This window comes from Tauraco erythrolophus, chromosome Z (assembly GCF_009769465.1).
Source record: "Tauraco erythrolophus isolate bTauEry1 chromosome Z, bTauEry1.pri, whole genome shotgun sequence".
Taxonomy (NCBI): domain Eukaryota; kingdom Metazoa; phylum Chordata; class Aves; order Musophagiformes; family Musophagidae; genus Tauraco; species Tauraco erythrolophus.
The window spans coordinates 4,257,555-4,329,248 of NC_141496.1; the positions used below are offsets into that span (position 1 = coordinate 4,257,555).

The window sequence follows — 71,694 nt, forward strand, 5'->3', positions numbered from 1 at the left end:
AGTGAAACACTGATTCAAATGACAGGTTCAGTGAAAGGTACTTAAGGAAATTCTCAGTCAGCCCTGCTCATCAGAAGTTCATTTTTCTGCTTTATTTGCATTAAAAAATAAACTACAGCTTAGAAATAAGAGCTGCTTGTTGTCTTTTCAGCCGAAAAAAATGTGCTTTTTCCCTACAGAAGAGGAGTCTGACTCCTACCAGTTTTTTTTTGTTTTGCTAATTCAGCTTTCATTCTGCAGACCTTCAGAAGCATGGTCTAGGTGATTAGCCAAAATTTGTCTCTGAGATTCAACATTAAGTTTTTTTTTTAAAAAAAATTCAGTTCTACTTCATTTGGACTTAAGAGCAATGATCTCCCATTGGAACACGTTCATGTTTGCGTTAGATGGCTCAAAGTCCCACTGTTCAGGCTGGAGGAGTTTCTTGTGATGGATTGTCTCTGATGATATTTAGCAAGTAGCTCGCATACGACAAATAAAGGCCACCAGTGTGTAAGACAGACCGCTTCTGGCAGCTTCACATTATAATAGGCTACGAGCAGTTCCATTTTGCCACTTTTGCTTTAAACTCTGAAGTCTGTACTCCAAGAAATGATATAGGAATATCCTCTCTCAGCTCGTGAATATCATGCAGCTTATCCGTCCATCCCTCACCATCTCATAAGAGGTATTTTGAGTGGCTGATACTAGTTAAGTGATACTTGATCCTCTGGTGATAGAGGAGATCTTATTTGCTGGGTTCCTGTGCTCTGGCGTGATGCTGGCTGGAGTGTAGTGTGCTGTGTCCTGGATTTGCTGTGTGTTACCAGTACCATTCTAGCTGCATTCCCCATCTCGGGGTCAATGCCTGCCTGTCTAGCAGTCACAGAAAATTGCTGTTTGCAAAACAACTAACTGAAACATCCTTTTCCCCAAGCCCTTCTCTGACTCTGGAGGCCCTCTTTTGCTGCCCGTTGCTTGCTTAAGTGCAGGGCATAAAATTGTTTAAAAACAATTAATTTGTTCTCTGCAAAGGCCTGATGCTTTCAAGGAGGCCTGTAGCTGACAGGTCAAACTCTCAAAGGGCCAAAGGATGAGTGCTGACATTGCTCATTCAGCCTTTCTGCGTGCACTATATGGCTGTTTTCGCTCACAACAAACACCGCAGGCAACCTTGAGTGTCCTTTGAAAATTTGTCGATACACGTCCGATTTCTTTGTGCTTGCACAGAGCTGCACTCCTTCCAGTTCTGCAGTGTTATGGTAGTACTGGGCTGAAGGCAGCAAACAGATTTCTTTTACGTGTGGGATCAGGAGCGGTGTCCGCACAAGGTTTGGCACAGAAGACCCTCTATGCTTATATGTATCTTTGTACTTTGCTTCTTACTTCAGGCATGCAGCTGTCCTGCACGTAGCCCTCTCAGGTGCTGTATCTTCTGGCCAGCTCTGATACAGCAGAGATGGATGAGAGGGCAGAGAAAATCAAAGGCTGACTGAGAGTGCATGGTGCTTCCGGGCTGTTTACTGCAGCTCAGGCTGACCATCAGTCCAGGAGAAAGAATAGCTGCTAGGCTCATGCGTTTGGTGCACTACAGCAGAGATAGCTCAAGAAAAAAATCACTTTGAATGGAGGGGAATAGAGGAAGAAAGGCTTCTTCACCAAAACCCAGGTGATACTAAAATCTGCAAAACTGGCATCACACTCATAGAAGCCAAATTCTACTCTCTGATACTTTGCTGTTGTTGTAAAATAACTCCTGGAGCAACTGAGACAAATTTCTTGGGTAGGATTTTCAAAGCTATCAGTAAAAATCCAGTAAATGGAAGCATTAAGTACCTTTTCCTTCACATCCACCCTTCCTGGCCTTACCTCTCAGCTTCTCCATACAAATCTGCCTGTGTAGTATCTTGGGGGCTGCCAGGCTGGGATTTCTGATGGCCGTACTGCTTTTCCTGTAACTCAGAGCGCACGTGGTTAGATCTGCCTAAACGGTACGCTTTATATACAGAAACATTCTTGTATTGTATGGGCTGACGTGAACTGATGGTTAAAAGATACATATTTCGCCCCAGACGCAATGACTTTGACAAGATGGAATCAAACTGCTTTTGCTATTTAATTTGCAGTCTGCTGGTATGTGTATTTTTCCCAGTACAGTACAAATGAGTTATTTTCGTAACCAAAATAGTGTTTTTCTTCCCCCTAGTTCAGGAAGACCCTGAAACACAAAATGGTAGGACTCTTCTTCTTTTCTGTGCATTATCTGTCACTGGCCACTGTCCCAGAGGAGGCACTAGGCTGGATAATCTTTGGTCTGACCTGGGATCAGCACTCTTTTTATATGCGTAGGTGATAACTGAAGCATTTAGCAGGGTTCACAAATGAATATGTGGGAGCTTTGAAGGGGACTGAAGAAGGACGTATCAGAGGCTGGATCCATGCACCTTCTCTGCAAAGTCAAGAGTGTCCAAAGGGCTGGTTTCTGCGGGGTGACGAGTTTCCTACCTTAAACAGTTATGTTACTTTTGTTGCTTAAAATTAGGTAAGGCAAAGCCTGCTCCTGCTTTAGCCCTTCACTGTCTGGACTGAATTGCCATAGGTCCTGTTGAGGACTAGCCCTGGCTTCAGGAACGGGCTTGAAAGAATTGCACAAAGTTACCTTTGGCCGTGCTTCCCCATGCAGCACCAATTACAACTGAGACAAACTCTAGAAACAGTTCCTGCTTGCTGCTTTGCACAGCTGGGCTGCTGGCACGCTGAAACATTTTGCATACGCTGATTTAACTGTTGGAAAATTTATTCACACAAAAATCTTCCCATTCTCTTAGACAAAGGATTTTTCCCCCCACATTTTGTGGTCAAAACCATTTCCCCATCTGTTATTGGGGCAAAACAACCTCCTAGCCAAGACGTTTCGTTCGTGGATAAAGCTTTCATTGGAACTCGTTTTAAGAAGCCAAAGGTTGGGGGCAGATTTTACTCCCAGTGAAAGCAGCAACAAAACTCCCATTGATTTCCCCGTGAGCTGAATCGAGCCTCTCCTGACAATGGGGAGATTTTTAGAGGAGTTACGATGGCCGTAGACAAGGTCTTGTTGCTTTGCCCTTTCGAAAGAGAACTGTTTGTGGTGGAGGAACAATCAGAATATTTGTCTCTTTAAACAAATGGTTCTTAGAGCCTGCACTGAGAGGCAGTCTCCCTCTCTGCGGCTGTGAGGCTACTCGTAGCCTCCAATAAATCAGCATGCAGGAACTGAGAGCTCCGTCCTTGAAGGGATGCACAGCGACCTTGCTTGTGCTCGCTCTGGAGGAATAACCGGAGGAAATACAGGAGCCCGGATAGCGAGCGGTGTATGACTACAGGCGCTGCATCCTGCGTTCACATGCCACGGCACTGAAGGCACGGTACAAAATGCAGCTTTCCTTGCTAGCCTGACCAGATTGCTGCTGTTGTTTTTTTTTGCAGGGGACTGAATGGAATCCTCATGATCGTTACACGCCTGTTCAATAATAGCACACCCCAGTCACGTCTCCTTGCGAGCACATTTCGCTGGAATCGCTGAGCAGAAGCAAAGAAGAGCTGACGACGATGTGTTTCCAACGCGGGTTGCCGGAGCCCTGTGTTTGCCATTGGCTGCAGTTTTCTGGTTTATTTGCAGCTTCCCCCATCTGGAATATGAAAATGGGATTGAAGTAGATAATTGCTAGCAGCGGGTTTTCAAGAGAGGCTTAGAAAGAACAGAATGCCTCTTGCACAGCGCCGGCTGCCTGCACTGAAAGAGCTCCGAGAGATGATTTTAGATGTTACCCACGTCTGAATCTCCTGGAAACTTTACCGAGGAAGCAAGCCATTGAGCACAATCCTGGAGCTAACGTCCAAAAGGGGCAAGGAAGGGGCAGCAGGGCCAAACAATGGAATACCTTGTCCTTGGATTGCTCAGAGAAAACCCAGCAAGCGTTCCCCTCTGCTTCTCAGCAACAAGGGCATGAAGACGACAATGAACTGAATTTTACCCAGCAGAGCTTCAGTGGCTTTAATAAGGATGGGATACACTGACCCTTCGTCAAGCAGGGATTTGCTGGGAAACAGAACTTTATTCTTCATATTCATCTGCGCCTTTGCCGTCGTCACCTTGCTGCAGCAGATCCTCTATGGGAGGAACTATCTCAAAAGGTAAGGGGGGATTTGGGGGAACAGGAAAAGTTGTCTGATGGGACTGAGTAGAGACAGAGATCCAGCGATGCCGTTACAACGGCTCAGACCACTTCTCAGTGCTGTGTTGGCAATATGAGTACCTTGTCAGTCTGGGAAGGTGCGTCCGGCGTCTGTCATGTCTGTTAGGTTATTAACAAAGGAGAATGTTAGGCAGAATGTAATGATTCCTGTGTTTCTTAGAATGTGTTTTAGTCCTCAGCCGTTGTAAAAACCCAGGTCTTGCTTAACTTAAGATGGACCGACTTGTATCACCTGAGTAATTGCCCCTGATCAGACTCTGCCACATAGCCTTCCAGCCTATGTGAGTTCAAGCTGAAATGGCTTGAGAGGTTGAATTAAGGCAGCATGTTCATTGCCTGAACTTGAATGCCTGTAGAAACAAACACGCAGACGCAATTCCTAAAATCAAAGTGGCAGTATTAGTGTGCCAAATAGCAGAGAGAGCACTTTAGTTTTTCACTGCCGTATTCCCGTGAATTTACTGCTGGGACCGCTTTGTTGTTGAGCACATCAGTCTTTGGTCCGAAAATGGTGCTGCTCTTTTTACAGCGAGCACCAGTGAGGATCTTCGAGTGTTTAACCTTGACCTGTGCAGAGTTATTTTACTTAAATCCAGCTTGAGGTGTTACGGCTTGTATGATTTTATACAGGGCGTGTTTCTTGTACATGCTTTGAGTTGAGCAGGCTTCAGTAGCGTAGGCAGCTGCTGTGGAATTTTTTACTGGAATTTAGCTGCATTTTGCCAGAAGAGATCAGTGGTTTGCTTCTTGCCTGGTTTGCAACTCATGTAGTTGTTTGCCTTGTACCAAGAGCAAGCGAAATCCTGACAAATCCACAAATGTTTCTCGCTGGGGGGAATGGCAGGCATGATGTTAATATGTATAGACGGGAGTGTTGTAGTTTATCCACAGAGACATTTGTGTGCCCTGCTTGGCAGTGAGGCCTTGGTGGGGGACTCTGTCTGCTTTTAGGCACCTCACTTCCAGAAAGATGTGACTCAATTGGGAAGAGCCAAAGGAAGGCAAGAATGAGTAGAGGTGTAGAAAACGTATTTATTTGTCTTGGAGAAAATTGAGGGAGATACAATAACTGTCTTGAAATACCCAAACTATTTCTGCCAAGAGGAGGGTAATAAACACATCTCTGTGAAGACCCGTGACATGACAAGAAGTCATGGACTTCAGTTGCAGCAGGGAAGATTTGGATTTAACCATGTATCATAGAATTACAGAATGGCATAGGCTGGAAGGGACCTTAGAGATCATCTAATCCAACCTCCCTGTCATGAGCAGGGACGCCTTTCCCTACTATAAAACTAGGGAAACTTTTAAAGAAAAAGGCTACCTGAGGAGGTATAAAATCTCCATCTTTGGGGTCTTCAGGAACCTGTTAGGTAGACGAGGGTAGTACCGAGCTGCCTTGGTGTTGAGGGGATGACTTTATGACCAGTTGAGGTCTCGTCTTGCCTTATTTTCTCAGGTTTTCTCGTTTGTCCTGGAGGCCTTGCAGCACTACCAACACTTGCTTTTCTAAGTCAAAATGACTGCAACAGGATTAGGATGATGAAAAAAAAGTTCCAACTATAAATTGAAATGAAAAAATGTCAAAGTAAAGATAAAATGAGGAGAAGATGCAGCTAAAACTTTTCTAGTGAGTGATCTCCGTGGCCAGTCTCTGTCCTGCCTCATGCCCTGGGAGCCTCTCCTGTTGTCAGCGGGCTGCTGGGAATGAAAAAAGGATGATGTTGAATTCCTAGGCTTGCTAGGAGAATGTCTGGTTCTGAGCACTCCCCCATCAAAGGGGCTGAAGCAGGGAGATGCGCATATGTTTTGTCACTTCGACTGGAAAACACTGTTTGTTTATTTATTTTTTTTTTTAATTCCAGCTTGTAATGATTTGTTTGTTTTCTTTTTTTTTGATCATGAAAGAGTCTCAAAGAGGGTTCCCACTTCTTGGTGCAGGGTAAAAGCACTTAGACTCCCTTCTGCTGGGAGGTGGTGTTTCCCATCTTGTATGAATATAAAAATGCAGGATGTGGCAGTCTGAGGTTGTCAGTTATTAATGGTAAAAAAGGTGATTTACGTAGCAGCCTACATTGTTACCATAATATTATCGTGAAGGTACTTTTTCACTCTTTCCCTCTCTCACTTTCATTCCCTGCAGTACATTGTGGTGACCATTCCTGGGCAGTTTGAATGCCAGTCTGCTCCGTTCAGGGGGAGCTGTAACCTTCAATTACTCTTTTCTTTCACAAACCTCTGGTGTTAAGTCCCCTGTTAGAAGCTGATGCCGGCTGTGAGGTTCCTTGGACACATTACAGCTTCCAGCTCCGGGGACCATGGTGGAGCTGGTGGTTTTGGAGAGCATCCTTGCAGAGGGGAAGTGGGATATTTATAGCTTTGGTGCCGCTTGCCAAGCTGGAGCTTGGGGATGCTGCCTAAAACTAAAGCCATTTACTCGCTAGGATTCAACGTGCTGCTAGTTTTATGATAGCCTTTGCTTGCATCCCAACATCTGAAACAATAACAGGCCTCTGGGCCTCTTCCCACGGCAGTGGGAAGAAATTCCCACTCATTCCTTTACTCAGGGAAACCTGAAAATTGCCCTGAATTACTATTCCAGTAAACGTACAATGCTTTTCAGCCTAAATATAATAACACAGGGCCAGCTTGGTTCTCTGCAAAAAGATGGTGGGAATGGGTAAAGGCAATCCAACCTAAAACAAGCAACTTGGGCACAATGCAGGGGACAGTGTAGGCTAGGGACTGGTCCCAATAAGCAGTGTGGACAAAGGCAGCCTTTTGTGGGAGAAAGATGGAAAAGTTGGTGAGGCACTGGAACAGGTTGCCCAGAGAAGTTGTGGCTGCCCCATCCCTGGAAGTGTTCAAGGCCAGGTTGGATGAGGCTTTGGGCAACCTGGTGTAGTGGAGGGTGTCCCTGCCCATGGCAGGGGGGTTGGAACTGGATGATCTTTGAGGTCCCTTCCAACCCAAACCATTCTATGGTTCTATGATTCTATGAAGTTAGCTGTATGGCCGCAAGCTGTGCCATGCCACTTGCCCTTACAAGCAGGGAACAGGCTGGTTTTATGGCCATAAACACCCACCTGGAGGGTGCCATGGAGGCTCATGGCTCTATGTTTGTCCATGGCCGTGCTCCCAAAGCTGGGCTGTGGGGATGGCAAGATCGCAGGCAGGAGAGGATGCCCTAGGAAAGAAACTCTGCTCAGTGAAATTTGATGTGGGGCCCAGCCTCTGGTCAAGTCCTCTCCCTTTAATGAGATATTAATGAGTTTCTCATGTTACTGGAAGGAGAACGTAGAGATTGAATTTCTAGGTGTTCACACGTTTTTCATCCACTATAGAACGTTCTTTGCTCCTTCTCCTGCTGTTTTGTACCATGTCATTGGAAAGCAGAATCCTGCCCATCTTTTTTTTTTTCCTCGTTTTTCAGTTTTCCCCCAAGTGGGATGGATGTGGGTGCTCTCAGCAAGGCCAATGCCTCATCTCCATACTAGCAGATGAAGTCCTAAAGAGAGGATTAAACTGCAAGCTGGAGAATGACATGGGGAAGCTCTGCTCTCTGTAGCTCCTGATCCTGACTAAAAAGCATGATGAAATGAGATATAATTAAGGGACTTTAATACAGATCTTTGGGGTAATTATTTTTATTTTAGGATTAATGTGATGATTAAAAATCCGCTGCATTGATCTGCTAAAGTAGGTTAAATGCTCTGGACTTCTGCTTAAATCCAGAGCTGCCTCTTGCTTTTGTATTGACTCATCTTTCCAATGCTTAGCTTTCAGCTGGGTTTTCTTTTGAATCAGATGCTCAGTTGAGGGCTGGCCTTTTTTTTGGGGGGAACTCTTGTTTAGCCAGGAGAGAATAATCCTGAATTACATCAGGAAACTGCCACTAAAGTAAAAAATGTTGAAATGATCCCTTGTCTTCATCTCCCACCCTGCAGCGTGGGAGAGATCAATGGCACAGTCCTTGCCTGCTTTGGCAAGGGAAAAATATCAGAGCAATACTTTGCTACATACCAATATTTTATTGGCAGGGAGTTCACTAAATACTGGTTTTTTTGAACAGACTGACTTCTGCACAGGGTGAGAGCCAGCTGAAGAAGGGAATCTGCCCCTTTAAAACTACTTTTTTTTTTTTTTTCCCAGCCGAGTGAAGAGAACACATTTTCAAAGCTATTAAGGACTTTAAACAAGGATTACCCTGGGGTCTGTCAGAGGGGGCACGTACAATAACTCAAAGAATCATACAGCAAGAAACAACAAACCTTCCCACGCAGGCAGCCTGCGTTTTGAAAGCTTTGCATCTTTTTAAATGAGAATAAAACCTCACTCCTATTTGTTTGTACCCTCTAATTAGTAGGAGACTCTTGTAGCTTGAGGTTATGCCACCATTTTGGTATTTCTGAAGCAGCTTTTAGTCAACGGTTGCAAATCAGTCCCCAGACGTCTTTGCCTCTTTCCTTACCCGCATAAGAAAGATAGCTTAAGATCATTTTTTGCACAGTGTGGGCAAATAAGGAATAAACTCACAGAAAATAAACCTGGGCTACACCTTGAGAGGTGATTTAGTCTGTACTATGCTGTAAGGTGAGATCATACCTTGCTTACATGGATGACAGCAGTAGTTGTGATATGGACACGGAGGCTGCTGGTGGCCTGAGTTGTATTTTGTCCTAATCTGGGCTCTTTGGGAACTACAGCCAGTCAGTCGAGAGCTCCTGCCCTGTGCTTGGCACGTGCTTCTCTGGCCTGTTCATATCAACCTGTGAAGATGTTAAATGTAACCTAAGACCATCTATTCTAGTGTTAAAAGTCTCTTTCCATGTACATATTTTTCCCAGGAGGTATAAGCTGAAGGTCACCTAGCGAGTCATCTCTCCAACACACAGCCCTGTGCCCCCTCTGTTTCTAACCAGAGTGAGATACTATCCCAGCAAAATGACATACGACCCGAGAATCACCTTGCTGCATAGCAGGTCTTAGTTTTGGTCACTTCTCTTTGGAGGAGAAGAGCACTGGAAACTTCAGGAGGCAGCAAAGTCTTGAAGCTATGTGCGCCAGTATGTGTATGTATGGGATATGGCTGTCACCTTAACGTGAATAGATATATTCTAGCACAGCAGGAGAAGCTGACCTCCAGCCATTGCTGTCCTCACTGCAGGGTACTCCCAAGAGCATTTCAAGGGGATGGAGACAGGGTGTTGGCATCCCCATCGTGCCTCACTAACCTTGCAAAGACAAGGAGCTGAATCAGCTCCCTGAGAGCTCGGAGGAGCAGAGGAGCCTATGCTGAGGGAGAGCTCAGGGCAGTGATGGCAATGGGATGGAGGAGACAGATTAATTCAGCTGCCTGCAAAGCCATCCCCCACTGGTCATCCCTTTCTCATTGCTGCTGTTGGCTGCTTTACCTATTGCCCCTGCCTCCCCACACCGAATAAAAGGAGAAAGCTCACAAGTGCGTGGCGTGTGGATTAAAGCTCTGCAAAAATTTGCAAACATTCACAGCTCTTATCACAGGCTGCAAGAGAGACTTTTATTGTGAAAAGTGTCCTGAAGACAAAAATCTTGCCTTCTGCTACTTGGAGGTTTTTTCTGACCCATATTTTTAATTTGCTTTTAAAGAACAGCATCAATTGGCTGAAGTTTTAGTACCAGAGCATGAGGGTGTGCTATTTCCTCCCCTGTGCTCCCCAGCAGTGCTCTCTATGGCACTGGTGCAGGAAACAGGCAGGCTTTGAATCCCTGCTCCCTCTACACTTGCTTTAGTTCTAGCGTTGTTGTGTTGCACCTCTGCTGTTAAGAGGACAAAAACACTTGCTAATCTAGTCTATAAATTGCCAGTCCTGCTCCGTTCCCTAGATGACAGTAAATTAAGGCAAGACAGTAAATTAAGGAATTAAGTCAGCCGTCTCAGTATTTTACCTGTGCAAATTGCATTGAGTGTGTCATTCCCGGGTGTGGTACACCGTGGTCCTTCCTGACCTCAAACCACAGGGCATGTGAGCTGCTATAGGGTGACCTACAGATGCTTGCCCCTTTCAGTGTGGTCGTAGCCACTCAACAGTCCCGAATCCAGTTCCCACAAGCCCACCCTGCGCAGGAGTGGTTGGTTTGCTTAGGGTTTGAATCACGTTGGGCTGTAGGAGCTCTTCAGAAGCTTCTTGTCCTGGAGTGGTGAATTACGGGTGTCCTGTTGACCAGCCAAAAGGTGACTGTTATCCTCACTGGTTAATATGGAGACAGTTAAATCCTAATTCTAATTCACGTAGTACCCAGTAGCAGCTTGCTTTGGTCTCTTAACTTTTGTTATGTGGGGATCTAGGCCTACTTCTGCCCATGCAAACAGCTTTTTTTTTTGATATTTGTCTGAATATCTAGACTAACTGTGCTTCCTGCACTTTACAGAGATCTATTGCCTCTGTGTGACAAATTAATGGTTGCGTTTTGCCAATGCCCAGTGTTCAACACCTGTGAATCAAAGCCCTTTCATCCCAAGTGGTTCAAATCCCATGACTCTTTTTTCAAAAACGTCTTTGTTATAACCTGCCATCAGCATGTTTTATGTTGTTTTGAAAAAATTAGCTACTTGCCCTCTATGTGTACAGGCAGGTGCAAGTTCAGTCTCACCTATGTGTGTGGAAAGGGAAACCCAGAAACCCATAACGTCTTGTTTTGGGTTGTGCTACAGCTGTGTCTACCACAGCCCCAGCTGTGAGTGATCACATCCTTGACCGTGGCCTCCGTGGCCAGCGTTGCAGACCTTCTGCTTATCTGGTCTTTTATTTTTGACCTGATTGGAGTTTCCTGATCATTCTTACACTTGCTGAATTTGCTTCAGACGTAGTGGCTGTGCAAAGCTTTGTATTTTCTTACTTTCGCTGTGCCTCTTTCTTACCCTTGATTGCTTTTTCATTTCGTTTCTCATTTTTTAATTCAAGTGTATTCATTGCTCAGCAGTCCGTGCCTCCCTCAGGCGAATTGTGGACTTAACCTCTCGTTTCTTTGAGACATCCTTTGCCCTCCCTTACTCGCATCCATTTTGCTTTTTCATCGGCCCTGCAGATAGTCACTGTCTTTCCACGTCCTCTTTATTTAGTTAGTTTTATGCTTTGGTTCTCATGATGAAAACCTTAAAGGCCATCTCTGTCACTGGCACTTTCCATAAGAACAAATACAGCCAAGGCTAGGCTTTTCACAGTCCCAGCTGAAAATCTTGGGCGGTCAACAGTTCAGAGGGCTGGTAGGAGGAGATTGCTCCTTCCTTTTCTGTGCATGGAGAGAGGGAATATTGCCTACTCCAGTGGCTGACCCTGATTACAGACACCTTGGCTTTAAACAGCGTTTTGCTCATTCTCTTCAGCATGAGTTTTCAGTGCAGTTTGGGCTCTCTGGGTGTGTTTCCAATGAAGAATATAGTGCCGTGTAGGGACACTTGACCTGGTGCTAAATATATTTAGCTTTGGAAACATGAGATGCAAAGCAATTGACTCAGATCTTTAATGCTGTGGTGAGATTGATTGCTCATGGTACCCATGCTGCGTCAGATATCTTTGCACTGAGCTACCATCTCAAATGTCAGAATTTCCTGATATCTTAAATATTTGGGATTTCCTGTGAGGCTCTGTGCTTGGGTCTTGATTGTTCTTTTTTCTTGAAAATTTCACAACCCGCCCTACTGTCAACTCATTCTCTTGTCGGTTTTATGTTGCCCCTAATTGTTACAAATAATAATCTTTTAATTACAAATAATTATTACAAATAGAATTTATACAGATTAACTGTTACTCCTTGGATGTTTATCTTCCAGCCACAGATCAGAAAAAGAAAGATTGTATTGTTTTGAAAGGTATCCTCTGATGTCCTTGGTGTCCTAGTCAACACTGTCCTGTTTGAGCAGATTAGCTGGATGTTGGTGTTGAATCTATTTTATCTTTCTTGGGAAGTGACTTTGGAGCAGGTTTTTCAGATATCTGATACAAGGTTTATCCCAAACGTGAAATGTGCTACGTGAAACAAAACCTTTTTCTGTGTAAGAGTGGTTATAATCCAGAAGCTTCCCACCTGTGTTTCCAACTTTGCTCTTTGTGCTAGTCAAAATACACTCCCCCACCACTTTATTATTACCATTTCCTTCTAACATGTAGAGCCAAGTTTGTCCCTGGTGTAATACTGTACGGCCAAGCGCGTGGTGTAACCAGGCGTGCCCACTTCCCACATCCTCCATCCATATTTTGCTTTCCATGAGACATATATTATTTCATTTCCTTCTTCTGCTGTGAATATACCGTTCCTGCACTCCCACATATTTTCATACACTTTCAAAACCTTTCCTAATGGTCTCCTCCCAGCAAGACAGCAAGCAGTCAGGTCAGCAGTTACCCACTGTCAGTCAGCTTGCAAAGCCATGGGGTCACTGAGACGAAGATTGGTCTCTGTTAATGCAGGGAGCAGAAGTATGTATGTGTAAGTATCCAGACTGAAACTTGTGTTTTTCTAATTTTACTGGAGAAATAACTGTTTTTCTAAACTGGTCTGGTCAGATTCAACTCTGCTTCCACTGAACACATACGTGAGTTTTATTATGGACTTGCATGAGAAGGGAAGCATCCCGCACAAGTACATGAGTTTGCCCCGGTGATGTTTTATTTCTTTGTGCTGTACCTGGTAGGGCTGTGCCCATGGATTCTCCACTGAAAGAGGCCAGCTTGCACATGGTGTTTTTCTGGCGTTACAGCACTGGTGAATTGGACCTGGACTGATACAGGCAGATTTGTGATTCTTCCTTTCATCAGTGCCGCATCTTTCTAGATTACTGTGCCTTGAATATTCATTTCCAAGTGGACTGGAGTGTTTGAAGTTATATTAAACTATTAAAGTAAGCATTTCCCTTTCTTTGGTTATCTGACTTCATTGACTTCAGGGACAGAGTCTGGCCCTTTTGTCAGGACAGGACAGTTTTTGGACACAGAGGCTAGTCTGCCTTGACTCCGCTGGGCTGGGCATGATGTCAGCATCTCCTTGTTACCTAGTGGATGCTTTACCCCTTTCACGCCCCTCTGATGTCTTTTCAAGTGCAGTGTAAATAAACTTTGTGTTTCTGACCTGTGTGGAAAAAAAAAAGGATCCTTTTTTTTCTCCAAAACTCCTCTTACTGTTATCTCTGTTGGCTCCTATGCTTGTCTTCACTTGGGCAGCAGTCTGTCACGTTGGAGACTCCTGGTATTCCTCTTTCTTACCTAACCTCCTCTTACACCTGATCCATTTTAGTGAGTGTTTTCAACCACTCTCATCTGCAGGTCATTCATGCATACCACTGTTTCGTTTTGTTTTTCATACACCCTGTGAACACGGTGAGTCACATTTGCCTTATTTTGCAGAAGGAAGAAACTGGATCTTCAGCGAGATTAACCAACTGACTTTCCTATGCCTCTGTGACATCCCTGTTGGTAGTCTAGGGGCATCACTTTCCATTTTTAAAGAGAGTAGCGTGATCATTTAACCTTGAAGTCTTCAGTTCCTGCTCTCAAGGGCACAAGAGTTATGAAACGGGGAAACTGAGGTACAGTGAGAATCAGTGACTTTCCACTGACTTTAGGGAGCCTCTACGTAACTTGGACTGTCTGTTTGTCAGGGCAGGTGCTGAATATGGCTTCTGTGTTTGGGCACTACGTGAAAGTGTGGTGCAGCACTACGACCAGGCCTGTAGAAATAAGATTATAAAATTATTAATAGTGTATATTTAATTAATGTATATACTACTTACATGTGTATTATATATCTATATACATTTACATTATATGCTTTATATATACATATGTATTTCTATATATATTATATATATATGTATATTAGCTTGTAACTTAAACAGGAGCTGGAGTCAAAAAAGCTGGGCTTGCTGTCACCTCCTAACGGCCTCTTTGCTGGGGAGAATGCATGTAGTGAAGGAATATGAGAACTGCTGGAAGGAAAGAGCAGGAAAAGCAAAGACGAATAAGAGAAGGGGCTCAGAAGGAAAATGAAGTAATTTGCTTTGGTCTTGGGGGCATTCCTATCATCCTTCCACCCCTTCAAAGAAGGAGTCTATAAACTCCACTGCTTCCCCTTGCTTGACCATCTGTGGCAGGCCAGCAACTTGAGTCAGATTTTGGCTTAGCTTCACCGGTGTAAAATGGCATGAGTTTCTATCTGGTTTTGCTTGCTCTTGGGTTTAGTCTGCCTCTGGTAGATGCGGGTTGGGGGTAGTGGTAACTGTCACCTTGAAAGATGATTGGAAATAGCCTGCTGGCTGGGGTTAAGTGAGATGAGCTGGTGGGTTTGGGGGAATGCGTCGGCACTGAAGTCGCAGGTGCTCTTCCATGCTCTCTCCTCACACCAGCTGCATGATGCCCCTCTTGCAACTCAGTGCTCATGACCCGTAGGTGCTGATCGCTGTGTTACTCAGCCATTTGCTCCAAACTGCTCGTATGCCTTGAAAGCACGTAGATGTCTCCTGAACAAACTCCGCTGCGTACATGGTCGTGGCTTGCTCTCTGGTTAGAGCCCAGGCAGGATCGCCAGCTGTGCTTGAAGTCTTTTGGGTCTTCATTTATTAGCTATGGAATAACCCCCTTTTACAAGCCTTGCCTTCTTGTCTGAGCTGAATTTTCACCTTGCCTTCGTGCTTTAGAAAGGCAGCGAGGCACCCCCAAGCTGGGATCTCAGTGTGATGGCAGTGTGGATGCGAAGCTTCTCGCTGCAATCTATCCACTTGTTCATTCTTGTCTTACAGTTCAAAACCCTCATAATTGTTTGACATCCTCTGCTATTAAAACCTCCGCTTGTGCAGGAGTTGTTTCTCTTTCAGATTGTGGCAAAAGGCTTTTTGCTTTGCTTCCTGCTGCTTCTTGACAGCTGGTCTTGACAAGCCCTTCAGAATTACTGCTGCTTTGTTAATTTTCTGTTGTTTTTTTTTTTTTTCACCCCCTCCTGCTATTCTTACATTATGCCAGTGTTTATTTGACCACATACTGATTCAACATTTACAGTCACTGATTAGGATCAAAATATTGCTTTGACATTTACCTGAAACTCAAGGTCTTTATTGCTAAGACATCCAACTTAACGGAGTTTCTCCAACGCAAGGCACAATGTTGCTCATACCCTTATGTGCTAGGCACGAATCCTGTGATTGTGATGTCCATAAGCCTCAATGAGGAATTTGCTTACAGTGAATGGGCAAAACATAGCACCTCTGCACTAAGGGCACAGTATTTCTGGTTGTTACGTCTGTTATAAAGTCTTCCCTCGTCATCATCATTGTCATGCGTTGGGGAAATGCATTAATTTTAGAAAGAAATAACATTAGAACAAATTGAACAAATGACAAAGTTCCACCATTGGTAATGATCCCAGTCTTAAAATTAGCTTTTCTTTTCTTTTTTTAAAAAAGAAAATCTCTTTGACATGAACTGTCTAGATTACATAGAAGACTTCTATATCTAAGTTATTTCCTCTGCTTTCTTTTTCTTTTTTTAATCTATCTTTACCCTCTTTTGCTCTGCTGCTCTTTTTAATTATTTTCTTTTTTTTTTTCCTGCGTGTGCTTTTCTATTGCAATTCTGAATCACAGAAGCTTAATTTACCACTTCTTTGTTTACCTGTTAAAATGTAAGTTAGTGCTGAGAGTGAGTGCGTTAAAATTTAACTGCCATAATATGCCAAAGAAACACACTGATGGAACAGTTCATGCCTCTGTTCTGTTTTCTCAGGCTGTTTGTGAATTCAGCCAGACTGCTTTTATGAACACTTACGACTCACAACTGAGAGGTTTAGAAAATTTTCTATTGGTAAAATTGAATTCTCCCAACTCAAGGCTGATTGAAATCAATGGTAAAACTCTCAGTAATCTTGTTAGGGACGGAATTAATTCGGTCAGTGTTTTTAAATGTCTCATCCTTGATTTCTGCTCAGTTCTAATACTAGAAACCATTATTCATGGGAGTTGTTCTTAGGAGGAGGTTTATTGTACCATCACTCCAGAAAATTCAGAGCAGCAGCTTGTTCTCAGTCTTGCAGACCCACAGTGAGACAGACAGTCCTGTAGGCTGTGCAATGTTCTTTGGTGGTGTGTTTTGTATATATATGTCTATGTCTTTTTTACCTCTTCAGTACCTGTTTGTTGGAAGAAGAGCACTGTGTGATCCCTTTTCCTGTCTGGTTCAAGGTCAGACACTTAACTTGCTCCGGGCCCTAAGCTCAGCTCACAACTTTGTCCTTACCTTGTAGAAGTGTCATACCCAGACCCTTGCTTGCCCTTGTTAGATATTTTTGTACCTCGATTAGATCCCCCATTCTGCCTTTTCAATGCTAAGCATTTCAAGCTGTTCATCATAAGACATATCTGCCATTCCTCAGTGTTAGTCTTCCTGATCTCCTCTTGGATCTTACCCAACATGTGCACATCCTTCTTTAAACTTGGTGCCTCAGCGGCTGGACACACTGTTCCCAGAAGAGGCTTGATGAGAGGAGGACATTAAAGAGTGGTTTTGTCATTTCTTTTGCTTTATGGACAGATTCACCACCCTCCGCCTTTCAGCGGTTACTTAGCTTCCCTTCCAGCTTTACATGTGGAGTGAAGATGTACAAAGGGAAAGGACTTCACTGAATGTTTTAGTTCTTCATTTCATCTGCCTGGATATTGGCTATGCTTTAGGAGAGTTCACCTCTGAAAGACACACTGATGCCAGCTATTTATCTAGATTAATGATCTCTATTTCAGTTTACAAGTAAATATTTTAAGCCCAAAATATCTGATTTAAATGCAATTAAAAAGTACAGTTCCAACTTGTTTTTCCCACACTTCTATTCTCTCTCCTTGTGTATTATTCAGTGCTGCCCTTATCAATTAAAACATATTTTTGAGATCATCTGTTCAGATGCCTTTTACAAAAACATACACATTTGAAAGAAACATGTTTCCATACCGGTTAGAGCGTGGCAAAAACATGTTAGATTGTGATACACAGGGGAGAATCACAAACGTTTATTTCAACAAGCCTAAAAGTGAAGGTGTCTTAGTAAAAGTGAGAATTTTCTCATATTTTCTTCACACCAATATTCTACTCTGAAGTTGTACCTTGGGCAACCTCAATTGAAGGAAAAAACTGTCAGAGCAACCTAGAAGGTATGGGACTCCCTGACAAGCCACGGCATTAGCCTGTGGCCATTATAGCATAACCTGTACACCCTTTGATGTGATTCTCCAAATCGATGACCAAAGTAGCTCTGTCCAAGCTGAATGTGAGATGTGAGCGTGTGCTATCATCTCATTTTGCTTGTGGCATTCAGGATAGTCTCTTCCAGTTCTCATTTTTTGGAAAACAGGAGAATTGCATTGATGTATGTAACTAAGAAGTAATCGGAAGGGTCCCCTGTGAGCAAAAATTTGGCTTCTATATTTGAAGTGTTCCCGTTTTTATACTTAAAAAGTTTTTCTTTGAAAAAAAAAAATGACCACCAGAGAACATGCAAGAAATGAAAATGGATTTGAAAGATTTGGAGGAAGCTTTTTCAATATTTTCATAGTGCTTTTCTCCAACCTTTTTCGATACGAGGCAGCTTGGGAGAGGAGGGGCAGTTTAGGATGCTAGCTCTTTCCTCAGCTCAGACTATTGAAATGTCTCCCAGCCCTCTTCAGATTTTCTTTTCCTTCAAAATGTCTTTACCAGAAAGTCCAGTTTTGATAAAACAAAACAAAACAAAACAAACCCAAAAGATTAAAAGGCAGAAAACATACAAGAATGAACTTCTTAAATTCTTTCAAAATATGTCGGATTTAGGTCAGAAAAAATTTTTGCGGTGACATGCACTGCACTTCACTTGTGTGGTGAGATCCTTCTGTTGTACATGCCTACGCTTCAAGCTGTGTACCTGTATTACTGATGGAGGACCAGTTTGGAGGATGGATCAGTTCACCCTAGAGTGAGGGCCAGCCTTTGATTGGGTGAATCTTTCCCTAAAACTAACTGTACTGAGCCAATCTCTACTGATTTTTAAGAATAAAGACAATCAGCTCATGTGGAAATGCCTGCACTACAGATACTTGAAGTTAGACTAGGTTGTCTTAAAACAGCTAGAACAATAAAAAGTTAGGAGCACACATTTCCACAATACAGAACAAATAAATTCCTACTAAATATTTTTGGAGCTGTTTAGAGCTACTCCTCTTTTCTGCTGTAGGAAGCAAAGATGCCTTAATTTAACTTCCCATGTTGTTCCTTCTTAATTTCCTGTGCTTATAACTGCTGCTAATTAGGCTAAAGTGTGGATATGGTTGGAGAGATTCTCCAGGCTTTGTAATAAGGCTGTTGACCAAGAAACCTAGCGGGGTCCTGGATGCCCTTTCTTTCGGGCAAAGCGGGCTGGCAGATTGCTGCTGGCTGTCCCCGCACAGCCCAGCCGGGAAGTTAACTTTCAGTATTGGCAGCACCAAATGTTCACAACTCAGCTGCCAGGCTTCTGAAATAATGAAACTGGGTTAAAGCAGAGAAGGTTAAAAATAACAATCCGTGAGATTCTTCTTCGTTGACTTGTGAGATTCTTCTTTGTTGACTTCTGAGCAATAGGAAGGATAGACCTGCTGTTTACAAACAGAGAGGGACTGGTGGGAGGTGTGGTGGTCGGAGGCTGTCTTGGGCTTAGCAACCATGAAATGATAGAGTTCTCGATTCTTGGTGAAGTAAGGAAGGGGGTCAGCAAAACCACTACCATGGATTTACGGGGGAGCAGACTTTGGCCTGTTCAGGACACTGGTCGAGGGGATCCCTTGGGAGGCAGTCCTGAAGGGCAAAGGAGTGGAATGTCAAAGGCTGGACATTCTTCAAGAAGAAAGTCTTAAAGACGCAGGAGCAGGTCGTCCCTGTGTGCCATAAGACAAACCGACAGGGAAGATGGCTGGCATGGCTGAACAGGGAGCTTTTGCTGGCACTCAGGAAAAAAAGGAGAGTTTACCGCCTTTGGAAGAAGGGGCAGGCAACTTCAGAAGAGTACAAGGATCTCGTTAGGTCATGTATAGAGAAAATTAGAAAGGCAAAAGCCCAGCTAGAACTCAACCTGGCCACTGTCGTAAGGGATAACAAAAAATGTTTTTACATATACATTAACAAAAAAAGAGAGCCGAGGAGAATCTCCACCTTGTTGGATGAAGGGCGAAACATTGTCACCAAGGATGAGGAAAAGGCTGAGGTACTCAATGCCTTCTTTGCCTCAGTCTTGTCCTCAGGGTATTCAGCCTGAGCTGGAAGACAGGGACAGAGGGCAGAATAAAACCCTCATAATCCAGGAGGAAGCAGTCAAGGACCTGATATGCCACCACATGGATACTCACAAGTCCATGGGGCCAGATGAGATCCACATGAGAGTACTAAGGGAGCTGGCAGAGGAGCTTGCCAAGCAACTTTCCATCATTTATCAACAGTCCTGGCTAAACAGGGAAGGTCCCAGACGACTGGAGGCTTGCTGATGTGACACCCATCTACAAGAAGGGCCAGAGGGAAGATCTGGGAACTACAGGCCTGTCAACCTGACCTTGGTACTGGGGAAGATCATGGAGTCGTTCATCTTGAGTGCGCTCACAGTGCATGTGCAGGACAACCAGGGGATCAGGCCCAGCCAGCATGGGTTCATGAAAGGCAGGTCCTGCTTGACCAACCTGATCTCCTTCTGTGATGAGGTGACCCACCTAGTGGATGAGGGAAAGGCTGTGGATGTTGTCTACCTGGACTTCAGTAAGGCCTTTGACACCATCTCTCACAGCATTCTTCTGGAGAAGCTGGTGGCTCATGGCATATACTCAGGATTACTCTTCACTCGGTAAAAAATTGGCTGGATGGCCAAACGCAGAGAGATGTGTTGAATGGAGTTAAATCCAGTTGATGGCTGGTCACAAGTGGTGTTCCCCAGGGCTCAGTTCTGGGGCCGGTTCTGTTTAATAACTTTATCAATGATCTGGATGAGGGGATTGAGTGCTCCCTAAGTAAGTTTACAGAAGACACCAAGCTGTGCGGGAGTGTTGATCTGCTGGAGGGTAGGAAGGCTCTACGGAGAGATCTGGACAGGCTGGATTGATGGGCCGGGGCCAGCTGTATGAAGTTCCATAAGGTCAAGTGCCAGGTCCTGCACTTGGGTCACCACAACCCCATGCAATGCTACAGGCCTGGGGAGGAGTGGCTGGAAAGCCACCTGGTGGAAAAGGACCTGTGGGTGTTGGTTGGCAGCTGGCTGAGTATGAGCCAGCAGTGTGCCCAGGTGGCCAAGAAGGCCAACAGTATCCTAGCTGGTATCAGAAACAGTATGGCCAGCAGGACTAGGGAAGTGATCATGCCCCTGTACTCCGCACTGGTGAAGCTGCACCTCAAATAGTGTGTTCAGTTTTGGGCCCCTCACTACAAGAAAGACATTGAGGTGCTGGAGCATGTCCAGAGAAGGGCAATGCAGCTGGTGAAGGGTCTGGAGCAGAAGTGTTATGAGAAACAGTTGAGGGAACTGGGCTTGCTCAGCCTGGAGAAAAGAAGGCTCAGGGGAGCCTTTATCACTCTCCACAACTACCTGAAAGGAGCTTGTAGCGAGGTCGGTGTTGGTCTCTTCTCCCAGGTAGCTAGTGAGAGGATGAGAGAAAATGGCCTCAAGTTGTGCCAGGGAGCTTTAGATTAGATATTAGCAAAAATTTCTTTACTGAAAGAGTGGTCAAACATTGGAACCAGTTGCCCAGGGAAGTGGTGGAGTCACCATGACGAGAAACATTCAAAAAACGTGTAGATGTAGCCCTTCAGGGCATGGTTTAGTGGGCATGGTGGTGTTGGGTTGACAGCTGGACTTGATCTTAGAGGTCCTTTCCAACCTTAATGATTCTATTCTATCGTTCTATAATTTGACTTCTCTATGATTCTATGACTTGTGTTGTCAAATGTTTCCTCAGACCCAGCCTTTTTAAATACATGTGAGATTTCTACCCAACTATAGATGGAGTTTCCATCATGGGTCTTGGAATGAGTTTGTGAATGTTTGGAAAACAGGGAGTTATGATGATCGTGATATTTGGCTTAAAAAATACCGTCTTCTGAAACAGGGAAAAGAAGCAATAAAGCGTGACTTAGAGAAGTCTTCAAATGACAAATCCTTCCCTAGCATGGCCAACAGATCAGAGAAAGGACTCAGTGCTCACCGTATTTAACAACTACTGTAGATGTAAAATAGAAGTTTGGAGGGGTTTATGTCTTTGACCCTGTATTTTCCATATAAGTCTCCAGCTTTTTGCACTTGTGTCTCTGGGGATGAAATTTCTATCGTGCTCCACACATGTGTGTGTTGTTTATGACCACAGATGATTACTGGCCTTCCAGTTTGGCTGGGGAGTCTGGTGGTGTTTTCAGCCAAGGCCTTGAAGAGCCTGTGGAAAGTGAAAATTGATTGTTTCCACTAGTAAGATGATGTCTTGTGATTCTTGGTATCTTTTTATTGTTTCTGATGAATGTGTCATAGTCACGTTTCTGTGTTAAGAAGAAGGTGTCTCACTTTGTGTTGAGAAATCAAACTGATAGACTTAACCTAATGAATGATACCAAATATCAACTGCCTCGTTTTCTTGCTAGAGGGCTGCAGTTTAGCTGGCAGAATGGAGAGGAATTGGCAAATTGGACCGGCACCTTTAATTTCACCGTGGACGGAGCAGTGAAGAGTGGCAGTGACACAGGCACCAGGTACCAACACTCGAGAGAATGACTGCAGAGATGTCTCTCTCTTTGTATGAACCACAAATGTGAGCACAGGCTGCATGAAAAATGGGATTTGCAGTTTACTTTGGCTGCTCAGTACTGCTCCCCACGGCACAGAAGATACCAGGGATGCCCAAGTGCTGTGCTGTCTTTCCCCTTCAAGGCCTCGGGGCCATTTTGGAATATGCCGTAAGCATCCATGTCATATGCAGGAGGGTGACTTCTGTGTCCTGGCCTCTGCTGTTTCCATTCCCCCACCAATGCTATGTGTCAATATGTGGCAGTGGGGGAAAAGCGAGAGTTGGGTGGACAAAGTCCCAACATGGCATTGTTGATGCACGCCGAGCACGCTGGAGAATCTGGTCCAAGACTTTCTTTGTAATAGAATATGCATCCTAAGAAAATGTAGTTTAGCTTGAAATCTTTCCAGGGCCTAGTAGGGGAAAAGCGTTCTATCAAGATAAGCACGGAGTATTTCCTTTATTTACACTGTTTTGAAAATGTGAGCAGCACTGATCTGCCACTGCACTTTTTTACTTACCAATTTGTAGTAGGATCCTCTTGGCTGACACGTATCTGAAGGGTCATGAAGAGCCATGTTCATAGTCAGGAAACTGGCTGCAGTTGTGCCTAAAGAGCTCCGTGGATATTGCAGGCCATCCGCATACGTCTGGGTACAGGCTTAGGGTGAATATTTAGGGTGTCTTCCTGGAACCTCAGCTGTAGAGGTTAAAAGTCCTAAGTATCAAGTTCAGTAAGTAGCAGGGTAATCTTAGATAGACCGTAAGTTAAAGAAAAAAAAAAAATGAGAAGAAGCTTACATTTAATACCTATGTATAAATATATAAAACTCTCTTTGGATAAATTACATGTTTTGTTTAAAATATCATCACAGTATCTTTTGGTAACCATCCACCACTACAGCTGTGAAGCTGATAGCATTTCCAAGGCAAGTGGAAGTACAGAGTCTGACCTGCCAAAACTCACCCAGTCTCCCTGAACCACAGCAATGCTGCAATTCCTGCTGTGGCTCTTCCCTGTAATGTGATCTTGGGTGAGTTCTACCTGCCACTTGGCCGGTTTAATGAGTTAAGGTTCTTCATAAAAAGAACCAGCTTAAGCTGCAGTTTTTTGCTCAGAGTAAGAGAAAAAAGGTTCATTCTATGTATATATGTATGTATGTATGTTTATATGTATCTGTCTGTCTGTCTGTCTCTCTCTCCTTTTGTGGCCTTTTTTTGTGTATGCACCTATAGTCTGGATATGCAAGGTCTTCAGTTTAGGCACTCGGCATAGAAAAGAACGGGATGTGGCACAAAGACAGATATCTTCTTGAAGGCATGACAGAATTAGTAAATATAGATTTTCCCCTCTAGGCAGCCTTGACAGAGACAATTGAACCCTCATTGATTGCAGGATGGGGAACCAAAACCCTTGAGTGCAGGATACTAGTTGTGAGGCACTGAAGAGCGGTACTGTTCTCAATCTGGTTAACCCCTTCAGAGAGGTTCAGGACGCACGTGTTTCTTATACAAACAGGATCAGACGAGTTATGTATACATTTCAAAGGTTATAATAGCAATAAAAGATGCAAGTTTCAAGGTCCATGTCATGTTAATGACCGTGGAGCTGAAAGATGGGCATTTTGAGTTAGGGATTAGTCTAACTGCAGCATATATTGCACGTTAAGTGTGTTAAGAGATACTGTTTATTGATTTGTCTACTGTCTGAAAGCTGGGAATACCACAAAATAAGAACTATATAAATGTGGAGGTGAGACTGTGTGGTGAATAACTGCAGAGCTATGTCTAAATTGTTTACTGTTTACCTTTAATCACCTTTCTTACTGTGTTGTCACTAGATATCTCCTGAGAGTCTTAATCTCACACCCAACTTCAGGCTATTGATATCAATTGCAAACAAGCCTTCCTCTAATGAATAGTACTTTCCACCAAATGGAAAACTTGCAGACTACATTTTACAGACCTGGTTTTACTTGTATATGTTTACATATCTCTAGAGAGACATTGGCAGTGCACAAAACTAATTATATGTCAGCATACACACAGTAAATACATTTCATTGCATGGCTCTGCAGTTTGTTGTGTGTTCTCACCTCCTTGTGAAAGGTTTGGTGTTTAAAGATATTAACTGAAATAGTTATTAATGTGGTTTTCATTAGCTTATGTCATTTATATATCTGTATGTATATAGATACGTGTTTGTTCATACGTATGTGGTATCAACCCGAGTATATTCTATAACTACTCTTTATCTTTTAATCATGTAACTTAATACCTGGTGTAGAGACATTCTGTAGGAGTGATGTATTAGATGAAAATGAAGGACTTCCAAAGCAAAGGCACACTGAGAGAATAAGTGCAGTAGAATGGCAAGACAGCCAGACTTTATGAGAGAACGAACCATGAAGGTTAAACGTTGCATGGAAAGGATCAAGCAGGACAGAAACAAAGAACGTCATGTTATCTGATTTCAGTAGAAGCTGATTCATGCCTTAACTAACGTACGAAGTTAAAGCGTGGCTTGCAATTGGAATGTTTTTTACTGTCCAGGAGAGTTCTTTATACAGTTTCAGAAAATGAGCCCTACTCTCCTGTGCTGGAGTAGCCAAGCTAACCAAGGCTTTTCATCCCAGGGCATAAGACTCTTCTTCAGATTGTGTAGAAAAAGTTCATGGAGATAAAAGATAATATTATGAGCTCAGCTTGGTATGGGGTACAACTGAGAGTATCAACCATGTGCAAAGTCCTGCATGTGGTTGGGGCAATCCCCAGCACGAGTAAAGGCTGGGTGGAGAATGGATTGAGAGCAGCCCTGAGGAAAAGGACTTGGGAGTGCTGGTGGATGAGAAGCTCACCATGAGCCGGCACTGTGCGCTGGCAGCCCAGAAAGCCAACCGTGTCCTGGGCTGCATCCAAAGCAGCATGGGCAGCAGGTCGAAGGAGGGGATTCTGCCCCTTTTCTCTGCTCTCGTGAGACCTCTCCTGCTCTTCACAGGAGAAGTGCCCCAGCCCTCGGATCATCTTCGTGGCCTCCTCTGGACCCGCTCCAGCAGCTCCATGTCCTTCTTGTGTTGGGGACTCCAGAGCTGAAGGCAGTATTCCAGGTGGAGTCTCATGAGAGCAGAGTAGAGGGGCAGAATCTCCTCCCTCGACCTGCTGCCCACACTGTTTTGGATGCAGCCCAGGACACGGTTGGCTTTCTGGGCTGCCAGTGCAAATTGCCGGCTCATGTTGAGCTTCTCATCCACCAGCACTCCCAAGTCCTTCTCCTCAGAGCTGCTCTCAATCCATTCTCCGCCCAGCCTGTCCTTGTGCATGGGATTGCCCCGACCCACGTGCAGGACCTTGCACTTGGCCTTGTTGAACTTCATGAGGTTCTCACAGGCCCACCTCTCCAGCCTGTCCAGGTCCCTCTGGATGGCATCCCTTCCCTCCAGCGTGTCCACAACACCACACAACTTGGTGTCATCTGCAAACTTGCTGAGGGTGCACTCAATGCCACTGTCCATGTCACCAACAAAGATGTTAAATAGCACCGGCCCCAGTACTGACCCCTGAGGAACACCACTCGTCACTGGCCTCCACCTGGACATTGAACCATTGACCACAACTCTTTGAGTGCAACCATCCAGCCAGTTCCTTATCCACTGAGTGGTCCATCCATCATAACCATGTCTTTCCAGTTTAGAGACTAGGATGTCTTGTGGGACAGTGTCAAATGCTTTGGACAAGTCCAGGTAGATGATGTCAGTTGCTCTTCCCCTATCCATCAATGCTGTAACCTCATCATAGAAGGCCACCAAATTAGTCCGGCAGGATTTGCCCTTAGTGAAGCCATGTTGGCTGTCACCAATCACCTCCTTATTTTCCATGTGCCTTAGCATAGTTGCCAGGAGGATCTGCTCCATGACCTTGCCAGGCACAGAGGTGAGACTGACTGGCCTGTAGTTCCCTGGGTCTTCTTTTTTTCCCTTTTTAAAGATGGGGTCTATGTTTCCCCTTTTCCAGTCATTGGGAACTTGACCAGACTGCCACGACTTCTGAAATATGATGGACAGTGGCTTAGCAACTTCATCTGCCAGTTCCCTCAGGACCCGCGGATGCACCTCATCTGGTCCCATGGACTTGTCCACCTTCAGGTTCTTTAGATGGTCTTGAACCTGATCTTCTCTTACAGTGGACGGTTTTGCTTTATATTTCGTGCTAAATATTATAAATCTTACAACATCCCTGTGAGAAATCAGGGAAAGGGTTCTATCTGATATTTGTTGTGAGAAGTAATATACGAAACTATTTCCTAGAGCTCTGATTCCTCTGGTCTCCTTTTTAGTATGTTTTGCAACTTACTGGGATTGTGAGTCTTCATGCTTAAAGCATTTTTCTTTGCCAAGAAGCTGTCTTAATGATGTGACGATCTGTCTGCCGTATTAGTTGGATTACGGTGTTCTCTGCCACCTTCACTCCACCTGAGCTGAAGATAGGGTTCAGTGTAGGACTCAGGTGGTGAGACCACAGAAGCCTTTGACAAACGATGGGAGATTTGAGCTTTATACTTCTGGGCCTGTTAATTTATACACTGAATTATTCAGTATGGCAAACCAATGGCTACAAAATAGAAAACATAATCATTTGGATTCATCAAACACACATTTTACAAGAATGGAGTAAGGGCTTGACACATCAGACCTTGCTGACCAGGAGAGTGGCTGAGGCTGTTCTTAAGTCATAATGCTGAACTTCTTATATAGAAATACTAAAATCTTGAGAACTAGAAAAAAAAGAAGAAGCCATTGCTTGTAATGATAAACTAAAATATGTTTTTTGAGATGTTGTCGATGTGTAAGTGTTGTCATGTGCTATGTTATGCCTCCCAGGTGATCGTATGGGTAACAACATCAGCAGCTTATTTCAGTCAAAGTGATGGGAATGGGCTTGATTAAAACACCCAAACAGCAGTTCAGTAAAAAATGATAAAAATTCATTCTGAAATGGCATTGGTAAAATAGGACTCCCTGCAGCGTACCCCACTGCTGCTTGTCAGGAGCCAACGTTGTTTTGATACAGTGGCTGTGAAAGAAAAGGAACACCAAAGTGTCCCTAAACCTAGAAATCAATATACTCTCCAGGAAATCATTCTAGGGCTGATGCATCGTACAGTGGGAAAACCTCTAAACAAAGATGCACGGCAGTCTGTGTGAGAGAAGATCCAGGAAGCACAGGAGGCAGTGGTGTTGATTCAGAATCATGGTCTGCAAGGTGGTCTTCTCCCAGGTGGGTGAACAAACTGCAGGAGGTAGCCTGGACTTTGCTGTATCATGTAGGGCTGTTTCTGCTTTAGCCCCTGCTGTTGCACCCCCAGCTGTTGCAGTGGAGCTGTACTGGGTTATGTATTAGTCTGAAATTTTGGAAAGTCTTGGCTCCCGATTAAGTGGACAGGTGAGAAGGAAACAACATGGCGTTGGCTGGAGTGGATATTTGGTCAATTCACACTGCTAGTGCGACATCAGACAGCAGAGTCAAGCAATCCCAAATGATCCGTGTGTTGAGACATGAAGAGGGGGTCAAAATCAGAGTGGCAGTAGACAGCCAGTGCCATCTTGCCAGGAGCTTCCATAGCCGTGACGAAAAACATATCCTCAGGGTATCACAGCTGTCGTCTTAACTGTACGGATGTGTAAACTGTCTGTGAAGTCATGGGACCAGATCAAATAAGGAATCTGGAAAAGCCACACCTCTGGGATATGACAGATGCACCTATGTGCTTTCCTAAGGTTACCTGGGAGGTACGCAGAGCTATCAATGAACTGCTTTTAAGGGACAGAAATATAAAAGCCACTCCTCTTCTGTGGAAGATCAAACCTGTTAATTTAGGGCTGGTTTGTGGAAGCACTCTTGGTTTTTTGAAAGTAAAAATCTGTAATTTGGAAGATAGGCAGTATATATTTTGAAACTACCCTTGCCTTGGTGGATGGACATTTCTGATGCCATCTGTTATCAAAACCCAGAAAAACTTGTGACACTATAAGGAGACAAATCTAGCCAAACATTTCAAAATATTCTAGGTGGATGATTGTCATGGTTTGATGTGGAGGGGGGGGTGGTTCTGGTGGCAGGAGAGGGATTTTGCTCCCTGCGACCTCCCCGGTTTTGGATCCGGGTTAGGCTTAGTTCTGGCCACCAGATCAGACTGCCATCCCCCTCGGGGTTGAGCCAATAGGGCGCCTCTGCGAATTGCCCTATTTAAGTCAGGACAAGGGAACCGGAAAAGGTGCTTTGCCCAGGATCGAGCAGAGAAGGGAGGAGGGCACTGCCCCCGCTCCCTGGCTCCCGGCCGGGCGGCTGCCTGCGTCGGGCCGGCGCCGCCCACGGAGAATGGCGGCGGCGGAGCCAGCTGGGGAACTCGGGGGCACCCCACTCCCAGGGTGCCCACTGGGCTGAGTTCACCTGGAGAGGACTGAGATCTGAGAGAAACAGCCGCATCGACAGCAGGTCAGTGAGGATGGAGCGGGAGGAGGTGCCGGAGCCGAGTTTCCCCTGCGGCTGATGGTGAGATGGCAGGCGGCCCCCCTGTAACCAGGACGGCCTCGGTGGAGCAGCGACCCACTCGCAGCCCGTGGGGAGAAGATGCCTGAGCCCGAGGATGGTCGTGTTGGGGGCACGGCAAGGCAGAAAGGCATCTGGAGTCTTCGTGACGACCCACGCCGGAGCGAGTGGCTGCAGCTCCCTAAGTACCCGAGACTGTGGTAAAGCCCACACCGGAGCAATCTGTGGGGAAGGATTGTTTCCAGTGGGCTGGACTCACGTTGGAGAAGTTTGTGGATTTTTCCTCGTGGGTAGGGGATCCATTGGAGCAGGGGAAAAGGGTGTAAGGACTCCTTCTCCTTTAAGAAAGAAGCAGCAGTAACAGCACGGAATGAACTGACCTGCACTCCCCCAGTCCCTGCCCCCTGTGCTGCTGGGGGGAGGAGGTAGAGCCGGGAGGAAAAGGAAGGTGGGGGGGGGGGAGAAGGTGTCGGTTTTAAGATCTGGTTTTGTTTCTTTCTGTCCTCTCAAGTAATCGGTTTTTATTTCCCTTTGTCCTTCTAAGTAATCATTAATAAACTGTTTTGCTTTGAGAAAAGCGCTGCCTGTTTTGCCCAGGACCATGGTTGGTGGGTGCTCCCTCTGTTCTTGCCTCAACCCTCAGTCCTTTTTGTGTTTTTTTTCTTCCCTCTCCTCTCTACTTTATTGGAGAAGGAGAGACTGTGTGAGTTTTAGTTGCTGGATCAGCAACTAAACTAACTAATAGCCTTTAACCTCAGCTACATGAGTGTCCTGGGAAGCACGAGCACCTGTACAAGAACTCCAGCTCCTGAATTTTGTTTGATTACTCTGGTTCTTCTAGAAAGAAGACTAGCCTTGAACTAAAAATGCCATTTCTATCTTTAACTTCCAGGCACTGAATACCATTTTTCCTTGCTATACTGTATTGAAAAGCTTCCTGCCACTAGTAATTTCTTCCTGGTACAGTGTCTCCCTACTCAGTCACCATATGTTTAGATTAAACTTCTTACGCCTCTCATGATTTTTAGAACCCACATAATTTCTGCAGGTCCTTTTGTAACTCTCACCAGCATCTCGAACCCTCAAAGATGACATATCAGAACTGGATGCAGTAATTCAGGAGAGCTATTACCGCATACCGTATAGAAAGATGTATGACCATTTTCTCTTGCTTGTATTTTCACTTTTTTATGTGCTACATTTTGTTCCTAGCTACAACCACATACTGAAAGTTCATGGTCAGTTAGACATCTACTACATCTCGTAGCATTAGAGATGAAGATGGTAAAAGATTTAAACCAGTTAATGCCAGTGACATTGGCATCAGCAGGTGGTAGCCAGGAGGAATGCGAATATTCTTTTTTCATATTTGTTGTCCTCAAGGAGGAGGTAGTCCAATAGTTTCATCAACCTGTATAAGAGAAGACTATTGCTTCTCCAGCCTCCTCCTTTGAGCCCACAGCACCTTCTGTCTCAGTTCAGTCTTTCGAGTACCATCCTGTTCTGGACAAGTCAATGCAGGCTCTCAAATGGCAGAAACAACTCACGCAGCAATGTGATTTTTTGCATGACGGCCCTGGTGAAGTGTAAAGTAATCTAAGGGCATCAAACATTTCTTGCCAATTTTCAGAGCGAGAGGATCTCATTTAACATGAGTACGGCCACAAGTGGGTTTTTTTTGCAAGGTGTTGTATGAAAAGTCATTATGATTTCCATCAACTTCAGAGGCTGCTCTTGGTCATAATCGTATAGTCTAGACAGTGTCTATGACAGCAAAGTCCAAGGTCCCTCTTCCTGCCTCCTGTGGACTTTAGCCTGTCAATCACCCTCTACATCAGCTTCTTTATCTCCCAAACGGGAATCAAGCCTTCCAAATGGTGTCCAAGTAATCTTGGGAGAGTATGCCACGCAAAGTGGTAGGATGCACTCTTTGAAGGAAAAAAATCACTGTATGGATGCCAGGCCCTTAAACCTTTTGACCAAATCTTGTAGTTGATGTTATTGCACAGAAATATTAATAGAAGCAGAGGCTAGCAGGATTTACTACTGGGATCAGTGCTATTTAACATCTTTGTTGGTGACATGGACAGTGGGATCGAGTGCACCCTCAGCAAGTTTGCAGATGACACCAAGTTGTGTGGTGTGGTGGACACGCTGGAGGGAAGCGATGCCATCCAGAGGGACCTTGACAGGCTGGAGAGGTGGGCCTGTGAGAGCCTCATGAAGCTCAACAAGGCCAAATGCAAGACCTGCACGTAAGTCGGGGCAATGCCAAGCACAACTACAGGCTGGGGGGAGAATGGATTGAGAGCAGCCCTGAGGAGAAGGACTTGGGAGTGCTGGTGGATGAGAAGCTCAACATGAGCTGGCAATGTGTGCTGGCAGCCCAGAAAGCCAACCGTGTCCTGGGCTGCATCCAAAACAGTGTGGGCAGCAGGTCGAGGGAGGGGATTCTGCCCCTCTGCTCTGCTCTCGTGAGACCCCACCTGGAATACTGTGTTCAGCTCTGGAGTCCCCAGCACAAGAAGGACATGGAGCTACTGGATCAGGTCCAGAGGAGGCCACGAAGATGATCCGAGGGGTGGAGCACCTCTGCTCTGGAGACAGGCTGAGAGAGTTGGGCTGTTCAGCCTGGAGAGGAGAAGGCTCCGGGGTGATCTTATAGCAGCTTTCTGATACTTAAAGGGGGCCTACAGGAAAGCTGGAGAGGGACTTTTTACAAGGGTGTGTAGTGATAGGACAAGGGGCAATGGCTTTAAACTGAAAGAGGGGAGATTTAGATTAGAGATAAGGAAGAAATTTTTCACTCTGAGGGTGGTGAGGCACTGGACCAGGTTGCCCAGAGAAGTTGTGGATGCCTCATTCCTGGAAGCGTTCAAGGCCAGGTTGGATGAGGCTTTGAGCAACCTGGTGTAGTGGAGGGTGTCCCTGCCCATGGCAGGGGGGTTGGAACTGGATGATCTTTGAGATTCCTTCCAACCCAAACCATTCTATGATTCTCTTATTCTATGATTCGGTCACCCACTCACAATGGGCTCTCTGCTGAAGTCAACACCTCATTTGCTCTGCTCTCAATGAGTTTTCCAGAGCCCCTATAGCCATGATATGCTCCAACTCAGCAGTATCTTTGCTACAAGTGTCTGAAGATCCCATGCTGGCCTTGCCAGATGAACATCAGTCCCCATGTGCTTTGGGGAGTGTGCTCTGGCACACTTGCACGGTTCCTGAGTAGGGAGGGTAAGTCTAGACCTGAGGCTGGCCACGGATCTGCCCATACTGATGAGCGCAGGCACTGCTAATTGGACAGTTCTCTTAATAAGTATTTTGTAGAAGCCTGCAGGGCTTGGTTCATTTAGTCTCATTTCTTAGTCTCACTGGATAATGTGTATTTTTGGAAAGATCTTTGTTTTTCCTGCAGGGTAGGGGGAATCCTTCCTGCAGTACTCTGCTCTCTTGCAACATAAGTGTTGCAGCCTCACTGCGAACAGTGCAGAACTGGCACTGCAGAAACGAGCAAAATGGGAAGGCGGCTTGTGCAGGACAAAACAGTCTTATTTAAAAGTTGCCTGGCAATTACACTCAATTATGTTTGAAACCTTTGTTCAAGATATCAGAGAAATCAGTGCCTCAGTCCAAGTGTCACTTGAAGGCAGGATTGAAGTCTGAGGCTTTTTAATTCATGTAGCATGACGAAGAAAAGCTTACTTTTGATCAAAGCAGGAGCAACCCAACTGCAAATGATCAAAAACCTAAGAGTTAGCTGGTGTACTAGGAAACCAAATCTCTCTCTCACTAGCAAGCTCAGTAAGCTGCTCAGCTGGAAGTGAGGTTGCAATGAGAGACATGAAGGTTAGAAAAGAAGAAAGTCTCAGTCAAAAATGGAAAATTACAGAGTGAATAGCATCTCATTTCTGGGCTTTCAGCACTGAGAGCCATAAAAAAAGAGTCTTCTCTGGGGACTTGCAGCTTATGTGGTGTTCAGATACAGGATTTGATCCTGGAAAAATATAGATTTGAAAGCTACAGTTGACCTTCATGGACACAGAGCAGCGAGTCATGTGTAGTGCCTGGTACCCTGGGAAAATGCAATCCTGCGTGCAGCTGTGTGGTTTGTTGTGATTTGGTTGTAGTTGTGTTCCCTGTTGTAGAGAATCATGAATTCTTGTGTTGGTTTCCCTGTAGACTTGTGACCTTTGAGGTATAAAAGTTATTTTGATTTCAGCAGGGGAAGCGAAGACAATACAGGGAGAGGATGTTCTGGTGGTGACATACCAACTCTCTTTTACGGATATGAAACATGACTGTCATTCTTGTAAAGCTTTTCTGTAGCAAAAGGAGTAGCATAGTCAGGTGTGTCACTTGTCACTAATCAAGAGCATAAATCAAAATAAGCTGCACTACACCCTTGCTTCTCAGCTGGGTATCAGACTGAGGAAGATGATGGGGAGAACAGTTTCCATTTGTGCTAATTAAGCTTTCTGACAGGCAAATGTATCTTCGTTCACAGGGAACTACATGGTTTAGAGTGGGAGTTAATAGGCAGAAGCAGCACTCAGAGCCCAGGGAGTGGGTGAGACTGATGCTTCCTCTGGGAGAGCGCGGGGGGCTGGTCTCCAAACACTCACGGCAGGACCAGACCCTTCTGGGTTTGAAAGACATCCGTGGGGGCTGAGGGAAACCATATTCCTTGTGCTAGAGCCCGCTGTTGTGCAAAAGCTGCATCCTGGGAAAGTACAGCGTGAAACACTTCTGCAGGAAGATATTGGCCAGTGCTCCAGGGAGCTGCCTCTGCTAATTTGCCGTGGTGTCTGTAGCAGGAGGGGAATTGCTGTGAAGCAAATAAATAACATGAACACTCTTGGGAGAAAGATAAAAAAGACCTATATTTTTTTAATCTACTGACTAGATACTGTCTTGCAGATTTCTTAATGCTGTTGTAGCATCATTAATGTTTGCAACCTAAGTGCTACAGCATCAATAGCATTAACTGAGGAATCATAGAATCATAGAATGGTTAGAGTTGGAAGGGACCTCAAAGATTATCTAGTTCCAATCCCCTGCCATGGGCAGGGACACCCTCCACTACACCAGGTTGCCCAAAGCCTCATCCAACGTGGCCTTGAACACTTCCAGAGATGGGACAACACTTCCAGGGATGGGGCAGCACTTCCAGGGATGGGGCAGTGTCTAGCTGGTTGCTTCAGATGTGGTTCAGGGCTTATGAATGACAGCCCAGATGATGATTATTCAGCAGCTCAGGCAGGATGAGTTCGTTTGAATCGAGTTCACCCCACGGCCAGCAGCGTTTTCTCCCCACTCGGTGCAGAAGTGACACCTCTGCCTGTGTCCCCTGCCTTGGCTGCGGGAGGCACGGAGGTGTCCCGTCGGCAGCCTGTCATCTGGCCTGTTTCACAGGTCCTCCCTCTGCACTTTCATAAGGTGCCAAATGGTGGATTCACCACTCACAGTGACTCTGTTGGAAAAGCTGGAGCTATTGTGAGAATTAGTGACTTGCAGGACAGTTCTGTGCTTTTTGAAGCTGTAGGCTGCTGGAATAACTCTGCTACAAGTGCAATACTGCCTCATGGACTTCCTTTCAGATCCATAAGTGGTTTATTTCTTACCTAATCCTCTCCTCCTTACTCTTCTGCCTCTTTGATAACACATCCTTTTTCATTTCTGTTTTTGGTTTGTGGACTGGGTAAACAGGCAGTGATCAAGGGGAATCTCTGGGACTCAGGAAATTTCATCTCTGTTTCATAAAATGACATCTTTGTCTCCAGTGCCACGGGCTGAAGCCAGCTTTCCCCTGCTGTGGCATTCCCATGTGATAGCATGTGCTGTTTGACATCTGAGCTGCAGTTCTCTAACTTAGCAGAAGAGCCAGAAGTGCACAGGAAAGATAAAAACACATGTTAATCTAGATTTTCGTCATTCTTACCTGTCCTGAGGCACATACAAGGTCCTGAAATCCAGTGTTAGGTGAAAGCCAAGGATGAGGCCGATAGCCACTGCTATCCTCCTTACGCCCAAAGAGGCAGGAGTGGTGTGTAACGTGCTGTGTCATGGGCATGCATACCTACCTCTAGCTATTGTGTAGGACATGCTCGTTCGGGGTCCCAGTCTTGTCTGACTCAAAGAATCAAGTTAAAGAATGGATACCACAAAATACAATAAGAAAAATTAATATTGCAGGAGGATGAAAAAATTGTCTGGACTGGTAGTCAGAGGGGACCCCTTCACTGGTATAAAGTGCTGTGACCAGCAAGAAGTCCTATGGTGTTGGATCCACAGAGAGACATTTCAGTTTAGTTTTGGAAATTTATCTGGAGCACACCCGCAAAGGGCTTTGGCCTGGTGCAGCCAGGTAGGCTCTTAATCCAATTTCAGTTGGAGCAGCTTTCAAAATACACAAGTCACTCAGCTCCAGCTCAACAAGCCAAGCACGCAGGAGATGTGCCAGTGCAAGGGATTTCAGCTACTCTTTAGTAAAGACTGAATGTCAAGGTGAATGGGTTGACAGGAGAACCCAAGACTTTTGGTGAGAGACCAGGTGAAGATTCATGTTACATGACTTTATCTCCCTTCTGGAGGCTGAGGAAATCTTTTCCCAGATTTGTCATTGATTATGGAGCACTTTAAATACATATTTTCCTCTGCAAAACTTATAAAAAGATATTTGTTGCCTTGAAGACTATGCAAACACATTTCCAAATAATACATTTGTTAAAGATTGCTGAGCTATAGGTTTTTTCCTACAGTAATCAGTTTACAACTTTATTAGGAATTTGTTACATTCTCCTGCCACCTTCTAGGCATGGCCTTCTTCCTTTCAGTCTCAAGGTTTGTGCCTTTCCCTGAATCACAGAAGTGATTGGTTTGGGATTTGGGAAAGTGGGGGTGGTGAAATCCTCAGGGAGAGACGAAGGAGTCGCATCCTAAAGCAGCATTTGACAGGATAAAAATGTTCCCAGTTGGCAGCAGATTGCTTTGGGAAGCTCTCGATCTTTTTCCAGTTACATACGATATTCCCTTTCTCCCTTCTGTAGGTTTGCCTCTTCCCCGCTTTATCAGATTGATTTCTGAATGTGCTTACAAGGCAAAATTCAGAAGCTTTGTTTTTAGATGCCTCTGGCTTTTGGAGGCCCTGTTGGAGATACCCGGAGATGTTACTTTCTGGACACTTTCCATTCCTACAGTTGCCCTGGGAGGAGTGAATGCTTAGCACTTCTCTGGAACAGAACAGTTTTGGATCCCCCAAAATTCTGATATTAACTTTAAACATGAACTACTAAGGAAACTAGCAAGGCTTTCCTACTTAAGGATTTTATAGTCAGACCTGAACAGACATTCAGGTCAAGCATGAATTTTGATGTTATTTTAAAATAACACAAAACCAAAATATTACATTTCCTATGATGGTTTAAAGAAAACTCTTCCAGGAATCTTGTGTTTTTCTTTCATATTGAAAATTCAAAAGAGAGTTTGGAGTTACAGCCTCATGAATTCTGAGATTTTCAAGCATCCATCAAAATAACTTGCCTAGCCTTGGTCATAATACCAATGACCAATGTTCCTCCAGGTCATCTCCTCGTATTTCTTTATTATTCTCATAACTGCTGTATGGGTATGCGAAGTTCTTAGGCATTAGGTTTTAATACAGACTTCTGATGGTAAATGGTGAAACTGATACAGAGCTTGGTTTAAACCCTAAATCATAGAATCATAGAATAGAATCATAGAATGGTTTGGGTTGGAAGGGACCTCAAAGACCATCTTGTTCCAACCCCCCTGCCATGGGCAGGGACACCCTCCACTACACCAGGTTGCCCAAAGCCTCATGCAACCTGGCCTTGAACACTTCCAGGAATGGGGCATCCACAGCTTCTCTGGGCAACCTGTTCCAGTGCCTCACCACCCTCAGAGTGAAAAATGTCTTCCTTATCTCTAATCTAAATCTGCCCTCTTTCAGTTTAAAGCCATTGCCCCTTGTCCTGTCACTACACGCCCTTGTAAAAAGTCCCTCTCCAGCTTTTCTGTAGGCCCCCTTTAAGTACTGGAAAGCTGCTATAAGATCACCCCGGAGCCTTCTCTTCTTCAGGCTGAACAGCCCCAACTCTCTCAGCCTGTCTCCATAGCAGAGGTGCTCCAGCCCTCGGATCATCTTCGTGGCCTCCTCTGGACCCGCTCCAGCAGCTCCACGTCCTTCTTGTGTTGGGGACCCCAGAGCTGAACACAGTATTCCAGGTGGGATCTCAGGAGAGCAGAGCAGAGGGGCAGAATCCCCTCCCTCGCCCTGCTGCCCACGCTGCTTTGGATGCAGCCCAGGACACGGTTGGCCTTCTGGGCTGCCAGTGCACATTGCCGGCTCATGTTGAGCTTCTCACCCACCAGCACTCCCAAGTCCTTTTCCTCAGAGCTGCTCTCAATCCATTCTCCGCCCAGCCTGTATTTGTGCTTGGAATTTCTCTGACCCACGTGCAGGACCTTGCACTTGGCCTTGTTGAACTTCACGAGGTTCTCACAGGCCCACCTCTCCAGCCTGTCAAGGTCCCTCTGGATGGCAAAAATCCTTTTTGTCATTTCGATATAGTCTCATCAAATTCACTGGACAGCCTGGGCTTTCTCTGGCCCCTAAACATGAGTAGCTACCATTGTGTTTTGTTTTCCCTTCTCTCCAGTCTGGTGGCTAAGGTGGAGGAATTTAACCAAAAAAGTAAATATTTATGTCTATGTTTTAATTAAGAATTGTACTGTCACTTGTGCTGTGTCTATGCATTCAAATCCTTTTGTTGTCAAAACTATCTCAATTTTTTTTTGAGAAAAAAAAATCTCAACTTCCCTTCTCCAAATATACCAAAAGAGTAAATCCCGACAAAAGGCTCAATTGCATAGAGTTATGCAACAGTGACCTCCACAGACAAGATACAACCTCCAGCCCTTCACTTTCCCCCTAAGGGCAAAATTTGAGGAACTGATTTTTACACTCTCAGCATATTCAGACACCCAAAGGATGGGAACAAAGTTCCTTTTGTGATCAATGCTTCTTCCCTGACTTTCAGTGGCAGCTGCCGTGTGCTGACTGCTGGAAAAGGTAGCTGGTCCTTGTTGGTGCCTTCAAGACAGATGTCCAACTCCTGTAGATATGGACAACCTGGACATGAGTGGCTGTTCTACAATCAGCAATGACATCCATGTTTTCCTGGAAAGCAATAACCTGCCTATGAACCAGATAGTGTAGTCTCAAGTTAGGCAGAAATGATAAATGAGAACTTTAAGCAAATTTCTATTGATGTGTAAGACAAGTATTCCAGTCTAAGGCTTCCTTATAATCTTTCTTCTTGTCCTTCTTCAGGTATTTTGAGTTTTATGAAGGGCCTTTGGAATACAACTCTACCAAATGCCTGGAATTGCGGCAGGACATCATTGAGGTGAAGGTTTTGTCTATGTAAGTATGAATGAATGTCTGCTAAAAGGTTAACTTTTCAGGCAGGATGAAGGTGATGACTTACAATAAGATTATCGAAGATGCAAGGCTTGAGAGATCACATCAGTAGGGATCTCATCAGGGATTCCTGAGGTTCTTTTATATGTGCAAGTAGTCACATTTGAATTTGATCTGAGGTCCATTTGAAAAAAAATGGAGGAATTTCACATACATTTAGGCATTTTGCTCAGGTCCAGTGTCACTGTTTGGGATGAAATACAGTGTAATATTATTTGTAATATTCTATTGCAAGTCCTCTACTGAGGGCAACTGAAGAGTAAGAACAGCCAGACTGACTCGTAGCAAGTGTCCATCTCTAGCCTACGGCTCTGTCATTGTCAGTGGCCAGCAGTGAGGGCTAAGAAATGAAGCAAAAATGTTAGCCCTTCCTGATAACAAATACTGGCATGGGGACTTGCTGAGTGCTAGGCGGTGACTAGACTACAGTAGTCGGAGTGGACAATAAACCTCTCTGTTAATTTGTTCAGATCGTTTCTGAGCCCATTTATACTTTTGATCTCCACAATTTCCTGCAGCAGTGAGTTTCACAAGTCAGTAACACTCACTAAACAGTAGGAAAATGTGATTGTGAGAAATAATAAAATGTCTGTGTTTTGTCTTTTGTCGTCCTATATGTGCATCGGAGAACTAATGAGTTGAGTGAAATGCATCCATGAAGCCACAGAGATGGAATCAGGCAAAAAAGTGAGGTTGCCAATGGAGCTTATTGGACAGAGCAATTCAGAGTATTTTTGTGTTGCCCTTTTTCATATTCATTATTGCACTGAATTTAGGTGCTTAGATTATACCTAATCCCTTACTATATCTAATCCCAGTGGTTTAGTAGTCTTATGAACAGTCCACAAGGTTTATTAAGGTCTGTAAAGTGCACGAGGAATCTAAATGGAAAGTGCAGCTATACAAGTGCGTAGCATTAAGCAATCAAGGCTGCAGCAAATACAATTTGTTGCTCCAGGTCTGCATGAGTATTGAGCATGACTTGTGCACAGAAAAATGAAGGTTGTGTCCTTTTCTTCTGTGTTTGGTACTGGATGAAGGATACACGAGTAACAACTTCACACTGCTTGCTGACTTGCAGTGCTTGAAAACAAAAAGAAAGGGTGAGAATGTGGCACTTGTGCCAATGTTCTGCTGAAGATGGAGAGTTTTGAGTTGCTTTTCTGCTTGCTTATCAGATGGTACAGAGAATTACTTGTTTTTCTTGATGTTATCCAATGGCATATAGAAGGTAGTGGACTCCTACTCAGCTGGATAGAGTTAGCCTTACTTTTATGATAGATGCCATTTGACATTAAGCTGTTTCGCCATGCTGGGCTCTTCCGATGTGCTTGCTTCTAATGTGCTACGTTTCCTAAGTCAGCCCTTACCGTAATGGAAGATTTCCAAGTTAGTGTACTCTGGTGGGCCACAGAACGTACAATATAACCTAATTCCTTCCTGTAACTTTCACAGCCTGGGAAATCCTAAGTTCTACTCACTTTAAATATATAATCATCTTAAAAGTCTTTGCTTTATTCAAATAGTCAAAGTCCTCAAGTCTGAAGAGAACGCATTAAGACCTATCAGTCTTGAAGAAGTCTCAGACTTCAAAATTCCCTAACCAGACTATGACATTGCTCCCTAGCTCTAGGTACTTGCAAGGCTTTCTTTATCTCTGTTGTCCAAATCACAGAATCATAGAATCATAGAATGGCATAGGCTGGAAGGGACCTCAGAGATCATCTAATCCAACCTCCCTGTCATGGGCAGCGACGCCTCTCAACTAGATCAGGCTACTCAAGGCTCCATCCAACCTGGCCTTGAGCACCTCCAGGGAGGGGGCATCCACAACTTCTCTGGGCAATCTATTCCAAAGTCTCACCACCCTCGTACTGAAGAATTTCTTCCTAAGATCTAATCTAAATCTGTTCTCCTTCAACTTAAATCCATTTCCCCTTGTGCTATCAGTGGACACTCTTGTAAAAAGTCCCTCCCCAGCCTTCCTGTAGGTTCCCTTCAGGTATTGGAAGGCAGCTATTAGGTCCCCGCAAAGTCTTCTCTTTTCAAGGCTGAACAATCCCAGCTCCCACAACCTGTCCTCGTAGCAGAGGTGCTCCAGCCCCTGGATCATCTTTGTGGCCCTCCTCTGAACATGCTCCAACAAATCTATGTCTCTCTTATGGTGGGGACACCAGAACTGGACGTAGTGTTCAAGGTGGGGTCTCACAAGAGCAGAGTAGAGGGAGAGAATAATCTCTCTTGACCTGCTGACCACGCTTCTCTTGATACATCCCAGGATGCGGTCGGCCTTCTGGGCCGCATGAGCGCACTGCCGGCTCATGTTGAGCTTCTCATCTATAAACACCCCCAAATCCTTCTCTTCAGGGCTACTGTCAACCCACTCTGTGCCCAGTTTGTATTTGTGCCTAGCATTGGCCCGACCCAGGTGAAGGACCTTGCATTTTGACTTGTTGAAACTCATGCAGTTTGCACTGGCCCAATTCTCAAGCCTATCAAGGTCCCTCTGTATGGCCTCTCTTCCCTCAAGTGGGTCCACAGCACCACACAACTTGGTGTCATCGGCAAACTTACTGAGGGTGCACTCAGTGCCGTCATCCATGTCGCTGACAAAGATGTTGAACAGCACTGGACCCAGAACCGACCCCTGAGGGACACCACTTGACACTGGTCTCCATGTAGACATCGCACCATTGACCACAACTCTTTGAGTGCGACCATCCAGCCAGTTCTTTATCCACCAAGTGGTCCATCTGTCAAATCTGTGTCTCTCCATTTTAGAGACAAGGATGTCATGTGGGACAGTGTCAAAGGCCTTGCACAAGTCCAGGAAAACGACATCTGTTGCTTTACCCACATCAACCAGCGCTGTAGCTTTGTCATAGAAGGCCACTAAATTAGTCAGGCACGACTTGCCCCTAGTGAAGCCATGCTGGCTGTCACCAACCACTTGGTTATTTTTTATGTGCCTTAGTACAGCTGCCAGGAGAATCTGTTCCATGATTTAACCTGGCACAGAGGTAAGTCTGACTGGTCTGTAGTTTCCCGGGTTGTCCTTGGTCCCTTTTTTAAAGATGGGTGTTATGTTTGCCCTTTTCCAATCTGTAGGAACCTCACCAGACTGCCAGGACCTCTCAAATGTGATGGCTAGTGGCCTGGCAACTTCAGCCGCCAGTTCCTTCAGGACCTGTGGATGTATCTCATCAGATTCCATGGACTTGTTCACCTTCAGGTTCTCTAGGTGTTCCCGGACCTGATCTACTCCTACCCTGGATGGTTCTTCACTCTCCCAGACCCAGCCAGCATCCTCTGTGATTTGGGTGGTGTGGTTCGAGTGGTTGCCAGTGAAGGCTGAGGCAAAAAAGTTGTTGAATATTTCAGCCTTCTCCACATCCTCAGCAACCAGCTCACCTGTATCCTTCTGGAGAGGCCCCACACTCTCTCTCATTTTTCTTTTTTCTCTCACATACCTATAAAATCCTTTTCTGTTATTTCTAATATTGCTGGCCAGATTTGACTCTGTCAGGGCCTTTGCTTTTCTAACCTGGTCTCTGAGTACATGAGCAACTTGCTTGTACTCATCCCAGGTTACCAGTCCCTGCTTCCATGCTTCCATGCAAATACAGAAGAATATGTATGAACTCTAAGGCAGAAGTGGTTGGAATTGATATCACCAAAAATGTGTCATCCTGTATCAGCCTAGTAGAAATAGCAATATCGTTTTTTGATATAACTAAAAGTATATTTATTACAGAGGGAGAGATCCTTATATAAAGAGCTTTTCATGTCCTCTGACCATCACAGACGCTTATCCCTACACGTGTGCTTTTGCGGTTTATAAATGGATTTACCAACAGTGCTGTTCTGTGGGTCTCATGAATTCAGATAACTTCTCCAAAATGTAATGGTAACTGGCTGAATTATCTAAAGTATCCTCTTCTCCAGTACCCACTCTGCTAGGCTCTTCTGCTAGGTGTAACTTTTTCCCAAAAGACACTCATTAGCTTCCCAGCAGAGTCTGAACAGACTTTGGTACAGCAGATGCTTCTTACTTGATATTGCATTTTTTTTTTATCCTGAAGAAGTGGAGAATGCCTATCAGGGAATAGAAGTCAGTCCCAAACATCTGAAGAGTTCCATCAGTACCTGTGTATACATGGCTTAGAGTTGCTGTGTCTGAGCAGCAGAAGAAATAAAAATGATAAATTTCGCACTGGATAGACCGACTGATTTGCCCTATGAAAAGCCTACTGCGTGGTACCTTGCCTACAGCTGTTTTAGGAAAAGGAGCCCTTGTAATAAAGTGTATTTTTATTTTCTTTCTTTTTGTCTTTCAGGGTAAAACAAACCGAATTGTTTGACAGATGGAAGAGCCTACAGATGTGCAAATGGGAGATGAACGTCACAGAAGCTAATTTATTCAAGTAAGAATGGTCCACATTAATGAGGCTGAGTAAGATTTGCTTTAGTATGAATTCAGCTTCCTGTAGAGAGATCAAACCTTCCTATGGATAGCAAGAGTAAGCATTATAACACTGTTACTGTTGGAGTACCGTCTTTTTGAATAAATATATTGTTTTCTCTACTTTAAAAAAATCAACGGTACGAGTGACAGAGAGCTCTTCTGGTGTGTGGGACAGTCTTCCCAGAAATGGCAGGAAATTTAGTATGGGAAAGATGTTTCCAGGTATGATTCGGGCAGAAGTGAGGATGGAGTGTAAAGTTAATGGCTGCACCTGATACATCAACCTAACTGTCTGGTGGGGTAAAATGGTAATATCATTGGTGATACTGCAAATTTGGCCTACAAAATACCCAAACTGGATTTTTTCTGTGGTGTATAAGATACTGTCAGACCTTGTTTATCCCTTCCTTTTTTTTTAATGGCTTCTCAGCTATTACTCCCGAACTATCTAGATATTTTTTTCTGGTCTTCAGAGGCCTCTGCAGTTTGTTTCTGTAGTACTTGGTCTTTCTTCATGTGACTTCCTCTTTGCAGAAGGTTGTCCATGGTCCTTTCAAGATACAACTTTTGAAATTGGTCTTGTGAAGAAAATAGTAGAATGAAGACAAGACAGTACTGAATGTTGTATACTGGTGTATTCAAAGGCCATATCTGAGTAGGTCTAGACAAACCACATTATTTCAGAGTAAGTGGAATATAGACTGATTCAGCCTGTAAGTCACCGGCATGATTCAGAGCTGTTGCTCTGAATAAGACCTCACAACTTTCTCCCAAATTCTCTTGCATGGTTCCAGGAAATAGCTGTCACGAGTTAATGAGAGAATGTGAGAATGCATGTGCTGAGTTAGTCATTAACATCTTTAAAAATAACTAATTGTTAGTCCCAGGCTCACAGGAGTTTTTCCACCATGAGCTCCACATATAAGGGTTTTTTTTTGAGTTTTTTTAGTTTTTTGTTTTTTTTTTTTCTGGAAATTGCTTGATGGGCAATTGTAATAGTCCATTTTGAAGACAAGAGCCATTCAGGATTAACACCTACTGTCTTAAAGACTGCTTGGAGTAAGAGAATTAATGATTGTGCCCAGAGCGCGTGGAGCATGTTAGAGTGTGGAGACCAGCTCAGAGGTGAGAGCAACGAGAAAGGACTACATGAAGACCACCAGGAGGACCATCACTGTCTCTCAGGCCATCAAGACCAGCACGTTAAGCAAAGAACCCCTCTCCATCCCAGGCAGTGCTTTGAAAGAAAGAAGAGGTGAAAGACTCCTGTCACTGGCTGTACCTGCCTGACTGAGAGATCACTAAGGAAATTCCCACTGGCACCTATATGTAACCTCACCTCTGTTAGCTGGTTCCAGGAACAACAATCATGCTAGTAATGAAAAAAAAACAGAAGTTCAAAGTCAGTTTCGTTTTTTTCTTACGGGACAAAGACTTCAGTGTGTGAATGTGTGGGGAAACTGTAGTGCCTTAAAAACATACCAGTCTCTGAGTTTGGAGGTGGACTAGTAGGAGGTTAAAAGAAGGTGGTCTAACAACACTGAACTGTGGGCTTTTGAATTTTGCCAGTTCTGGACCATCAGGTGAGATGGGGAGAATCCAGCAAAAATTAAATGGCAGCTGCCTAAAGGGCAGAGAGGGAGTAAGCACAAAAATCACACTAGCTTTTTTATCTGGAGAGTAAAGAAAACAATTTCCTTGACAATCGTCCTCCATCAGATATCAGACATTTATATTAAGGAACCAATTTCTGGAAAACCAATTGGACATTAAAGATCAACATCTTTTTCAATTCCTCAACGCAGAACTAATGAAGAGGGTTTTTTGTATCTCAAATATCACAATTCGATCCCACTACCTGGGAAGTAATTATTAGTGCTGATCGAAGCCCTACCTGCTTGTAATTATTTAATTATTTCGTTATTAGAAATTATTCATTGACTTATTGAGTCTCAATTGCTGCCTTGATCTAATAATCACATTGTGTCATTCTGCTTGAGTCAAGGATATAATAGCAATTGGACATCACGGAAATGTTTGCATAATTCTGTATTTGCTTTCTGGTGCTTGTAATAAAACCCGTAAAGAAGACTGGCTTATTCTTCCAACTCGTAATGAGGCCACATACCCCAGAGGCAAGGTATTTAATTTAGGTTATTTGAAAGCCATTTGGCTTCATCCTCAGGTTTGTGCATTCGCCATGATGTGTATTTTTCATTAAAAGTATGAGATGCATTGACTGAGAAACAAACCGGCTCTGGAGTAAGTTGCAAGCAGTGACACTGGAAGGAGCAAATGCATCCAGTCGATTAATATGTGGCTCCATGGCTGGTGTCATCGCCACAATTTTGGCTTCTTTGACAATGGCATGGGCCACATGGCACCAGGCCTACTGGTACCAGATGGGACTTGTCTTTCTCAGAGGGGAACAAGGGTCTTAGTGCAAGAGCTAGCAGGGCTCATTGACAGGGCTTTAAACTAGACTCAAAGGGGGAGGGGGATAACATCAAGATTGATAAAGATACGCTGGAAGTAACTGAAGAACAGAATAAAGGAATTCCAGCTGCTCCAGCCAGGAAGTCAGATCCATCTAGGGCCCAACTTAAATGCCTCTACGCTAATGCACGCAGCATGGGGAATAAGCAAGGGGAGTTAGAATTGTGTGCCTGCCTGTTGGAATATGATCTTATTGGCATCACGGAGACGTGGTGGGATGAATCTATGACTGGAGTGTCAGAATAGAAGGATACAAGATCTTTAGGAAGGATAGGCAGGGGAGAAGAGGAGCAGGGGTTGCCCTCTATGTCAAAGACCAGCTGGAGTCCATGGAGCTGCACCTGGGGATGGATGAGGAACTAACTGAGAGCTTATGGGTCAGGATTAAAGGGAGAGCAGGGACAGGGGACATAGTAGTAGGGGTCTGCTACAGACCACCTGACCAGGAGGACCAAGTGGATGAGGCCCTCTACAGACAGATAGGAGCTGCCTCACGTTCACAAGCCTTGGTCCTCATGGGGGACTTCAGTCACCCCAATAACTGTTGGAGGGGTAACACAGCAGGGCATAGGCAATCCAGGAGGATCCTGGAATGCATGGGTGATAACTTCCTTCTCCAAGTGGTAGAGGAATCAACGAGGAGAGGTGCTTTGCTGGACCTTGTTCTCACCAACAAGGACGGGCTGGTGGGGAACATGACCCTCAAGGACAGCCTTGGCTGCAGTGATCATGAGATGGTGGAGTACAAGATTCTTAGGGAAGCAAGGAGGGTGCACAGTAAGCTCACTACCCTGGATTTCAGGAGAGCAGAATTCGGCCTCTTCAAGGATCTCCTTGGTAGAGTACAATGGGATGAAGCCCTGTAGGGAAGAGGGGCCCAAGAAAGCTGGTTAATATTCAAGGATCACCTCCTCCGAGCTCAGGAGCGGTGCATCCCAACAAAGAGAAAGTCAGGTAGGAACACCAGGAGGCCCGCATGGATGAACAAGGAGCTCCTGGACCAACTCGGGTGCAAAAAGATGGCCTGTAGAGGGTGGAAGCAAGGACAGGTAGCCTGGGAAGAATACAGAGAAATTAGGGGCAATGGCTTTAGACTGAACGAGGGTAGATTTAGCTTAGATATAAGGAGGAAATTCTTCCCTCAGAGGGTGGTGAGGCACTGGAACAGGTTGCCCAGAGAAGTCATGGATGCCCCATCCCTGGAAATGTTCAAGGCCAGGTTGAATGGGGCTTTGAGCAACCTGGTGTAGTGGCAGGTGTCCCTGCCCATGGCAGGGGGTTTGGAACTAGATGATCTTTGAGGTCCCTTCCAACCTAAACCATTCCATGATTCTATGATTCTAAGAGCAAGCTGAAGACAGGGCTTTCAACTCCACCAGTAAACGGACAAAAGCATTCAGGGAAAGATGGGAGCTAAGAAATGGACCCCTATTTTCCTATTTAAATTTCATGTCAGAGCTGAATAGGTTGTCTGTCATGCTAAGAATCCTACTTTTGAGATTTCAAAACAGTTCTTGTTTACATTGGAATACTTGCCATTTTTTCCCAGTGACAAGGAAAGTTTTTGCCATTTGTCTGAGATTTTGGAGTTGTATCCATGACTAGTCTGCCTGGCACCCATCTGTTGGGCCCACATCATCTCCCTGGTGCACATATGCAAGGTCAAAGTCAAAACTTCAACCTTTAAAAGCTTTTTTGTAATCGACATGTGTCATGGTCCACAGTAGTCTGGTAAGTCTTGAGGTATTCCTGAGATTAAATCCCTGCCCTGCCAAGCCTCCACATCCTCAGATGAATACTTTAACCACTGCATTTCCTGTCCAGTGATGAGAAAATGATTTACAAAACGTGGAAGACCTCTAAAGCAGAGAGAGAGTGATTAATTAGGGCGATTTTCCCAGGATATGGTGGGCAGAAGCTCAGCTTTGGGGTCTGGAGCAGGACAGATTTTGCACATGTGTTTCCTGCTGCCTAGAAGAGACAGGTACAGGGATCTCATTTCTTCTATTTTTTTTAATCATATGTTCCTCAATCAAGTAAAATTTCACTGAATCTGAAATTTTCTAAAGGAAAATCCAACAAACCACTGTTTTACCCCTCCTACAGCTGATAAGTCTCTTTTTGCTGAAAAAATGCCTTGTTAGGAGTAATAGTAATTGCAAATGCTAAAGCATGTGATCAGCTCCTGGATCTTATTTCTCTCTTTTTCATTTTACAGATCTACTTTGTCAAGGTGTTGCAATGCCCCTGCCTTTCTGTTCACCACTCAGAAAAATACACCCTTGGGAACTAAACTGAAATATGAAGTGGATACTAGTGGAATCTTCCATATCAACCAAGAAATCTTCAAGATGTTTCCAAAGGTGCCTCATGCCTCTGTTAATTTGCAGAATCAACTTCACTCTGTTTGCTGCATTAGATGCTATCCTATAGCCAAGCATTTAGCATTTGGCTGTTACACAGTTCGACAAACATCATTGCTTATACTTTTAAAATGTTTATTTTTGATATGACATTTCAGCTGATTATCCTATTCTCTAGTGGTCACCTACTCTAGCATGCTATATATATCAGAATATTACTGATCTAGCAGAAAAGGGGCTAATGAAATAACTTAAGCAAGCTGAATAAAAGAGGCACTTACTGATCAGAACTTTTTGAAGTACAATATTCACATACAATAAATACAACATTTGGGTTAGGTCTGCTTTTTTTTGAGCGTGACTATTTTATAATTCCTATTCACAATGACTGACTATTTTTATACTTATTTCTGTGTGCAGATTATCTGTCAACAGGCTGCACAATTTTAAAATATATTAATCACGATAATTATTCAAAAACTTTTCAGCAAATAATCCTTGACTGGAGGGTCATTCAAAGTTATAACCATGGGTAGTTCCCATCGCACATGGTGGCTGACCTGCAGAAGTGGGCTTATGTGCCTACTGATTTATCTTGGAGCACACCTCGTGAATTTAAAATTACATATTTGGAGGAGATAACTGAAATGTATCCCTTTCAGAAATTCAGAAAATATTCAAGTTAGGTACTTGGGTTTCTGTCGTTAAATTTGTCCTTCAAAGTCTAACTACTTTTAATCTGTTTGCTTCTCTGAGCACTACTAAGGTAGTAGGTAGTGGTGTTACCTGAATGTGCACATGGGGAACTGGGGCAGAACAGGGGAAAGGCTCAGAACCAGGAAAACACTTTGGCATGTGGAGATGTGCAAAGAATGGATACATGTAAGTCCAGGAGTATTGTCCTCAAAACCCTGCCTGAATACACAGACTAGACACCCACGCTTTTGGTAGGTGTGTTCTATAACTGCTGTTGTATTTGTCTAGGCATGCCTTGAGGATGCTTTGCAGGCTCTGTCCCATGCCAAAGTGCTTTTGGGATTCACTGGGCAGCACCTGGGTGGCCAAAGCCACCCTCTGCCTAGGAGCAGGGCTGCAGCATGGCAGATGTAGGAGATAAAGGGCTGAAAGCATGGAAGCAAGACTGAAAGGGCAAGAGCCTTGTGCTGAGTGCCAAGACCTGGCTTCTGATCTCCCCGAAAGGGACTGCCAAGGCATTTTGTGTTAAGAAATCACCGCACAAAGCACAGACAACTCTATAATGTCTTTCTGTTAGACAGCTGCTGCTTTCCTCCAATAGTTATAATTGCATGCCCTTTTGCCTCATGGCTTATGAATGCTATGGAAAGATACTGGGAATAATCACCTAGAAATGTCATGCCACTATCACATCACTCCGTAGTTCGTGGTATGAAGCTATTGATAAAATATGTATGTGCCAGAACGAGCGCTCTCATGCTTATGTAAGCACATCTCTACATATTCATGAGGTGCAGCGCGGCTCAGTTCTGCATCACAACCCTCTCACCCTAACAGCCCCGTTCCCTTCTTGGAGACGTGTTTTCCACTCTCTCCTGCTTCAGCAGCAGCTGCATGTCTGCATATGAAGGCAGAATTTTGCCTGAAGGTTGCGGAAAGATGTGTCCTACAGAAGTCCAGAAAGGTGCCTGACCAGAGGCTCTAGGCACTGCTGGTAGTAGAAGTGCTAATTAATAATCAGCGCTATTAGTACAATTAGTGGCAGCAAGCATTAAAATTTGGGCTAGGTTCTGATAAATAGCTGTAAAGTGCTGTGCTGCGTGACTTAGAGAGACTTCTTGGGCTTTACTAGCTGCTCTGGAATGACAGAATCATAGAATCACAGAATAGTTTGGGTTGGAAGGGACCTCAAAGATCGTCTAGTTTCAACCCCCCTGCCATGGGCAGGGACACCCTCCACTAGATCAGGCTGCTCAAAGCTCCATCCAAGCTGGCCTTGAACACTTCCAGGGATGGGGCATCCATGACTTCTCTGGGCAACCTCTGCCAGTGCCTCACCACCCTCTGAGGGAAGAATTTCTTCCTTATATCTAATCTGCATGATGTGTGCAGACTCCTCAAAAGCAGGACATCGAAGCCTAAGGAGCCAGCAGTTTGCAGGCAGCTCAGAAGGCAACGCCTGGGCTACACTAATTTTGTGGTTCATGTCCTCCTGTGGAAATCAGAAGGGAAAGACTTATCAAATCTGGACAAAATCAGGTTATCACTTTTTTCCCCTCTGAGTTAGTTGCCCATACTATCTCTAATTGCACAGGAAACAATCCCATCCGTTTATGTACGCCATGGGAATACTGTGGTCCAGAACCAGTGTCAACTTCTTATGATTTAGTGCATCTGCAGCAAGATGCAGCTGCACAAAAGAAAAAAAAAGAGAAAGTAAAAAAGAGACTTGTTGCCTTCACGTTTTGGGATATTTAACCATTTTCTTGCTGTGATGTTGCAGGATATGCCGTACCACCGCTCCCAGTTTAAGAAATGTGCGGTGGTTGGGAATGGAGGAATTCTGAAGAACAGCAGATGTGGCCGGGAGATTGACAGTGCAGACTTCGTGTTTCGGTAATCACCACAGTACCATTTTTATTTTTGCCTGTTTTGATGACAAATACAAGATTGCAAAGCTATTCTCTCTCGTGGAAACATGGGATTTGCCAAGCTGGCCATATCAAGCCTGCTTCTTGCACAGAAAGCAATGTTTCGAAAAAAACACCTCACTATTTGTTGAAATTTATTTAAAAATTATACTTTGAGGAATTGTTTCTCCCTAAGTCTGCGTGGTTAATCTCTGATTTATTGACAAAGTTTGATGTCCTCTTTCAGGACATCCGCTGTCACTCAGGTTATGGATTTATCCTTCCATGGATGTTAGCCCTGCTGTGGTTTTGGCTAGGACAGAGTGAGTTTTCTTGGAGTCTACAGTACTGATTACTGGAACTACCATTATCCAGCACTTGAGCTCTGCACCACTTCAGAAACACACCTCTGACGTGCGTGAGCTGCACAGCGTGAAGCTATTAACGTCTGGCCAAGCTGCAGTCTCCTGTGATCGTGGCCATGATTTTCTGGGGCAGCTCTGAACCAGAGGTACAACCTCTATCTATTGCGTGACAGGCAGCTTGGCCAGATGTTAATAGCTCCATGCTGTGCAGATCACGTGCCTTGGAGGTGTGTTTCTGAAGTGATGCAGAGCTCAAGTGCTGGATAATAGGAGTTATGGTAATCAGTACTGTAGACTCCAAGGTGTGCAGAGGCATCTGAATAACTTCGAAGGTTGAGCGTCTTCATATTGTGCTCCCCACCATATGTGGAGTTATCCAGGTTTTGCACAGGCCGGAATGTCCCACAACTTGCATCCCTGGATAACGGAATTCAGCAGCACTTTTGTCATCCTTAATATATGTGCACAATATTTTGTAATTATTGTATTGGGTTTGTGTGGCGAGGTTTTGCTAGCGGGTGGCTACAGGAGTGGCTTCTGTGAGAAGGTGCTAGAAGCTTCCACTGTGACTGATAGAGCCAACGGCAGCCAGCTCCAAGACCAACCCACCGCTGGCCAAGGCCAAACCCATCAGTGATGGTCATAGCACAGATTTAAGACGGGAAAAAACTGCTGGACAACAGCAACTGCAGCCGGTGGGAGAAGTGAGAATATGTGAGAGAAACCACTCTGCAGACACCAAGGTCAGTGAAGAAGGAGGGGAGTAGGTGCTCCAGGCATCGGAGCAGAGATTTCACCGCAGCCTTTGGTGAAGACCATGGGGAGGCCAGCTGTTCCCCTGCAGCCCATGGAGGTCTACAGTGGCACAGAGATCGACCTGGAGCCCATGGAGGGCCCCATGCCGGAGCAGGTGAATGCCCAAAGGAGGCTGTGACCCCATAGGAAGCCTGTGCTGAAGTAGGCTCCTGGAAGGACCTGTGGAGAGAGGAGCCCACAGTGGAGAAGGTTTGCTGGTAGGGCTTGTGACTCTGTGGGGGACCCACACTGAAGCGGACTGTTCCTAAAGGACTGCACCCCGTGGGAGGGACCCACGCTAGAGCAGTTCGTGAAGAACTGCGGCCCATGGGAAGGTCCCATGCTGGAGAATTTTGTGGAGGACTGTCTCCCATGGGAGGGACCCCACACTGGAGCAGGGGAAGAGTGTGAGGAGTCCTTCCCCTGAGGAGGAAGGAGCAGCAGAGGCAACATATGATGAACTGACTGCAACCCCCATTCCCCGTCCCCCTGCACCACTGGTTGGGAGGAGGTAGAGAACTTGGGAGTAAAGTTGAGCCTGGGAAGAAGTGAGGGGTGGGGTGAAAGTGTTTTAAGATTTAGTTTTAATTTCTCATTATTTGACTCTGATTCAATTGGTAATAAATTGAATTAATTTTCCCCAAGTCAAGTCTGTTTTGCTCGTGATGGTAATTGCTGAGTGATCTTCTTGTCCTTATCTCGACCCACGAGCCTTTCATTATATTTTCTCTCCCCCGTCCAGCTTAGGAGGGGGAGTGATAAAGCAGCTTTGGTGGACACCTGGCTTCCAGCCAGGGTCAACCCACTACAATTATTCATATGCATGACTAATCCCTCTCCAAATCCTGTTAAGCTCTTTTCCCAGGTCGTGGCATATGACAGCTAGCTCAGAGATTCATGACCTGTTCTGTAGAAAAGAAAAATCTTTTGAGTTCTGTTGGGCTGTTTTCTGATCTTAGGTACATTCCTGTTGGTTTAGAATAATTGTGCACGAATCAATGAATTTCTCGGATTGCGTACCAGCAAAAATTAGGTCAGATTTTGGCTCATTGCATTCTTCACTTAATTTGACATCAAATGAGAAATAAAATTTTACAGTCCTACCTTCACTATTCATTATTTTCAGACCCCTTATGTCTGCCTCTTGCGCCCATTTTATAGAAAATTATTGCCTTATTTTAATCTGTGAAACAGTCCAGGCTTCACTTAATTTGCTTCTTAAAATCCTAGTGTACTCTATATACACTAAATACTTATTGTAGATTCCCTTCTATTGTGCTGGATCAGAGCTGTCAGTGTGGTTGAAATCAAAGGTACATGTTACACATGGAGGTGACAAATGGTTGAGTGGAAGTGGAAATACAGGCAGTAAATGTCATCATTTATGTATAAGAGCTTTAAGTGGAGGTCCCTGTTTACCACTGTTGCTCTTTCTTGAACTGTACCACAGCTGCGTGAAGAGAGCAGAGCAGATCAGTACAGAACTGTCGTGGTTTAACCCCGTCTGGCAGCTAAGCACCACCCAGCTGCTCGCTCACGTGCCCCTCGGTGGGACGGGGAAGAGAATCAGAAGAGTAAAAGTGAGAAAACGTGTGGGTTAAGTAAAGGCAGTTTAATAGGTAAAGCAGAAGCCACACACGTAAGCAAAGCAAAACAACAAATTGATTTGCTCCTTCCCGTCAGCAGGCAGGTGTTCAGCCATCTCCAGGAAAGCAGGGCTCCATCGTGTGTAAGGATTACTTGGTGCATGTAGTGATAGGACAAGGGGCAATGGATTTAAACTGAAAGAGGGGAGATTTAGATTGGATATAAGGAAGAAATTCTTCCCTCAGAGAGTGGTGAGGCACTGGCACAGGTTGCCCAGAGAATTTGTAGATGCCCCATCCCTGGAAGTGTTCAAGGCCAGGTTGGATGAGGCTTTGGGCAACCTGGTGTAGTGGAGGGTGTCCCTGCCCATGGCAGGGGGGTTGGAACTAGATGGTCTTTGAGGTCCCTTCCAACCCAAACCATTCTGTGATTCTATGATTCTAAGACCAACACCATTACTCTGAACGTCTCCCCCTTCCTTCTTCTTCCCCAGCTTTATATGCTGAGCATGATGTCATGCAGTATGGAATATGCCTTTGGTCAGCTGGGGTCAGCTGTCTCAGCTGTGTCCCTTTCCAACTTCTGAGAAGCAGAAAAGGCCTTGACACTGTGTAAGCACTGCTTAGCAATAACTAGACCATCCCTATATTGTCAATGCTGTTTCTAAAGCATAGCCCTGTACTAACTACAGTGAAGAAAATTAACTCCAAGCTGAAACCTGCACATTCTCCACCCCTTAATCCATACCATTTATGTCCTGCTCAGATCTCAGACTGTCCAATACGTTCTCATTACCCACTACCACCCTTCCCATCATTTGATATAATATGCAGATATAGTTCCTTTAGTCTATGAGCCACCCCTGTGAAATGTCTGTGAAATATCCATAAATGTCCACAAAATGTCCATTGAGTTCATTTAATCCATGACTTTGGTCTCCATCCGTTACAGTGGTCACTCAAGACTGGAAAGGGGGTGTGTTGCGTGGAGTTATTGGGCACCAAAGTCGGCTCAGATCTGGTCACTGCTGCACTTGCACGGGTTCTTGTAAGGTTTGTCCTCCAGTGGTTCGAGTGGTTCCTGCTGTAGTTATTCCCATAACATGGATCTCAAATCTTGGGTTACAATGATTTAAAGGTATTTCCATTGCAATCTCCACCCAGACCATAGGGCTTACCATTGCAATGAACTCCTCCCCTGCCCCTGCTCTGGCTTGGACTTACCAACAGACTGCAGTCCCTTAGGAGTGTACCTGCTCAAAGTGGAGCCTTATCTACGAGCCACAGTCTCTTCAGGGGTATACCTGCTGTGGCTTGTCCACAGCCACAGCTGCTGTCAGGTGCACCTGTTCCAGCATGGCCTTATCCACAGGCCACAGTGCCTTCAGAGATATACCTGCTCCAACATGACTTTACCCATGGCTGCAGTCCCTCCAGTGGTGTACCTGCTCTGTCACGGGCTTATCCATGGCCACACGCTTTGAGGTGCTCCTGCACCACCTCCTGCACAGCCACTGATGCTTCAGGGTGCATGTGCTGCAGCAGGGACTTATCCACAGCCACAGATACTCCAAGGTATACCTTCTCCAGCATGGACTTATCCTTGGGCCGCAATCCTTTCAGAGGTATACCTGCTGTGTCACAGACATAACCGCAGCCACAGACGCTTTGAGATGTACCTGCTCTGGCATGGGCTTATCCATGGCCACAGATGCTTTGGGTTGTCCTGCTCCTTCATGAACTCGTCCACAGGTCACAGTCCCTTTGACTTGAGTTCACATTGAAGTTCCAACCTGTCCAGTCCAGCAGCACAGAAGCAGCAGCGATGCCCGGGCCATCTGCCAGCCCAGTCGCGTCACCGTTGCGGTTACCAGAATGTTTCCAGGCAAAGTGGAGTGAGATGATCAGCAGCACAGCAGCACAGCAAGCAGTGAAGGAGCGCGGCACTCGTGTTCAGTAAGGCAAACAAAGGAGCCTGTCAATTAATAGTGAAACAGCAGCAACAGCTGTGAATTCGATCCGGCACATTCCAGCCAAATCTGTTGTTATCTCGAACCCTTTGAGCCCCGTGTTCGGCACCGAAAAGGACTGTCGTGGTTTAACCCCAGCTGGCAACTGAGCACCACCCAGCAGCTTGCTCACTCCTCCCCCAGTGGAAAGGGGGAGAGAGTCAGAAAAATAAAAGTGAGAAAGCTCGTGGGTTGAGATAAAGACAGTTTAACAAGGAAACCGAAAGCTGCTCATGCAAGCAAAGTAAAACAAGGAATTCATTCACTACTTCCCATCAGCACGCAGATGTCCAGTCATCTCCAGGAAAGCAGGGCTCCATCATGCATAAGGGTTACTTGACAAGAGACAAAACGCCGTCACTCTGAAAGTCTCCTCCTTCCTTCTTCTTCCTCCAGCTTTACATGCTGAGTATGACGTCGTCCAGTATGGAATATCCCTTTGGTTGGCTGGGGTCAGCTGTCCCAGCTGTGTCCTCTCTCAGCTTCTAGTGCACCCCCAGCCTGCTCGCTGGTGGGGTGGTGTGAGAAGCAGAAAAGGCCTTGACTCTACTATCTACTATGAAGGAAATTAACTCTATCCCAGCCAAAACCTTCACAAGAGCTTGGAAACTGCTTTTGTTACCAGTACTTAATTAAGTAGAGGCTTCAGCAGAACTGAAATATGCATAACTGCATCAGTACTTGTGCAAAAGAAAATCTGGTTCACCATCTCCAAAGCATGTGGGACCGGCATTGTGCACAAAGACGCGCTAGTGTTTAGGAGTTTAAGGTCTGCTGACATCAATTTTAAAGTAAAACTTGCTGTTAAGGTCCAGTTTGAACACACCTACTTCCCAGTCTGACACCAGTTCACCAGACTTGTCAGGAATCACTGTCTTGGTCACCAGCAAAACAGTTCTGTTAAAATATTTCAAAAACTGCCTATGGAGAGCTGCTAACAATTAGTGATACCTTCAGGACGCCTGGGGAAATCTTTTCTTCTCAGAGAAACATCTTGTGGCCAGGAAGATGCAACCAAGATTTTTCTATGAAATAAATCCTGACAGCAATTAATTATATTGCAATAGAATATATAAAATAGACGCCCATGAGTTGCATTTACTAGTTGTTATTTTCTATCCCCATCTACTGGCCAGAGTGGAGACCTGTGATGAAACATTGGGTGCATTTATAGACGGGACTACTGTCTTTGCAGGGGTAAATTTTTGAAGTCCTGTATCATTTTTTGTAATGAATTATCACTTTCAAGAAATTCGTTCTTTCTTAATCCTGCTGGGAGTTTACTGTTTGAAAATATTGAAGCTGAATATTTGAAAACCTTTTTCAAATACAGTCGAATGAACCCAGTGCGCAGTGCTTGGTGCCACTGCTCCAGGAGGACGTTGCATGACCTAGCAGAGGAAAGCACTGGAAATAACATTGCCTGTGAGAGGGATGAGGTGGCTAAAAAAAATTCTCTGACCTGATAAAGAGGCACTTTCTGGGATATGAACCTCCTGAGTCTGAGAAAGACTTTGAAGGATTTTTATGTGTTCCTCTCCCTGTGATTGAGAAATTACGATGGCAGCTGAATTGTAGCATTGTCGAAACACTAGGTATAATTTACCCTAAATACCTTCACAGTTTTCTCCTATTCAGCCCTGATCTTCAAAAATAGGGAGATGTTTGGGCATTAGGCACAGCAGTATTTTTGAGACGTGAGGGTCCTAACAGTGGTGGCTTTTATTGTGGCCTGTAGATCACTTCAAAGAGTTTTCAAAATATCAGCAAATACCTAACACTGGCTTAAACTGAGTTTAAAACTAGTTGCAAGGCCATTTCTGTTGTCTCTGATAACACATGCTGGAGCTTTTTTTTCAGCTGGGTTTCCTATGGAAGCAAAGCTGGTGTGATAGCTTGTGTGTATGTGTGTGTGTTCCAGTAACTTCAGCATCTCTTGAGGGATGCTCTAAATTTTGTGAGATGATGAATCTAGGTCATGGCCAAGGTACGCAGAGGCTGGGGAAAGTCAAGGTTTGCAAATCTTCACAAGTGTGCTCTGGATAGCTTCGACATCCTCTGGTGAATCTGTTTTTTAGAGCCTTATTTGCTGCTCTTACACTGCGCTGGGAGATACGTATAAAGGGAAGCAGATAGTTTTGGTTTTGTAGGACTGGACTGATTTCTCTCTTGTAGAGCGTTTCTCCTATATTCTCTTGGGTATAAACCAAAGCATGCTAAAGACAATGTTACGAATATAGTTTATCTATTAATTATTGAATACAGCTCAGCTGTTGCTGAGGAAGTCTTTGATTTTATAGGCTGATTGTCTTTGGGGCTTCATGCCATTTCGTGTCCTAAACTGCCAAAGTAAATAGCTGAACTGCTATTAAAGAAGCAAAATGAATGAAGGCTGGCTACATCTGCAAAAAGGGGTCAGCTCCGACAGACTCCAGGAAGAAGAGCCATCTTCATTCAGTTGTTACTTTAATGCATAGTTTGGGCATCAACACGTTTCGTACAATTTTAAATTCTTAATCTGTTTATAGATTTGTTGCTTGGAAGAAATGTTTAAATAATTCTACTTTCTAGTCCTGAAAAGGTGCAAGGAATTTTTTAACTTTCTTACTCGTTTCTTTCCTTTATAGATGCAATTTGCCTCCTATATCTGAGAAATACTTCACGGACGTTGGGGTAAAGACGGATGTTGTGACTGTCAATCCCAGTATAATTACTGAGAGGTCATTTCTGTTTTTTTGAATTTTCATCTCTATTGCTTTTTCAAATCTACCTTTCACTTCATTGTGACGGTTACAGAGATTTTTTTTTCCTAGTATTACTTTAAACTGACACTATGAATCATACATTTCATTCTGAATTGAAGTTATTCAGTCTATGGAGCCAGTAATAACTTACAGAAATGTGTTAAACACTTAGACCTGCACATTGCTGATAGAAGTGGGAAGCTGATGAGCTAAAATTATAACAGCACAGCCATCCTTCCCTTGGAAGTCTTGTGCCATGCTTGTAAGCCTCAGGAAAATGTCTCAGAAACGTTCAGGGTGGAGGCAACTGGATCCCACCCTAAATCCTTAAATAAAGTAACACACATTGTCATACGTTTTTTGAAAACGCCGGTTAAACTGCGTAGCCAGGATTGACTGGGTGATTTTAATTTTAGATTTGTTAGTACCTTAACGACACCTTACTGACAGGTTTGGGACCATGAGGCTAATTACTGCTTTCCTTTAATACTAGGGGAATGTGTTTCTTTTCTCCAGCAACATAAAATAATTTGCTTGCGTTTTGGTTTTCTTTTAAATGTTACAGTTAGACATTTTAGACATTTGCTCTGCTTTGGTATTTGCCACTTTTTTATACAGTTCTGCACTGTACAGCTGTCCACACCTTGGAAAAATGACATACTTCTCATAATAAAATGAGAAGTTAGACATGATCAGAAATCTTTACAAAGTTTTTTCACTGTTTAATGAATGTATTACCAAAAGAGAGGAGAATAGGTATTTCTTTTATCCCCGGTATTTTTGTCCTACATTTCATACTGATGCTTTAGCTACAACTCTAAAAATATCCCCCTTGTTAACCAAAACATAATTTCGATTATCCCTGTATCAGGAAAAGCCCGTTGGAGATTTCTTTTCTGCTAGGTCTAGAATGAGTCCTCGCTGGTCTGACCGTCACTCGCATCCTTTTTCCCTGTAGATTTCATAAACTGGAAAAATGGAGGAAACCCTTCTACAACGTGCTCCAGGTCTACGAGAACGCCTCCGTGCTGCTGCCAGCTTTCTACAACACTCGCAACACGGACGTCTCAATCCGGGTCAAATATGTCCTGGATGATTTCGAGTCTCAGCAAGCTGTTTATTACTTTCATCCCCAGTATCTCATCAACGTCTCACGCTACTGGCTTGGCCAAGGGGTGCGGGCCAAGCGGATCAGCACTGGGCTGATCCTGGTGACTGCTGCCCTGGAGCTCTGTGAAGAGGTCCACCTTTTTGGCTTTTGGGCCTTCCCCATGAACCCCTCAGGGATTTTTATAACTCACCACTACTATGACAATGTGAAACCTCGCCCTGGTTTTCATGCTATGCCCTCAGAAATCTTCAACTTCCTCCACATGCACAGCAAGGGGATCCTACGGGTTCATACAGGGACCTGTAGCTGCTGTTGACAGGGACACTTGTTCCTCTGACACAAAAGTGTAACAGGAACTCGGTGCCTGTATACAGTGTAGGAGGTTTTATTACACCCTGAGATTATGCAATAATTGTTTGATATAAATTTCCTCAAGGCATTGCATCACATAGGATCTAGGATACCAGCATCTTTCCTGCTAGCAGAGCTGGCTCCGTAATGGTGTGGAAGAAGCAAAACTCCTCCGTCCCAGGGTATACACTGCCCTGGAAAGCGAGTCAGATAAGAAGCACATTTCCAATAGGTTTAGGGATAAACAGAGCACATTACTACAGTTGCCATTTCACTATGAAGAAAAGCACCAAACTTTTGAGGAAAATCAGTGGTGGAGAATTTTAGCGTAGACTATGACTTTACATAGGTTTCTGAATCGAGTACCTTGTGGCATTGCCAGATTTTATTGAAAGCACTGTTCTCTGGCTTTGAAAATACTCTTTAGCATTATAGTTTTAAGGGGGAGTATATAACTTGAGGTCTTTGTTCTGTAATGTAACAAAGTATTTGTGAAAAATAGCAGATAGATGTGATAGGAATAAACAAGATCACTTTATGAAATTTTTCAGCCAAGATAGAACAGAATGTTAAACCCCCATTCACAGTAACAGGTAACTGTGTTGGTCATGGTTTGCAATTGGTTTAGACCTTCTTTCTTCTTCCTTCTTGTGTCTTACATTTCTGGTCTCCTTTGCTGATCATGTTTTCATTCTCGTTGTCTGGAATGCTTTCCTTCTGCCTAACACACGAGCAATGTGTGTAATTCCTCTTGCAGTGGCCATCTCGGCTTCAGATTGGAGTCCTTCTTTTCAAAGGACACGCTCCTTCACGTTTCTGCAAGCTTTTCTCAGGCTGAATAGCAAGGAGATTACGTAGTTATATTTTCTGAGTTGATTTTTCTGGTTCAAATATCACAGCATAAGATAGAAAAAAGCATTTCCTCAATTCGTATTGTTAAACACTTTTTAAGAGCATTTGAATGTTGATTCACTGTTGTGCAGGTCAAGTTAAACACTTTCAGGTATGTGTGATAAGTACTGGCAGGAAATGAAGTTAAAATACAGTGAAGATACTTGATGGTTTGGATTATGATGCTTATTTTAAAATAGTGCATCTCAAGATGTCAGATGTCTGAATGTGGCATTTTTGTGTGTTGAGAATGATATTAGGATAGTGAAAGGGCTGGTGTATTCTTTACAAAGTTACCAATGTAACTCTGTCAGTTGTGCCAAGCTTATTTTTTCAGCTGATACAGTTAAATTGGCAAAATCCTGATGCAGAAAAGATGCCACATGTTGCTGGAGTTTATTGTGTCTGCTGAACCATGGTGTAGCAGGCTGCTGGTGTATGCCTTTCCATACTGGTATAACTGCATACACAGGAGGCTGAGGTTTACTGTTTCAGCTGTGCTGGCAAAGTTAAATGAACAGAGTTTCCTCATGTAAGTTCTTAGTCTGAAGCACTTGGGCTGTTGTCCAGTGCCTTGTCTTGTCTTACTTAGATTACAAGATCTTCGATCAAGGATTTGGAGTTCGAAGTGCTAGTTCTGTATGAGGCATATTTGAGGTTTTTTTGGGGGAGAGCGTTTAAATCCAAACGTGGACTTGGATTTTGATTTTGTAAGGCATGAATGCACAAAGCTTCTTTTAAAAGCCTCTGTGCTGCACTGAGAGCTGTGAAAGTTGCTCGTGCTACAGATAAACATGATCAAAAAGGAAGTGAAGCACGATGGTCACCATTTCAAAAATCCCTACTGACCAGCAGTGACCTGGATGGTATGTGAGGGTGTATTTCCTTAACTGTACACTAGACTCCAGAGGTCTAGTTACTTTAAAAGCAACCCATATCCTTGATGAGGGTGTCAGAACTCACTTGGGAAATACCAGCCAGGGATAGGTGAAGGACCTGTGCTTAAGCTTTATGTATTTGTGGTGTTGTGCTTTTGGTGTTAGAGTTACACTGTGTGCTAGTGAGCACCACCTCATATTGGCTAGCTGTGAAATCTGCAGCACACTAAGAATGAACTTGTAGATGAAATTATTTCCTTGATTTAGTATGCAAAAAGAGATCTTTGTCTTTGTGGTGTTTTGTAAATACGTGTGCAAAGGGCTTTGATAATGAAGTGCTGTAATGAAAGTGCTGTTTAGAGAGCAACGTGACCCTGTGGGTTGGCTATCTTACTGTGCATTAAGCTTTATGATAACACTGATGATGCTGAAGCTGGTACCTAGAGTCCTTACTCCTTGTTCTGCCTGAGTATGGGACTAGTAGTGACTTCAGTGTTGCTTTGCTGCTGCTGCTTTGCTAAGGCTACCTTCTTTAGTAGGGGATTTTTCTTTACTGTGGTGATTGAAGTGAACAAAAGCAACCAAAAGGAGTCTAATGTGTTGCAAAAGATACTTCAAAAAAGACGGGAAAGAGCTTGAGAACCATCCATATATTGGAAAGAAATGGTGCAAGTCTGTCTTTTCAGTTGCAAAAATCCTTCTGGACTTTTTGGATGGACAAAAGGATAAGCAAAACTGTGGTTACAGTTAACCTGTAATTGCAGGGTCACAGGCATTACCTTTCCTTTGTCTGCTTCATATGAATGAGCAATGTAAATTCACCCAGGCTATACTGTAATAAGTGCAGTTTTACCGTGTTTAGATTTTGATCGGTTAGAAACCTATAGCGACTATATTTTTTTAAGGATTTTTAAATGTGTGTGCAGGATACTCATGCGTGTGCACCAAAGGCCCAGTCTTGCCACATTTATTTGAAAAGAGCTCCCAGTCAAGTGGACGGGTGTTTTATTTGTGTGGGGACTGCAGAAACAGGCCCAGACGTGTCTGTGAGGTTGTACATAGGTGTATAGTTAGATACAAGGAGTCATTTGCAAGCCAGAAAGATACTTAAAGAAAAATATATAAAATAGTCTTTGAGATGAAATGCATGTTGCAACGTGTTTACTTTCTGATTCGTTTTTCAGGTGTTGCTCAAAAAAGTGATTGAAAAGCTATGGCATTTGTCAGAAATGCCACATGCAGAAGCTTTCAGGTATTTTTCTGGCCTCCTTGTCTTGCACTGGGTGCTGGAAAATCAGATTTCTGCTGCTGTACCGCAGCGTCTGTGGGGATGAGTGGGAATGGCGTGGTAGCAGTTTGCAGGAGCAGGATCTGAGGATGGGCCCTGCCTGCTGCTCTGTTCTCCGTGGGTAGCAAATAAATGCTGCCCAGGAGATTTCAGCTATGCGGAGGGCATTACCTGGGCAGTGTCACTGTGAGGTGGGTGAGCCAGCATTGACCATCCAGAGCTTCTGCCCATCCTGCTTAAACGGATGAAAAGAAGGGCTGTTGCAGAAAGAAGAACTCTCCTTATTTTCTGCCGCCGTTCTTTTGTGTACTGAACGTAAGAAAATACTCTTTTGATGTCAAGAATTTGTCTGAATTGGAGGCTGCTCTGTTTTCCCTTCTCCCATGTGGTCAAAGCTCCAAATGTTCAGTCTTAACGTTCTTTGAACAGTGGGACCTCTGAGTGGTAAGAAGTGACCGTCAGGAAGCCGGGTGAGCGTGCTGCACACTGTTATGGCAAGTAAAGGGTGTGCACAGCGTGTTGTGCTTTCACACAGAAAAGGCTGCAGGCCCCAGAGAAATCCCTCCACGCAAAAATCTGATCTGTCTGAGAAGAAATGCTGTCAGCTGTCTGGCACCGCATCCTAAGCTCAAGCTGTAATCCCAGCTCTGTTGCTAAGGATATGAAATCCGAGACAGGGAGAGAGAAACTTATAATATTACCGTTTAATCACCAACGTCCCATATTATTTAGGAGAATCTCTTAAGAAGTTCCTGAGATCTGCATACACTGGTAATGCAAATTCAGTCAGAAAACCTTAGATAGAACTGCTTTTCCTTTATTGTCAGGTCAAGAGGAGGCTTATGAATCTGCCAGTGCTTTAATCAAAGAGAAGGAAGTATTTAGCTGAAACAGTTCACCTGCTTGCTTTTGATTTATGGAATCCAACTTTGCTTCTGGACAGAATGGATTAAATGGTGATAGGGTCATTACAATATTTTAGCATATTTTCTGTGACTGCCGTGGCTTTGTCAAAGCCAGCTCATGAATTGCAAAGGGAGAGCCAGGCTGTGGCAGCTCCTTCCGCTGCGATCTCAGGGAGGAGAGGCACCACAACGAGTAGGTCCGTGGTCACCTGGAAAAGCGACGTAAAGGGAATATGGGAGATTGCAACAGCAGGCCTGGTCCAGAGCCTTTAGTGACGTGGAGTTAACACGACAGCGATGGCAGATGAAGTTTCACAGCTTGCAATGGCCATGAGTAGCTTCTCTAGTCCCTGACAAAAGCTGCTCCCGTGCAGCCTCGGCTGATGATAAATTAAAGGTGATGCTCACTCAGGATGGTTAGGTGTGGTAGAGAGAAGGGAATCAACTGTAAGAGCAGTACATTCTGGGGGGGTTCGGTGAATCAGTAGAAACGTTGCTCAGACCTTGGAGGCAAAAACGCTGGTGGCCACGTAGCTACGTGGGTGGATTGCCTGCGCTGGGCTTTACGTGGCAGGAAGGAGCCATCTCTGGTTTGTGCGTGAGGGCAGCCGGGGTGGGTGAGACACTGAGACGTGGAGTGAGAGGGAGTCTGTCCTTTTTCATCTTCTGAGCTCTGGCGGCTTGTTGGCAAAGCTCTGGTCATGAAGAGCACAAGCTTGGGCAGTGAGAATGGTCCTTTCCCCCACCTGGCTTGCATCCCAGCATGCAGAGAACTTTGGAGATTTTACACATATGTGAAGAAGGAAACAGAGAAATTTGGGAATTCCTAGGGGCCAAATTCCCTGGGAAATTCTGGACTGAGCTGTTTTAGGAATAAAGGAGTCAGCATTTGAACTCCATCCCTGGAGACGTTCAAGGCCAGGTTGGACGAGGCCCTGAGCAACCTGATCTAGTTGGAGATATCCCTGTTCCTTGCAGGGGGATTGGACTAGATGACCTTTGAAGGTCCATTCCAGCCCTAACCATTCTATGATTCTATGATTTATGCTTAGGGCCTTTCCCAAAATCCAGTGAAGTCTGTGGAAAGTTTGGTGTACTTCACAGCAAGCCTCCAGAAACAGGCTCTGGTCGTGGGCAGGAAGAGCAGCCTCTTGTTTCTTACTCACTTGATTTCAGATACGTTTTTTAAAATATTGTAGATATGTAGGTGCAGTAGCAATACTGTGTTTTTAATGGTGCGTGTAAAGAACCAGCTTATCTGGAAGCAGAAATGTTGTGACTATCGCTCTTTCTTCCAGATTTTGGCACTTTTCATCTTTTCAAACTCATCTATGCAAAACGCTTCATCGTGGTAGTGTAAATCACCGTATCGAATCACAAATGAACCCTCTGTACCTAACTATATGTATGCAAATCACATGCCTCGAGAAAAGAGGTGTTTTCCTGCTTGCTTTAAAGTCCCAGTGTGGAATTCATCAGTGATACGAATGTGTTCAAGGCAGGATTCAGCCCATACCCTTTGAAGCCAGCACTACGTTCGCATTTGGCTTCAGCAGAACAAAACTGTTGGTCCAATGGTTGTAAGTCAAGACAATAAGGTCCATCTCCCAAAAAACCCTCCCAGACTATTATCATTTTATGACTTGCTATCGTCCTGTCTAATGTGGGTGAGGCTGCTGGGCATCCCTGTGTTGTCTGCATGGTATTCAAAATCAACAAGCAATTGTACTTAAGTGCTTTTTAAAATAAACTTACGGGAAATCCAGATGTAGGTGTTAAGAGTGAAGGAGCCTGAGTCCCAGGTCGTCAGCACCTCCAGTGCTCCCCGAAGCCCTGAGCATCTGAGAAGCATCAGAAATGTGGGCATGGGCCATAGTGGGAAACTTAAAGGAAGACAAATCTGCCTCAGCACTCCAAGGACTGAAAGCTGTAAATACGTTACCGACATGTCTGACTTTCCCTTTAGAAGCCATAAATGTTCTCGGTGTTTGATCTTTGGGTAAGCTGATGTACGTTTTTATCTGTACTGATCACTGTAAATTGTGTTAGCATGCAAAATGGTGACATGTTAAGACAGCAAAATCATGTGTTGGCTAGTTCTTGAAATGTCTGATGGTGCAAGACACTGAAGTATCTCCAGTGCTCCATACGCCTTTGGTTATTACCCATTTTAGCAGTGGGGAGCAAGCAGAATTTAATTAATCCCCATTCATTAACCTTGTGATACACACCTACATGTGACACTAGAGCCTGTCCCCTTAGAGACAAGGAAAACTGCCCATACCTGCTCTGTCTGGGACAGGACATGGGGATTTTTGCTTCATTTCTGGATCCTCCTTATTGTCAACCACGAGGCCTCTGTAAATTGTATCGAACAGCTGCTGCCTGTTGAATATGTCCTCTGTTTTCACCTGGTGTAAAACAAATGCTTTGTTTGGAAGTACTGGAGCAAAAACTGTATGTCTTCACGCTAGGGGAGCTTGGGCTATTGCAAAAATAAAGCTTGTTTCATGTTTGTTATTTCTGTAGGGCTGTGACGGTGGGGTCGAAGAAACCCAAGTGGAGTCATGGTAGTTTCATGCCGATGTTAATCCTTCGTGTCCGTTGACTCACCTTTCTTTTTTCACCCTTCCAGCCTGTAATTTTTGCTTATTGTTTCTGTAGCTGTATTATGGTCGTACTAGAAAGCCTATCAATTGATGTAAGCCATAACTAAAGCAGTAATCAGGGTATTTTTTTTGGTCTGTGTAACTGTGTTTGAAAGATGATTTAATTCTACTGAATAAACCACTTTAACAGTTTTATGGGAAAGGCAATCTTTGGGCAGCTTTTTGTGCCTTCAGACTAATGTTTTATTTTGTGCCATCCTGTGTGTCTAACAGAGTGAGCTGGAAGCTCAGCTGATAGAAATTGTCTCCTATAACTAGAGAATACCACTGTAGAATTACATGATGATGTAACATCATGTATCTATGCAGACATATAAAAGTAGGTGTAGGTCTATACAATGATATAAATTGAGAATTTGGTGTTTGGATCACTGCACGTTCAATTTTACATTCTGGATTGTAGCCAACCATATATCTGCACAGTAAGGTAATTTATTACTATAAGTAGGAATCCAGGCACAGAAAAGCTTTGAAAAGCCTCTACAATCCCTGGATTTTGCCTGCTTACACTTTCCCAACACCTCTGTCCTTTATTGTCCTCATCCTTTATATAAACTCGTCTTCCTTGAGTCTGGTCTGTCTTACTGAGCTGCAGTCTTACAAGCTTACACTTCTGTCAATATTCTCAGCATCCGGAGAATTAATACATAAACGTAAAAATATTTGTGGGAATACAGAATAGCAGAAGAAACAACGATATATTCTTTGAAATTGGGTATTTTCCTGCGGCATTCCGTTGTTCCTAGATTATAAACTGAAATAGGAGTGGGTAGCAGAAATAATACAATCTGGATATTAGCACTGGTGTAAGGAAAATGTAAATGACTCTGAAGATGCAGAGCTGCGGTGAACGCTGGAGGAATCGGTTCTCGTTCTTGCTGACACTAAAACTGATGGATGTACTTCCTTCCCCCAGCTGCTTGTGATTATTGTTAGTGATTATTCAATCAAGAAGAGGAAACATGTGGAGAGGGAAAAGTGAATAGTCAAATTGGCAGTGGATGATATAATTGCTGTCTATCACATTGCAAATTGCTCAGCTAAGCAAGCAATCAAAGAATGGTTCATTTCCTAAAGACTGCAGCATCTGTCATTTTCCTTAGTGGCATTTACAGCCTTTCCTCTGAGAAAGCCTCAATAAAAAGCTGTAGTGAATTACAGAGATGTTTCACCACAGTCTGTCTCTGACAGTGCCCAGGAGTGGATACTTAGGGAAAGAGCAGAAGAAATAGGGAAAGCGATAAATGGCCCTTCTGCGAGCGTTCTCTCAAACCGGTATTGCCAGTTTGTATTTCTGGTCTCAGTGGTGCTTCGTGGTACCAAGTGTCAGGTTTTAGCTCTGCACTCGTGTGATGAAGTGGTTCCTTTTGCTTTTGAGAGCTGCTGCTTTCTCCTGAGAGCACCCAGCAAAATGCCTTTGGGTTGTGGGACCTGCTAGGTGGAGCCAGGGCAGATACTGACTCCTTTTTTCCACAATAGGCATCGCAGGAATCAACTCTCAGAATAAAATCCTTATGAATCTCTATTTTTTTTTTTCTTTTTTTTTCCCAACCAGCTGTAGAGCTGTGATGAGCACTGCTAACCAGAATCTATTCCTGGGAGGTGAAATACTAGCAGTCAGGTAATTTTTATCCCTTGTTTTCTTGCTCTAAGGCTTCAGTCACCTCTAAGCCCTCGTGGTGGATCTGAATAGAGGAATAAACCATTTAATTACATAAAGGAGCTGTTGTCCATCACAGAGAGGGAGAATATTCCATCAAGTGTGTATAACTGCTGCCGCGGGCAACTATTCAGGTGGAGAAGACATCTTGGTTTTGCAAGGATATCAATGCCAAATCCTCCTAAATATGGAAACCCAGATCTCACTGATTTTTTTCACACCCAAAAACTATCGAGTTAGCAAGTTCAGGTCTTAACCAAGAGTTGGGAGCATGAGTATTTTGTTGAAGGTGGGATGTAGAAAATAGGTGACTATGTAGACCTCAGAGACAGTAACACAGACCTCAAATCCTACCACTGCATCAACACAAATGCCACAGGATGGTGTGTCACGAGGTGTCTTCTGGTAATTGTGATACCCCTAAGTAGACATCTGCGGGTGGAAGGGCGGAGATGCGAAACAGAACTCCAGAAGAATTAAAAAAATAATCATTTTCCTGATCTGCTTTTGAATCAGTGATGTACACATCCTCCAACAGTCAAATTATTCTCATCACCTAAGCCCACAATCTTTCCCAGTACACAGGCACTGTCTGTTTTTCTCTTGGATGTGTTGGATATCATTTCACAAAGCTTCAAAATCAACAGGCACTCATTTCAGCTCATCATCACCGGCTTTGTTTTGCGTTTCAGTACAACTCGTGGAGGTGAAATCAGAGGTCCAGAACACTTCACCTGCTCTTTTCTGCCCAAAGATGTAGAAAACCACCATGGAACTGATGTCCTCCCTCCTTGCTGACAGCATCCCTCCTGGTGCTCACCCTTCTCTGCCTGCAGCCTCCACCACCTTGGGGCTGATGGGTACATCTTTGCCCACCTTGACCCTTGCCTTCATCCCCTCTCTTCCTCTGGCTGCACATGGCAGGGACTTACCAGAAAGATAACAAGAGTTTGGCACTGGAAAAGGTTTCCTGGGGAGCCCCTGAATTCTGTCACCAGTGGGTCAGTGATCGGGTTGTATGGAGGTCCTTGCTGTTGGGGTAGCTGGTCCTGCAGGGGAAGGACAAGGGGCTCTTGGACCATGCCCACCCCGGTTCCTGGGATTCTGTGCTGCCTTTTGAGACCTCCAGACGTGCTGATATCTGAAGGGTCTGCCAGATGCAAGATTTGCTGCCAGGCCGGGTTTAACTGGTCTGATAGAGAATGATAAAATTCATCAACAAAAATAAGCATTCTCTGGACTTCTTTGCATCTTTGGAAAGAAAAAAGGACTCAGTCACTGTTTCCTTTTCACAGGGTGCCTTTTGTCTGTTTTTTGCAAATGAATAGATCTTGTCAGATGCACTTACAGCCAGGACTGTCACACTCTCCGTTTTCACAGTCTTTCTGCCTTGCTGGACTCAGAGTCAGTTTTTGGAAAATGAAGTTCATCCTTTTCCCAGACAAGGTGAATGAAATAACATCGAGGGATCTGAGCTGATGCCTGGAGCTTCACAGGAGTGTTTTCATCTCACTGCCTGTTTGCTTAGTGGCACTTGATAAAACTGTCAGGTCAGGCAGGCAAATGTCTTTCAGGCAGTGGAAGTTAATCTTGGTTACATCCGTGTTTCTAAGCACTCTCTTTCCCTTAGGAAGTGCTGAGGCACTGAGGGGGTCTGATGATTTTGCAAATAATTTGCCATCTTTGCTGCTCAATGCAAATGCCATCAGGTGATAAAATAAAATACTTGAGTCCCTAATGCCGTGCTCCTTGGATGTTTCCGTGAACATGTGCAGGATGATAAATATGGAATATGGATCCCTTTCACTTGAAAGATTGATGGCATTTTTGGTGTTTCATGTATAGGTGTTTCATGAAGTACTGTGTACTGAGAATGGTTTTTTTTGTTGTTGTTTCAGAAGTGTCTCCTCAATCACACCTTCGAAGGAAATAACAGTGTGGTGCAAGCTGCTTTCTGCACCACCTCCCTTCCCTTGCTGAGGCAGAAGGAGTCTCACTGATCCTCCTGCCTTTCTGGAAATCTTCTTTGCTTTCTCTACAACAAGATAATACGGAAGTGGCGAGGGAGGCAGGAGAAGGCTGCAGAGCCTCTGCACATCACTCTGCACCAGTCTCGGACCAGCCCCACACCAGACTTGTTTTGAACTTCTGCCTTGCCGCCTGCCACGGAGAAATCTTAAAAGCCAGTCTTGCCTGGCACCTTTGCAGCCTACTCCAGGAGGTTCCTGGTCTCGCTTAAGCCACCTTCTTTTCTAATGAAGATGCAGGGTTGTCCACTTGCACACTGCAGACGTGTAGGCTGCAGGGGTACAACCCACCTTCTGACTCACCCAGGCATAAACACTCTGTATTTCCCCAAACCACTCACTTCTCCTAGAGTTATAGGCTAATTTGTCTTTATTACTTATTTTTAACTCTTAAGGATAAAGAAGGACAACCACGATGACTAACTCATGTCTAGTAGCTGCTTTAATTATTCAAAGTTTGGACTTGTTTCATCTCAAATCACAGACCTGTTAAACACCTTTTTTACAGAAACATCTAAGCAGAAAAACACCTTTTTGCCTTTCAGTGTTTCTTTATCGACTGCTACAGACAGACTGTCTGGTCTGTTTATATGCTTATATCTGATCACTGTATTGGCTCACTCATCTAAATAAGGAATAATGAGTAAAAAACAATGTATACAATATTCTACAGAGAGCAGATCTTGACTTTGTGTCTGCACAGGTCTCTTATTCTGTAAAAAAAGCCCTGCTAGCATCACTTTATTCAGCCTGCTAGCAGAATTAAATGTTTACACATCACGGCAGGAGGAAACGTGTGTCCACAAGCTGAGAACATCTAAAACACATCCAAACCAGTTTTGTGAGCAGTAGAGCTCAGGAAAATCATCTTTTTCTGGATTTATGGATCATGATGGGCAGATATTTATTTTTTTTTAAACAAGTGCAGCAGTGGGTTTATCCCATGTTAGACCTTGGAGGACTGACTCAGCAGAAGTTATGTTACAAATGATTAAATGAGCAGAAGAGATTAAATGAAATATTTTCTGCCATATTAGACACCAGAGAGCCCCTTCTTTTGTTGGGATTTTTGCCCTTTGCAAGTTCTCCAGCATCATCGAAGCACAAGTATATGTGCACTATCTACAATAGCTTGTTATTTCCCTAAAATGTTCCATAAACTACCTAGGAAGAAGCTGTCTCTGGGAGCACTGACTCGCTCTGAGCCTTAATTTAGTGTAGGAATTGTGGTATAGGAGTTGGAAGGCAGAAGGGAGGAGCTGGCAGACAGATGCATGCAGGGGGCTCACACGACCATTTCTACAAGAAATCATGTCAATAGGCAATATTGAGCTCAAAATATCAAGTACTTGCCTAATAACTGCTCTGCTATGTTAACTTTTTTCATCCCAGTGGATTGGCAGACTCTTTGCCAGGCTGATGCTAAACTGTCACAGAGAGGACCTGGTAAGATACATACAAGTATAACTCTGTGATTTTCTTGGAAAAGTAGCAAGTATTTGCATCTTTATAAGATCTTATTATTAAAGTTTTTTGGGTGTTTTCAACCAGCTCATCAGATTCTGGCTGTCCTCTGCAAGGTCTTTAATGGTCTGAGCTCTCATCAGCTTTGGGTCATTGTGGCACAGCTCATTTCTATTTTCTGCACTGAGTATTTTTGACCACCGCTAGTGCAAATTTTTAGTAAGGATTGCTAAGCTTTTTCTTGAAAAAATATATTTTTATGATTAGCAAACCTTATAAGTGCATGAACAAAAGATTTGATTTCTGGGGATTAACCTACGCCTTAACAGCCTTTTCATCTGTTAGCCTTTTTATTTTTGATTTTATAGTTACCACCAGCAGGAAAGGCAAACAAGAGCAATCAAACACGTATTTTTATAGCGGATGCTTCAGAAGACATTAAAAGAGTTTGGGCCTTCCCCTTTATCCTAGCCAATATTATTTTGATTTTAAAAATTATTGTTTTCTGCTGCATAATTTTATAACATGATTATGGCTATTTAAAGGGGCTAGCTACAAAGGACAGATATTTGTTAAAGTCTCCCAGTAATCGACCATAAATCACATAGGCTTAGATGGGCCTGGTTGAGTTGTTAGCCTTGACCACCTCTTTTTAAGCACCATCTCATGCTCTTTGCACAAGAAGACTGAAGGTGGCTCATCTCAGAGTGTGAAGTTTCATTATTTTTGAGTGGCAGATGAGATCTCTGCCAAGTAGCAAATTGCTTTGTCCGAAGCTGAGGTCAAAGTCTCACTTGTTGACCATTTGAGACACAACCCCAATGTGTAAGACTGTGAGAAATGAAGAGGTGAGAACTTGTCTTGTCTCTTTGGCCATCAATCTCCAACAGCGTGAGAGGCATTAATGAACTTAGCTGTATATTATTCATGTTCTCAGTTTATAGGTGGAAAAACAGAGACGGAGAAAAGTGCGGTCTGCA

General features: G+C 44.3%; 1 protein-coding gene across 3 annotated transcripts; it reads left to right on the forward strand.

The window, feature by feature from the left end:
* The first annotated feature begins 4,021 nt into the window (after positions 1 to 4,021).
* On the forward strand, positions 4,022 to 58,897 carry ST8SIA5 (ST8 alpha-N-acetyl-neuraminide alpha-2,8-sialyltransferase 5). 3 transcript variants are annotated; one of them, XM_086629536.1, is made up of 8 exons: positions 4,022 to 4,152; positions 21,848 to 21,955; positions 37,892 to 37,984; positions 42,379 to 42,465; positions 47,221 to 47,365; positions 49,845 to 49,957; positions 57,354 to 57,446; positions 58,429 to 58,897. In XM_086629536.1, exons 1-8 carry the CDS (start codon positions 4,022 to 4,024, stop codon positions 58,895 to 58,897), a joined length of 1,239 nt encoding a protein of 412 aa, XP_086485662.1. The 3 variants fall into 3 exon arrangements, with proteins under 3 accessions (XP_086485662.1, XP_086485663.1, XP_086485664.1); XM_086629537.1 differs by lacking the exon at positions 21,848 to 21,955; XM_086629538.1 differs by lacking the exons at positions 21,848 to 21,955; positions 37,892 to 37,984.
* The last annotated feature ends 12,797 nt before the right edge of the window (positions 58,898 to 71,694 follow it).

Coding starts and splice junctions, on each gene's coding strand:
- ST8SIA5 (XM_086629536.1), top strand. CDS start 4,022: ATGGGATACACTGACCCTTCGTCAAGCAGGGATTTGCTGGGAAACAGA. Junction 21,956..37,891: donor GGCAGTGACACAGGCACCAG/GTACCAACACTC, acceptor GTCCTTCTTCAG/GTATTTTGAGTTTTATGAAG. Junction 37,985..42,378: donor GAGGTGAAGGTTTTGTCTAT/GTAAGTATGAAT, acceptor TTTGTCTTTCAG/GGTAAAACAAACCGAATTGT.